Here is a 53,208-nt window from a genome sequence, read left to right as displayed (position 1 = left end):
ACACAGTAAAAGGAGCAAAACAAGAAGTTTTCAGCCCTGCCCTGTGTTCCTCTAAGCAAATTCCTTTGCTGGGTTTATTTCTATACAAATATAAATAAGACAGGCACAACTGCCAGCAAAGAACCCTAACTCTTAAGTACCTTTTGAATTTCTCCCCACCCCAAAATGAAGATACAGAAGTTGCAACAGCATCAGAACATATACCCTTGTCTTGAGGAGCAATCGATCTCCATAGCAACCCTATATACCATTACCTTGGTTTCGGTAGCCTGTGAGCCGCTGGGCTAGCCACCAATGTAGTTTGGGAGCGACTGAGCATTTGGGTCATCGATGGGGTTTGATAAGACCGAACCAGGCTTGAGCCATCTGTGGAGTCACCCCGTGCTGTCGCCCGCTGCCACGAGTGAGAGCTCATTCCTGAAAGAACGTACGCCCTGCCTGACACCTCGTACACTTGGCGACTCACCATCCTCTCTTGCACCTCCTTCAGCTCCGCATCCAATGCGACACAGAGCCGATCGCCGGATTTCGCCGACACAGTTTCCGACAACAACCTTCGGCAGCTCTCGAGGACCGACACGGCCCCACTAAGGTCTCCCCGTTCGGCTGTGGCCCTCGCTTCCGCCATTGCATCCGCTGCCAGGAGCCGGTTGCGTTGCCGGTCCACTTCAATTGAAATGGCCTCCTTTCCGGCTATTTCATCTCTCTTAACCCTAACTTCTTCGCTCACCGTAGTTTGCATTTCTTTCGTCAACAGATCGTTGTAAACACATTTCACTTCCAACAACGATGTTTCGTTGCTAGAGGAATCTGATGGCAAATTGACCGAAACAAGAAAATCCCTCTCCTCGTCGGCATACAAATCTCCAACGTCGATGAAACCTGTTCGTCGGTCAGCAATCACCCGATTCGGGTAACTTCCGGATCTTAAAGAGGTTAAGGAGAGCGTGGGGTGGAGACAATCAATACAAACTTGAAGGTCCTTCACCACAACACTCAAAAGTCCCCCAATGCACTGTGCAAATGCATCTTGAATAACAGATTCAGTTTCGATGAAAGAGAAGGTACCTCCGGAAATCTCAGCAACCGAGTGCATGGATGACGCATCGTGATCCGTACCAAACCCAAATGTATGAACCGGGATCCTGCATCCAGAAATCCCGTTTTTGTGGATTGACAAAGGAAGGAGCAGATGGTAATTTGGATTTTGCTGGTTTCTAATTGAACTATGGACAGTGTAAGTGTCCTGTCCATCGGACAAAAGAATTATACTGGCAACCGGATTCTTTTCCCTTCGATCTTCCATTATTTTAGCGCCCTTTCTTAACCCTTCTGCAATGTTCGTCCCCCCATTTGCCACTAAAGAGTTAATAGCTTGCAACGCTTGGTGTTTTCCGGTGTCAGACATCCGACGGAGGGGGAAGAGGCGACGGGCGGTTGAAGAGAAAGCGATCACAGACAATCGGTCATTGGGCCCCAAATTTTGAATCACGAAACCCATGGCTCGCTTTAGCAATGCAAGTTTGGTCCCTGCCATACTACCACTGGTGTCAAGTACAGTAACAAGGTCGATAGCAGCCCGAGGCGTTTGCGAAATCTGTGGAGAGTTAACTTGATTTTCGTTTTCAGTTTGACCGGAAACGGAAACGGAAACAGGAGCTTTTATATGGATGAGAACTGTGAAATCGTCGTACGACATCAACCGTGACACGGATTTAAATTCAGGGAATGAGGTGATTTTTATTTTCCTGCGAAAATCACATGCATCTGATGATTTCATGTTTGACGAATCACAATCTAGAGATTCATCGTCGTTGAAGACGGCCGGCTCCGGGGTATGAAACAGTGGGATGACATGGGAATTGGGACGACGTGGAGGTGGTAGGCGGCGAATTACAGTCATTGAAGTATTATTGGGTGCCCAATCTATTGGAGTGATTCGTCCTCTATCAGATGGAAGCTTGAAACTGGGACTCTGCAAGGGTATTTCATTCCACTTTGCTCTGCAAATGGGACAGATTTGGTTTCCGTGCTTCACGTTTGAAGCTATGCAGTGAAAATGGAAGGAATGGGAGCATTCCGCAGTGAAAATGGCGTGGCCACCTCCGCATTTCATTGTTCCCAAACATATTGAGCAGGTATTCTGAAAGTTAAAATCAAGTACCAATCAGTGGATGTACAAATACTATCGTGTTCAACTAACATCTTAATCGTCGTCATAGAATTTGGTGCATTTCTCCATAGTATAGATAAACAGAAATAAACAGTGATCTACAAGTAGTTTCACAACATGGAGGAATGTCAAATGTTGTGGTGTTTTTTTTTTTTTTTTGCGGAAGGAGGAATGTTGTCAAGTTACTGAAACATTCAGGTAACAATAGGATTTCATTGCTGGATGATGAATAAAAAGATGATTTAACTGGGTTTTCATACCATGGAGGAATATTGGTTCTTCAAAAGTTGCAGTAACTTTAGGCTTTTATTACCTGGATGGAACAGAATTCTAAGGCCATATTTGATTGGCCGAACTAGTAACGACGGGTCGGGATGTTTAATCTCACTTGTTGAATTGTCGCATTCAAATGCCGAAATTGGTTTGGTAAGACAAAAATCATGTCTAATCCAGCCCATCAAACTTACTCCAAGATCATAAACTAGGCTACGTTGATTCTTCAAGACTTAAATCTGCTAAGAGATGGTTTCAACTTTCCCCAGAACACAAAACACAGTTGAAACCATTGAGCTTCTAGAGGAATATTGACTCTTCAAGATTCCCATCCCCTCTTTTTTCCAGCTTTTCCTCCCATTCTGATAAAGTTTATGGTAATAAACCTTACAAAATAGTAGGAGTAATAGTCAACAGATGTGGCCACCAAAGAAAGCTACTTTTTACACTCTGGAGGAAAGGAAGAAAAGGAAAGGTAATCATGTAGCCCCTCCCAAACTATTAAGACGAAATGATAAAAAAGGGTTCTTGAAAAGAAACCACACAAAGAGTGGAAAACAACAAGACATCCATTACCCATCTCATGACGACACCAAAAGAAAAAAAAAAAAAACCCCACACATGTTAAGCATAAAACAGATTAATAAACAAGATTAGAATCTTAAATTAATTGATGCACAAGATAATGGGGATAGGGTTGGTTCCTCTCCGCTCGAAGTTTGTCAAAATCCGAACCATTCATTGCAGCGATGGACGGTCCAGATTTGGACTATCTCGTTCAGTTCAAAACTTGGAGCGGGGAGGATCCGAATCCATGGGGATTAACCATCAAGATTACAAACATGAGTGAAAACATCTACTTCTGAAAACCTGTAGAGACTGTTTGGCGGCAGAGAAAGTGTAGAACCCAAAACTACAATTTTAAGCTCAGTTAACCAAGAATAAAGAACAAGCTCCGATTTTGTGTTATCCTCAGTTTTCTCAGCAACGAAACGGAACACGAACAAACAAACTACAAGTTTACAACATAATAACAATCGCCAACGGAAATTTAAAGCTTTTGGAGAAGATCCATCCACATACAACACACATTAATCAAAATTTTCTTAAATCTTGATCTTGATTGGGGAATTGAGGTACTGTTCTATAATCAGAACTCATACTTCAACAAAGGACAAATGGAGTTTGGCAACTTATACCATTTTCTATTAAAAGGTATTGTCATGTTTTGCACAAATTTTGGGACTTTGTCCTGGCTTTAATTGGAGCCTGGTAGTGGACAGTGAGACGAGATTGATCCAAGAATTACGTTGGAATGGGTGTAAGCTGGCCCAAACAACTGAGCTATATGGAGAAAAAAAAATGTTCTACACAGATTTCTTTCTAAACCGAAAAAAGACTCTATTTTTTTGGCAGAAAACTGAAAAAAAAAAAAAAAAAACTCTTCGCTCCCTAAATCTTTTTCGAAAATAGGACATGCAATAATTCCACCCAAAAACGAAAATTACAAACTTCGATTATTTTTTGCTTCAAAAAAAAAAAAAAAAACCAAGAAAAGAACTTCGATTATGTAGTAAATAAACAGAGAACAGGGGTTTTTACTAACCGTAGACGATCTGCTAAAACTCGCAGACAGCTTCGACCAACGGGACGACGGCGTCGTAGCCGGAGACGCCGCCGCCGGAAGCAGAGCGGCGCCGGAGATACTATCCGATGGAGGCGGCAAACCGTCGTTGTTCCTGGGAACGTAGACGCAGAGCTTCAGCCCCAGCAATAGCTTCACTCTTTCCCATTTACTAACTCCCATTGTATTTCAACTTACAAGCTCCAAAATCAACAACCCAGATCGTAAAATGACTTTTTCTTTAGCTCAATCCAAGTTCTAGAGAGAGAGAGAGAGAAGGGTGGGCGGGGTTGGAAAAAGCAAGGAGCTTCTAATGGAGTTTGGCCAAGCAGAGAGGCGAGAAGAGGTTAAAAGGGCGGCGGAATGTGGATTAGTGTGTGGACGGCTGAGACTTTTCGAGGAGTCGTGTGAGTTTAAGGGAGGGAGGAGCGGGTCGTTGTTGCTTTGCTTTACTCTTCTGTCTTCTAGGCGGCCATGGGGATGAGAGAGAGAGAGAGAGAGAGAGAGAGAGAGAGAGGGGCAATATGTGGGCTATATGTGGGGCGTAGGATTTTGACCTTTGCTGGGGGTTGGTTTGGCCGTTGAGAATTGTGTGAAAGGCAGGAGAACAGAGGGACAAACACATGTTAAATTGGCTGCAAAAAGGGAAAGTTTTGCTAAGGGTGCGTTTGGTTGACATAATTTAGGGGTGAGTTAGAGTTTTCTACATGGGGCCAAAGGAGCTTATCTGGGTGAGTTCACGCTATATTTTTTGTCTTCAAAATAACGTCAAAATGCGAGTTGTTTCCGGTAAAAATACCAAGGCATCCAAATGGTATTTTTAGTATTTTTGACCCTCTATTTATGCAATTTAGATAAAATGTTGTCTTCATAGTGTGGACAAGAAGTCAAAAAATACGATTGAGAAAGTTGACATTATTTTCCTTAACCTCATGCTCTTATCTAAAGCTCATCTTCGAAAAAAATCGGCTTGTTTGGTCTAGCATCTTATTACTAGTTTATTTGCTTAAAATTTTAATGAATATACGCGCAATAATGACTCATAAAAAAAATAAACTAATAAAATGATGTAACAAACAAGTCCGTCATCTTGCCGATTTCAACATTGACAAAGGATTAGAAACATCTTTTCAAAAGAAAGGAGAGGGTCAAACTTATTTATGATTATATATCTGTTCTGCTCACTTGATAAATAACATTTATTTTGAGTTGACAAAGTTCTAAGAAAAATTCAATAATTCAGCTTCGAGAATACGAAAGATAGTACTCCAATAAAAAAGAAAGAAAGAGGGTCAAAATTGAAAAGTAATTATGACGACATATCAAATCTGAACTTATATTCCCTTGTGATTATTTTAGATTGAAGGATCACTTGATAAAAACAATGCTGACTTTAAAAAATTCCAATAATACTCATGAGATTATCTCGAGTATTACATTGTTTTCTGGCAATTTTTTATTTTATTTTTGACATTTATACTTCATGGTGGCAAACTTTGTATGGATAATCTGGAAAGCTCCAAAAGTTATTGCAAGACTAGCCAAAGGGCTGGTGGTTTTTTTTGGTTGCGGATCCTCGATGATGGATTGTGTTTCACTGACTAAAATAAATACAATACTATTTATTTTTCAAATAAATATTTCTTTCATTCCAATTTAATAATCACTCGTTCTATTCTAATTATCAGATGAAAAATTAGTTATATTTTTGAATTGATAATAAATTTTATATCTAATTCAGGGTTGTGAATTCCGTTCCGTACTGGCCGATATTTCACGAATTTGTGAGATTCCGGTACCATAAGCCTTCAATGTTGTTCCGGACTAAATACCGGACCTTACCGGTCGGTACCGGCCATCTCGGAAAATACCAGACGAGATGACCTTCTCTGTAATTCCGGCCGAAATTTTGCAGATGTTGCTCCACGCGCGCCTCGGGGGACATCGGCTTGCTCCAACTTCGATATCTTTAAAGTCGGAGGAGGCGGTTATTCCAGAGGAGACGAGAGTAGTAATGATCGGGTGGCCGTGACACGTCAGCTATTCCCCGTGATCGCCGGAGACGGGGCTCCAAACGCGTGGTTACGGGGTAATAATTCGATGGATCTGTCGTTTAATCAGGCTAGGATTGGACAGCAGCAACCGCAGCAGCAGCAGCAGCAGGTGAAGAAGAGCAGGCGGGGATCGAGGTCTCGGAGCTCGCAGTACGGAGGAGTCACGATGGGAGTAGTATATTTTAATTTTCTGTTTTTTGTTGAGGTTTTTTTTTCTAAAGTGTTTCACTGTGATTTTGGAGAATGTGTGATTTTCATTAAGAGCAAGCTTATCAGCTCATGTAAACACCCAAAATTAGCTATTTTATTTGTGCAAAGCGAAAAAACCCTCATGCAGCAGATTAGGTAAACCAAAGAGGAGAATACCTCCGGCTACGGTAGATAGGTATATTTAACTAACAACTGTTTATGAGCAAAATCATTTAATACTATTATGTCTCAAACTTTCCCTCTCTCTCCTTTGTTCTTTTCTTGAAAAAGAAAAAAGGGATAAGAAAAAGAAATAGTATTTTATTAGAGAATAGGTAAAATAGATAATATTAGTGTAGTATTAAAAGAGATGTGAGTAGGTAAAATGAAAAAATGTACTATTCACCGGCATTTTTTGACTATGTACTGGTGTACATGCTCTAAGGCTCCGTTCAGTTGCCAGGAAAGTACAGGAAAGGATGGGAAAATCAACTTTCCCATGATTTTTGTAGTGTTCAGTTGGCAGGAAAGTAGTAGGAAACACGTTTTAAGTTTTCCTGCCGGAATTACTTTCCTGCAAAAGTGATCCTGCAAAAAACACAGGATTTTGCGTCGCGAGAAAAGGAAAATGAGTGAACACTCACAAAATTTTTCCGAAAGTTTCTTTTTTCTGACAAATGAACAACTAAACCTTAATTATTCTTGCAAAATTCTTTTGTCAAATGAACACTCACAGGAAAATAATTTTCTTTTTCTTTTACTTCACTTTACTTGACTTTTCCTGAGAATAACTTTCCTGTACAACATTTCTGGCAACTGAACGGAGCCTAAGGAGGGAAATTAGAGCATCTCCAGCCTTCACCCATATTTTTTCTCAAATTTGAGTCAAATTTTGGGTAAAAATTCATTTTGGGTAGACACATCTCCAACTATCAAACCCAAATTTTACACATCTCCCTCTTTCTCTCTCTAACTAGTCGTTGGAGAAATGGGTCAAAGCAAAAGTTGTCTCAGATTTGGGCAAAAAAATGGGTAAAACCCAAAATGGGGAAGGATTTTGGTCAAAGATTAGAGAGAGATTTTTGTAGTTTTTGTCCCATTTTTAAATTTGAGTCTTAAAATGGGTCAAAGCTGGAGATGCTCTTACGACCTGGAGTCAGGTACGTGTCTCTTTCTCTCTCTCTCTCTCTCTCTCTCTCTCTCTCTCTCTCTCTCTCTCTCTCTCTATATATATCTGTTTCTCTTTCTGTATCTCTGTGAATGCGTGTGAGAAAAATGTGCTATGTTTGTCTCTATTTTATTATCATGTTATGCTCTTTTTTTTGTTAATTTTAAGTCCATTACGTGGATTTTGTTATCTTAATATATGTATTTTATCATGAATTGCATGGTATGAGAAATTTTTTTGAGTTATAATTATTATATATATTGTAGTTGCGGTAAATCCGAAATGGTACTTGGTATTTGACTGGTACCGATACGGTACAGGAAAATCGGTACCTTGTCCAAAACGGTATTCAAAATCTTGTATTCAATATGGATATTGTTTGATAGATCTCGATTAGTTTTATAAAATAATATTTTTAAAATCACATAAAATATTATAAATTAAAAAATAGAATCAATTAAAAAGTGACACAAACTCTCAAAATGAATTATTAAATTGGGACGGTTGAAGTATTTATTTTTTGAATTAAAAGTGATGTATTCTGAAAGAATGACATATTTCGTAAAACAAAGAATAAATACTTCAAAAATGTATATTTCTAGAGCCCGCCATGGAGAGGATTTCGAGGGATTGGCATATCCTTCAATTAATGCTTCTCTCCCTTGCTGACTTTATAGTTGTGGATTTTCTTCTAATTATACAAGTGGATTTTCTCATGATCACATGATTTGAAGGAGTGATAGCAATCCCTACCCCTTTTGACTTATCTAGCTGGCGGTTGGATTGCAAAAGAGACATCTTTGTTGAATTTCATAGTTTAGGCGTGAATAGTATGCTTTTGACGAATTTGAGTTATGAAATAGTGAAAATATGCGTAAATTGGCCTGAACACTTGACTGTTGAAACGAGAGAGAGAGGGGTTACGTGGGCTGGGTAATTTTGAAGTTCGGACCCTTGTTTGAGGTGGGGTTGTTTTGGTTGTTGAGAATATTGTGAAAGGAAGAGGACAGAGGGACAAACACATATTAAGGGGTGTTTTTGATAGGAAATAAGTTAAGGAGATTTTGTTGTTGTTGACAAGTCGTTAATTGTTTTTTACTAACTAATAAGTTGTTGAAAAATATCAAGTTGTTTCAACTAATCAATAAGTTATTGCTAAATGTCAAGTTATTTTTACTAACCAATAAATTGTTGATTAGTGTGAACAACTTGATAAAATGCCATAAGTTATTGTGGCCCTGATTTTTCAAGAGCTTAAAGCAAAAACTAAAAAGGAGGCCTATTTGTTAGACTATTATAAGGGGTAAAAAAAAATAGGAGGGTCCCCCGTAATTCAAAATTTTTGAGAGGCCTAAAGCGACCATAACATAAATTTTAGCTTAGGACCGACTCTGAATTGTTGCTGAAAAATATTAGTGGAAAAACAAGGCCTAAATTGGTTGCGAAAGGAATGGAAAAAAAAAAAGTTGTTGTAAAAGGCACCTTTTTTTTTGTCAAGGAAGATGTGCGGGAGCGGGCACCCGCTAAGGGTATGTTTGGTTGGCATAATTTATTCTTCTTATTCCAAGGGTCAGCTTCGAGAATAATGTGATTTCAAAGGATGGCATATCAATCAACATTTGAAAAGTAATTTCTGATGGCATATCAAATCTGGACTTATAATATTCTCCACCATTATTTTAGATTGAAGGCTCACTTAATAAAAAAAAAAATGTTAACTTTAACAAATTCTTTAAAAAAAAACTCCATAATATTCACCAACTAGTACGGAGTACAAAAAAATTAGAATGTGATTCTCCGAGGTATTTAATTTACGGTTATACTTTCATGGTGCGGAAGTCAGTATGGATGATGTAAAAGCTAGGAAGGTTCTCGCAAGACAAGCCTGAGGATCCGGTGGATTTTCCGGTCGCAAATCCTCTAATGATCAAGTTATTCGGGGCCAAGTGTATAAAGTTTCGTAAATTAGGACTGCAAAAGTATATGTACCTGTATCCTTAGAGCCGGCGGTCGAGAGGATTGAGGGATTGGGAATCCTTATTTCTTGCTGAATTATAGGAGTGGACTTTCTTTCGATTGCATGATTTCAAATTCCAGGGATTGGTTGGTGCCAATTGCGCGTCTCTTTTGAGTTTGTTCAACTATAGTACTTTCTTTTGAGTAGGCATGGCTCCAATATTCAACTTTTGCTTATTGTAGACAAAAGCAAAGAAAGAAGGAGTTAAGAACTTTCTCCTGCATTTAATCAGATTTTCCAATAAAATTTACTTATATTCAGAAAAAAATCGTTCTAATTTTTGTTGTTGAATATTGTTGCGGAAACAAACGATCGAACCAGAACACAAACACAGAGACAAAGATTTACGTGGTTCCCTATGAATTAGGTATGTCCATCGGGGGTAGCCGGATTATATTTAGGAGGAGGAAGATTACAAATCACTCTACTCACACTCTCACAAACAGAATACAAACTGATCAGATACGTTTCTGATTTCCCACACTCAAATGCAAGAGCAGAGGGCTCAGTTTATAGGCAAAGGAAAAAGAAAGCCCTGTTCACGAGCCTTCCATGCAAGGCTCATTAATTGCATATCCACGCCTGGGATTTCCAAATCCATGCCTGTGATCTTCAAGGCATGTGCAGATCTTTCCATTGTCAAGAAAGACTGCCAATAAATGAGAATGGAAGCGAAGTTATAAATTTTCATAACTTAATTAGCAAGCGAAGTTTTTGTTTAAGAGTTTTTGCACCTTATTAGGGATCAAGAATTTCCGTTGTCTCAAAGAATACAAGGCTTTTTTTTATCTTGCAATGTCCTATAATCACAATAATAATAAATAAAAAATCGAAATCGCCATTTTTTAAAGCCGATATAGAAAAATCGGCAAAAGAATTGTTTTGTTATATTGGTATTTTCTTTCTGACTAGTTATGCTATGGAATGAAAATGTAAAAATAAACATCTAAATAATGAATTGAGATATTTTTCTGGGTTTTGTCTCTACCCAGCATTGGCACAAAAAAACTCGAAGATGTCGGCAAAGAGTGGGAGTATTGGTAGGCGAAAAAATGGGCAAAAAAACCATTAGAACTTGAAGATGTTGAACCTAGACTCAAATCTTCTCTAGAACTTGGAATCAAATCGTCTGTAGTTCTCTAAATGTTCTCGTCAACCATATTCTTTCAACCCGAATCGTTAGATATATATAAACTTGACTTTGTTCTTGATTTTTGCTCTTGACGGTGCTCGTTTCGTGCGTGAAAGAGAATCGATTGATCCCCTTCCTCCAATCTTAAATTTAGGGCTTAATTTTTTTTTTCCCACGCTTCTAATTATTTTTGTGCTAATCATAGTTAAACATATGAGAATGCAGAGGGTTAGTATGAGACCCATAAGATGGTAAAAGTCAATCGAGAGGGAGTATTGTTCACTCTTTTTTGTGGGGGTGAACAAATTCGGACTCGTTTAACTATATATCCCAAAGGTGAGTACAAAGAAGAAGACCAAACACTAAGGTAGTGCCAAAAAGAAGAAGGAATAATGGAAGGAGATAGTATTTTATAGGGAGAATATATGCTCTATTTGACCTTTGAATGTCACCATTAGAAATCAGCATATATCTATTAGGATGAAACAAGACAAATTTTCAAAAAGGGAAAAGCTACAACACCCTCATTGTACACTTGTAACCAAATTCGTAAACAGAATTCCTCCATACATTGTAGAAACATTGAATACTTGTACACAACACTTGTACAAATAGAGAGTTAACCCTCAAGGATTGGCCAAATGATCTTGGCCTGACACTTAAAGGTTCGCTCCTAAGGTAAGTTTTAGGTTCAATTCTCCTTGTCAACAACTTACGGGGTTACCTCAAACCACATGTAAGCGTGTGAAATGACTGTGAGAACTATATGAATTAGTTCAAGGTGCGTGTAAGTTGACCCAAGACACTCTGCATAACAAGAAAAAGGGAAAAAAAGAAGAAAAAGATAGTGGATACTGGATACTGGATAGAGTAGTACAAGTATTTCTCCCCACTTGTATTGTTGGAGAAAATGGGGCATCAAATTAATGGCTCACTTGCATTCTCTCAGAGTCCATATACTAATCCAAAAGGGAGAAGTTACCAACATGATTCTATAGGCTTTGAGTTGAGTTTCCTATTCACTCTTTTACATCACTAGCTCTCCCTTCAAAAGACAACCCCAGAAAAGAAAAATGCTCTATCCTTTTTAATTGCAAAAAAAGCTATTCCAAAAGGCCATCCACTAGGAACCAAAAACAAGGTCGACTCCTTTCCATTTCGCTCCTTTCCGGGAGTCAGATATTAAGTATAACAATGGAAAATTTCAAAATGGCACCTGAACTTTCACTGTAATGTCACAGAAACACCTAGACTTCACTTTATTTCAATTAAACACCTGGACTTACAAAATTTCCAAAATGAGGCACCTGCCGTTAGCCTCCATCCACAAAATTGCTGATATGGCACACTTCACCCGTTAAATGGGCCCATTTCACATGTTAGGAAGCAAATGAAATGCACACAATTACAACCCAACACTAACCTACTTCACTTTTCTTCACCTTTTAATTGTGTGCACAATCAAACTCCACAGATCAAAAACAAAATCAAAATCAAAACCCCACAAACCTCCAATCTAGTCCCCTTCACTAGACCAATCGGAGAAGTTTCCACCACCACTGGTGAGGTTTCTTAGGAGCAATTTCGGTAGTCGAAGCAAAGGCAAATTGCATTCCAGCCCAATGTTCATCCGCAAGAAGAACACCCGCTAACGAGACCCACAAACCGTCCTCTCCTAAAGTCATTGGCATCGACCAAGTTGGAGCCCACTGACCCCATTTCCTCCAAACTGCACCGCTGCCCCTACCTGTGGGTCAAAACCAGTTTATTTTGCCTTAAATTCTGTTTTGCCCCCATTTCCTTAAACAAATTAAACCCAAATTGTTATGCTCTGGTTTAAACAAATGGGTCGGGTCTTTCTGGTTTGGATGGTGCGAAAAAGTTGAAGTTAAAGACGAAAATGAGTGAGAAATAGAGGATGGCCATAGCTGAGAAGGTCGGAGAGGATCGAGAAATAGAGATGGCAATGGAGCTGAGAGGTTGGGGAGGAGCGAGAAACAGAGGAGGGACCCACATCTGAGGTCAAGCCTGATTCCAAAGATTTAATTTTAGAATCAAGGATTGTTGAAGAAATCGAACCAAATTTGGGAGAAATTGTGGATTCGGTTGATGGGAAAGCAGAGGAAATTAGGAGGGTTCAAGAAGTGGAAGCGACGATGGATCTAGCGCAATGAAAGAGTAGGGTTTTGATTGTGTGCATGTCTTTTACTTCCTAACATGTAAAGTGGGGCCAGTTAAGGGGTGATGTGTGCCCACATCAGCAATTTTGTTGATGGAATGGATGGAGGCTAACGACAGGTGCCTCATTTTGGGGATTTTGTAAGTCCAGGTGTTTAATTGAAATAAAATGAAGTCTAAGTGTTTCGGTGACATTGGAGTGAAAGTTCAGGTGTCATTTTGAAATTTTTCAGTATAACAATGTATCACCTTCTAATAAAACTCAGGTGAGTCATTGTGAAAAATGATCTTGCCTGTAGTCAAGGTCTGAGCTTTAAAATTTGCTTCTTTCAAGTTCTCAAGTTCAACCTTTGAAAAAAAAACAAGGAAAAAAAGTTTCAATTTCGAAACTATATATATAAATTCTATCAATTCTAGTGATACCATTCCAACGGGATAAAGCTCTGGCTTTTAATTTGGCATATACATAAATGATGGTATTAATTTTTTAAAAATTAATCAATGTGTACATAAACTGGCTTGACACATTAAGTATAGGAACGACAAGATGGTTGACACTGGATTAGCAACTTCTTATTCATTTTTATCATCCCTCCCAGAGAGAGAGAGACAGAGAGAGAGAAAGAGCTACCTATTCTTTATTTTGGATCAAAAGGAGAGAGAGAGAGAGAGAGAGAGAGAGAGAGAGAGAGAGAGAGAGAGAGAGAGAGCTACCTATTCTTTATTTTGGATCAAAGGGAGGGCTTCATTGGAAAATTGAAATGAGTAGATATCCATTAAGAGAGAATCCTCATGAGAGAGAGAGAGAGAGAGTATTCTTCATGGAAAATTTGAAATGAGTAGATATCCATTAAGAAAGAATCCTCATGACACCTTGGTGGGTGGGAGGATATGATTCCCTTGGACCACCCTCCTCTGAATTTGCTACACTTTCTGGTGCAAGTCAACTAGAAAGGTGACCCTTTTTTGATAAGGGAACCTCCCTTTTGATGGTGCCCCCCACGTGGGTGATTAATTAATTAAGATCAAGAATTATGTAGTCCTAGCTTAGCCTATGAAATTATTACTTAGCTCTTGTCTGCTTCTAGAGGTATTAAAGATTAAGGTAAACTAAATCATGGCCAGTTTGACCATAACTTTGGAAACCTCAAAACAGTCTTTTTTGTGGGCTTAAAAATTGCACACCTTGGCTTTGAAGTGTGGATCCATCGCACATCCAGAAATGTCGTCGCGTCGATAATCGTTTCTTAAAACACGACAGAGAAACGTTAAAAGTACTTTGTACAGTCTTTTCAAGTTTTAATTTTAAATTAAATTCAAGATGCACATAAGCTGTCACAAACATCTGTTGAGAGAGAGAGAAAGAAAGAGAGAGTATTTTCCTTATATAACCCAAAATAATTGCAACCTTAAAATTGGAGGCCATATAACCCAAAAAGGACGGTTTAAGTCCAGAAGATGCATATATGGGCCCAGATTCCGCAAGGCCCAAACCTGATTTTGCACCCAAAACATGGCCCATGTGTGTTCTTACCGCATCCCAAGACATGGCCATATAAGCTTTCTATTGACTTTTCGGGATGTACTGCCTGGGTTCGAGTCTCATTGCTGCTTTCACTTTTCCTTATTCCCGCGTATTGGTTTTTTCGTAACAACCTTTAGCTTCAAGACCTCGTTGATACAGCGAAAAAAGTTGCAAATGGTAAGGCAAAAAGTTATTTTCTTTACAGATATTGATGCAAAAATTGGGCATACAAATAGAGTTATTCTCATTGGAACATCTATGAACAAACAATTACAAATCTAAAACTCTGCATCATTCCATGAGGTCCATCTATTCTGAAGCATATCAAATGATGCAAAATTCCAGATTTCTCTTCGGCTAAGAAGAAAGAAAACCTCGCCGAGACAAAATACTTCCCTCATCTTGATTCTCAAGTTTTCTTCCACCCTAGTTCTACGTGTACCACTCCATTCTTCGAGCCGATCAAATGGTATTTCTGGTTGATGTGTCCGTTGTGCACTACATCCGCGAGATTGATTTCCACAAACCCCAACGACTCCTACACAGTGTAAATACTCCGCTTGAATCTTTTTGAATTAAGGAGGAAAAAACGGCAGTGATAAAAGTAGAATCATGAGACATACCTTTGATCGAAAACTGAAACGTGTCCTCTTGCTCATGACCTCGATATGGATCTTATCATTTAATGGAGGCTCTTCAAGCATAAATTGGAAATCTTCGTTCCACATTGGGTGATGTGTTTTCCTGATCATCTGAAATACTGAATTTATTTGTCTCCGGCCAAAGATTTTGAAACATCTTATGTTGAACGATTCCGCTCAACTATAAATTTAAGTAAGAATGACTGCTGTTTATATATAAACCTACATCAGCTAACTCTGAGGCTGTGTATGGACTAACAAGTTGGTGGAAGGATTTATCAAACCCAAAGGAATATCACAGAGAAACCGATGAACAAATTTAGTGTTGACTACAACATCCCCGCATCTTTTCATGTACCTCCATTAGTGTCATCACAAATCCGTGATCCATACACACCCTAGAACGAAGAGAAAAAAACAGAGGAAAAGAACAAAAAAGAATAGAAGGGAATGACATAAGAAGATATTCTTTAAAATTGCATCGAAACCAGGTATACCGATGATACCCAGAGATGGTCCTTGTAAGTTGTAACATAAACGATAGCAAGGACAATTTTCAAAAGGTAAGTAAGCTCACCTTTGATTTCTTCTTCTCTCTTCTAAAGAGAATGAAGACGTATGGGTTGTTGTGAGCACCCCCACCCTCAACGTCATCAGCTCCGTAAACTGTGACCAAAAGTAAACCTGCTTCACTGGGGCTCTCATTACCAGATGCCCTATCAATTCTGTTTTCCTTCTTCCCGTCTCTTTTGAGATGTTCACTAGAGTCATCACTGTCTTCTTTAAAATGGTCATACGTCAGTTCCACCACAATTTGTCCTCTTGGTTTCTTGTGATGGGAATCACTGGTAAATGTGCTCTTGAGCAAATCAAGTGTAAACTCCTTTGGCTCATGTGGTGTTAGAAGTTTCAGAGGAACCACTTGTGAACCTAGCCTGTCGTGTGCGCCAACCTGTTGAAAGGCAGAAACGCCAATTAAAAGCAGAAGCGCACTCTTCGAATGTTACCAAAGTTAAGGAAGTCATTGAATATTCTCCTTGAATCACTTTTTCTCTATGTTTTTCTTTTATGTGAATTCATGACAAACTTAAAAGCATTATACTTCTTATTTCCTTTGAGAAATATCAAAAAGCAGCTCATTGATAGAATTCAGAAACTTTCAGTATAATGCCATGATACTTTGCAGAAAATCAAGGGACAAACCTTATCCCAATCATAGACATTGATATTCAGAACTTGGGTCTGGGGGTTCTTGACAATTAGCCTAAAATTCTCATTCCACTCTGGATTCAAGTTCCTCTTCTTGACTGTTGTTTTCTTTGCCGGCAGCCTTTCTTCACTCAGACTGAGCTTAACATAAGGATCCGATGTTCCTATTAAGTCCATCTTCAAAAGTCTGATTGCCCGTATAACTTTGACATGTAATATTCCCACAGGCTTCCTTACCGCCACTCTATCAAAAGAAAACAAGTCAGTTTTTGATGCATAGAAAAAACCAGAACATGATTTGAGGTTACATTGCTCCGATCAAGTTGAAAATAATATAGAGGTTAATATTGTTCTGCTGTGAACTTACGTGGACGCATCAAGTATGGGTATTTCAAGGGTTTGGGGCCAGTGGTAAAGGATTGAAACTTGTTTTTTAATTGCCTCCTGCAAGGTGCAATGGAAAATGAGTGGGTGAAAGACTTTGCTTAAAACTGAAAACCACTAAACTATTTAGTTGTGTTTGGATCATGAATTATTGTATCGTGAGGAAGGTTGATGGAGAAACCAAAGAAATGAATTTAGATTCTTCAAGCATCTTCTTACTTTCCAAAAAGTAGTATCTTCTTAGTTTCCAACTCCATGATAAAAAGTAGTATCTTCTTAGTTTCCAACTCCATGATCCCAACACAACCTTAAACAAAAGTCATGATCCAAACACAGCCTACAGCTGAATGAATGGTCAATGCAGCACCTGTACAAATCGGTAAAGTCCAGGTATGGACATAATATCCCCTCCCAGTACTTTCAGTCCAAAATCCACATGTGGCTGCAGCATATGACAATAATAGCTAATAAGTTAGTTATTTCCATTCTAAGATTGAGAGAAATGAGATAGTTATTTGGTATAATCAACTTTTCCTCTTACCTTCCCCATCAAAGAAACGACCATGCTTGAAAAACATGGAAAAGTAGGCACGAGATGTTTCAACGTTATCCGCGGTGCCACAAACACTTGTAGATCCACTAACTGATAAGAAACATAATCAATCCTCCCCAACAAATACATCCTCTTTATAGGAACTAAAACAAACATTCTTTTGTTAATGATAGTGTCATTAGGATCTCCTGACCTGAACTGTGATGCTTAGAGATAAAATTTTCAACATCAGAGTTATGTTTGGATTTCCAGCCCACTTCATAGCCGGTTCCATGACCAGTTCTCTCTCTTCAGTATCGTAGGCTTTCATACCTGCCAAGTTATGAAGGGAAAAATTAGAAAAGTTTTAGCAACGCTAGCTGAATCACAGAAAATCACTCAGGGGTCTGAGACCACCATGTCACCTTAGGTTCCGCCAGGGGCGGACCAGAATTTTTGTCTATTGGAAGCAAGACTTTATCGAAAAACATACACCTCAATTTTCTTAGCCTACACTCCAAATGCGTTAAATTCCGAATGGGAAAAAGGTTAAATCACGGATGGAAAATGGAAGAAAAACTACAACTATAGGTTAAATTATCGTTTCCATAAGTTTGGTGGTGCCAATGGAAGATATAGTTATTTTCAAGGGCAATTTGCTGAGGAAAAATCAACACCTTATTCAGAACAGATAAAATTTAACAACTCCTCCTTGAGTCCCGCACGCTCATGGTTGGCCGACTCAGACAAAGTAGGACACGGCCTCGACAAGTGAAAAGCCTTCTCAAGAAGATGACGAAGTAAGATCTGAGGTCCCCATTATCAGATCTTGTAGACCACGAGTGGATGTACAAATAAAGACGCGATGATCAGGAAACATGGTATAATGACACAAACAAGGGTCAATGTGTGATGTACCCTGTGTATTGTGTTTGCAACTGATGAAAATTAGCACCAGAATACGTGCTAATCCCAACATAAAATCACACATAAATGTAGAATAAAGAAAATGGTTTGAGCCATTTCATGTTGACCAAAAATCAAACCATCAACAAGGAAATGGAGCAATTGTACATCAATAGGCCCCGTTCCGGAACGTAGAATAAGTCCTTATTTTTTAAGAAGGCAATTTCAAGCTTAAAAATAATGAGTTTATTAAAATTTAAAAATATGCAATATGAATCTTATTTGAAAGATCTCGATGAGATCTTTTATACGGTGCAAAAAAAATTAAAAAATTATTATTTATTTACACTATTTTTGAGTTTGAAAATATGAAATAAGTACTTATTTTTTAAGAAGGTGTTCTGGAACGGAGTCTAAGACTTTTGATCCACGGAGCAGGACAAATGTTATCTAACATGTCTATACTCACCTTGGATTATAGGAGGGAGAGTTCCAAGGCTTAAATTGCCAAAGTCAATCGATTCTATCTGATATTTGCCGATGTACTCTGCAAATATTGGTCGAGCCATGATCCTTATGGTCTTACAAATTGCCTGCGTAATTCAATAATTAAGCTTAGTCTAATTAATCATAGACTTTAAACTTTGTAAGCTAACAAATCACTTTTTAACCCTTACAAATTTATAATCACCTTGTCAAGGTAAGGCCACATATCCAACAGAAACTGGTTTAACCAGTCCACCTGCATAATCATGCAAATTAAACGATAAACAAAGATTTAAACCAACTACGCGTGGCTCTGGCGTGTAATCACCTTGAGGGAATACCCCTTAAGAAATGTGCTTTTGAATTTGCTTTTAAATCCTGACCAGACCAAGTGAAGTCCTTAAGAGTGAAATGAAAAGGTAAATCTTGTAAAAGCCTGAAAGGTAAAGCATACTCGGTCATAATCCGGACTCTTCACCCAGAGCGGAATCTCGTGCAGAATTTCTTGCAAAGTAGTCGTGTCCATCTCGTGAAGGGGCCTAACAATGGGATTCTGTAATTGCATAATTCAAGATTCAAAGAATTAGAGCTACATTTTGGAGTTGAAACCTACACAAAATCATATTCAAAGGCCCCTTTTCGTTTGCTTATTTTGGTGCACAATCAACAACTTTTTTAGTGAAGGCTCTGAAGTGAGAAAGTTAATACTACGCTATAGTTAAAATGCAAAAACCGATTCTGAGTAAGGATAAGACAACTGATGAAGTACTTCATGATCACATCCAACAACATAAGAAATTGATTGGTTGTAGTATACAGTCCTGTTTGTTTGTTCAAATCGAAGTATGTGATTGGACATTAAATCTTAGAGGACAACATGTTCTGCCTTTGAAATTTTTGCAGTCCGGATTAAATTATCTCCTGTCTGATAAGGAATCCCACGAAACAGATATGCAATACCTTGGGAATAAGCTATTATTCATCGCTCCACTATCAGTCCGATCAATGGATTATCTATTCCATGTTTTTACAAATGAGCCTACAGGTCAAGGTGTATTTTTTGCACTGAGAGGCTAATTTTAGTCTGAGTATCCGGTTGATGTTACGTACGAATACACTGTCAGCGGTCTTCAATGAATCATACCAACCATTTCAAAATCCAAGATAAATTCGTTCTATACTTCTATGGAGATAAATTCTTCCTCCATGGGCAGAGGGCACATAAAATAGGATCATTCCGTTCCTACTGAGATACTCGCCAGCAAAAAACCCAAAAAACATAACTGGTCAACACAGTTGTTAACACCATGAAACGCTAAATAGTAGAAGGTGATAGAGACATAGAAAAAAGATTTGTGAGATACTCAGGAAATTTATGAACAGTCAAACGTGCAAGCAATCACCAATTTAACAGGTCAGAAGAAGACTATACAAGTCTAGCAATTGTGCACTGGTATAGACAACACGAAAATAAAATTCGTTTGGAATAGACAGAAAATATTAATTTACAAACAAAATTAAAACGAGTCCTATGGTCAAATTTAAACAAAAAAGACAGATGGCAAACAATTAGAGTGCGTTCCACCAACTAAAATAAGTAATTATTTTTTGAATTAAAGGTGATATATCGTGAGAGAATGATCTATCTCGTAAAGCGAAAAATAAGTAATTAAAAAATAAGAAACTTAGCGGAGGGAAAAAAAAAAATTATGTCATATTCTCACTGTCGCCAGCAAAGCAGAAGGCCAGGAACAAGATCCTAGAAAATCCCAATTTATACAGAACATCTGGAGAGAGAGAGAGAGAGAGAGAGAACCAAAATGAAACCTGAAAACTCAGGTGTATCTAATCATTTCTACAAGCAATGAGAAAACAAAAAACTTATGTATCCAATTATCTATATGTCAAACTGTATATACATGGTTCTTGGTGAATGTAATCATCGATCAAATACTTATTGATCTCTCCTCATGCAATGACAAGAGAAGAACTAATTAGTATCTGTGCTCATCGATTTAACAAGAACTACTATGGCGTTGTATGTACCCAAGATTAAACAAGGACTATGAAGATGATTCTGTGCAGAAAAGGTTACCTCAACATCTTTGGGCTTAGAATAGACGAAGAAGTAAAACCCAACTAGGATTCCGAATGGGAGTCCAATACCAAAGCCAAGAATTCCCAAGAAAGTGCTTAGAAAACCCATTTGAATTTGAAGTCAAACTCCAGCCAGAGAGATGGGTTATTGAAGATATGGAAAACAAATCAATGCAGAGAGAGAGAGAGAGAGAGAGAGAGAGAGAGAGAGAGAGAGTATTTTCTGGGGAAGAAACTAACGAACGTATCGAAAAGGAGTATCAGATAAAACCGCCAAAAACAGAGAAGCACTGGAGTATTTGCTTCAAAAAAGTGAAACACTCGAACCTTTAAATATACACTGAACTGTCTGATTAAATGACGCTATTGCCCTTGTTTGTGTTGGTTTTAGAATCCAGTTTTTCCCAAAAGAAAAAAGGAGGAGGCATTTGTTGTATTGTTCTTTTACGAGGAAAATTTCAAAAAATGTTTTTCCCCATGCACGAGATTTTTTTAACTATAGTAGCTTTTGACTTTTATTATCGTCGATTTCATCAATCAACGGTCGAGATTAATAATTTTTTGGTGTTCTTTGGTGGTTGTCATTTATAGTTTAAGAAACCGAAAATAAATGAGTAATGAATACGAGATTTAAAAAGATAACGAATTGAAAGGAAAAAAAAAAAAACAAATTTATGTTGGTATTAGGAGTTGAAACTTGAAAGTGGTTTGTGAGTTGTCTTATGGGATGGAGATGATGAATTCTCGAGATTTCTAGAAATAAATCGAGCAATGGCAAATAATAATAATATAATAATACTAGAATCTGATTGAGGTCCTTGGGCCAATTCTCTAATACTCCCTCCGTCTCAATTTTTAAGTTATATTTGAAAGTTCGTGCCACTTTTTATTCGATTATGTCTTGTAATCTATGAGATTTTAGATGATTTTTAAAATTTTCGTTTACTAGTACTGATCGAGAGCCATCAAACAAAATTCATATTGCATTTAAAAAGTGTTACCAATCGAAAAATATAATCAATAAACTATCTGGTTAGAATAAAACGATGAACTAAAAAATGGAGACGGAGGGAGTACCTATAAAATGGTTACGAATTGAACTACCAATCGAAAAATATAATCAATAAACTATCCGATTAGAATAAAACGATGAACTAAAAAATGAAAACGGAGAGAGTACCTATAAAATGGTTACGAATTGAACTAATCCAAATTAAATCACCTGCTCGATGAGCAAGCATATATAACCTTTGATGGTTGTTTTATCTGCCGAAGTCGTGTAAACCATAAATGAATTAACAAAGTACTATACGAAGCAAGACCTAGATCACGTATGTATCATGTATGCATTTCTTCAATCGTTCGTTATACTAATTCTTATACCTGTTGCTAGACACGTATAAGAATCAAATTTCCTCTCATAATGAGGTGAACGTTGGCCTGGACACCAGAGTTATATAAAAAAATATATGGAGTAGAGGATCCACCGTACGCAAGCTTGTTTATAAACTAAAAGAAAAACTTTTTCTATGGAGGTTCCGTAAAAAAGGTTTTTATAGAGGTGAACAATCTCACCAATTCAAAAAAGTTTTTGATGATCCAGATTTTAAATAACATATTCGCACGAATAGCTTATTTAAAATTTAGATCGTCAATTATCGAAACGAACAATGAAATAAGGGTGTGCATAAACTTTTTTTATGGAGGCACCGTGAAAAAAAACCTCATCGACCGATTGAGTGATAGACTACACCTGCGGGCGCATATGATCTGTAATTGCATAGGTCAGCCATCAAAAGTTACTGGATCACGTGGGCGCTAGGACACAATGAGGACACTACATACTTTGACTAAACTTATGCCACGTGGACAATCACGGATTTGGGTGTACAAAACGGATCCGGAGATCATGTAGGGCGGGGTGCCAACAGGCCTTGTAGAACGCATCCGGACCGTCCATTTCAGTAATAGACGGCTCAGATTTTAATCCAAATAATGGACGGCTCGGATCAATAGGGGCTGGGATTAAATCCGGGCCGTCGGTGTCAAAATGAACGGCTGGATCGTCCGCCCTACACACCCTGCAGTGCAGGCCGCACCGCAAGAATCCCCAATCCGTATAAAACTTAAGGGTACACAAAATAAAAAAAAAACTTGCACAACTAGTAGTCTAGTACTAATAAATACTCCATATCTAAGCATAACTTTTTTTAATTTTTAATAACGGAACAGTCCTACAGTCAAGTCACTATATGAATCCGGCTGCGCAACCCAAACCTCCGGGGAAGTTGTGTGACCATACTAGTCACGACCCCATGGGAAATCAAACTTCATATCTTGAGGGAAGGTTCGGAAGGATTTACCTTTAAAAACGACCCGTGTCCAGGTTAATAAGCCTTTTTGAGAGTGAGCTCAACGCAAAATATGTGATGAATAAAGAGTTTTGGACACCATGTGACGGTGCTCCAAGAATATTAACTGATTTCCCTTTCTCCGTACCCCACCAAAATCACTCTTCTAATAACTTTCATGGGTTTTGTTGAGCATTAATCCATGATGATGCCGAGATGTTGCATAATGATGAGAGAGATGCATTACCAATTTAGGGCTTGTTTGATAACCAAAATTCAGCACTTAATACTGAATCAATTAAGTAATAAGTGATTCGGTAGGTTTGATAACCACATTTCATATTACTTAACAAATTAAGTACCACTTAAAATATAGGCTAAAAAGTTGAAAAAAATTAAGTAGCTTTGAGCTACTTAATTCTGGCTAAATTTTTGTGTACTTACATTCAACCGTCATACCACCACCACAACCACTTCCACCAACACCTCCACCACTCCACCTCCACCACTCCACCACCACCTCCACCACTCCACCACCACCACCTCCACTACCACCACTCCTCCTCCACCACATCACCACCACCACCACTCCTTCCACTACCACCACCACCACCACATCACTACCACCCCCACCACCACATCACCACCACCACCACTTCCTCCACTACCACCACCAGCACCACATCACCACCACCAGCTCCACCACCACCACAACCACCACCACTATCATCACTACACCACCACCACCACCGCTCCTACCACCACCACCGTCGCTCCACCACTCCACCACCATCACCACCACCGCCACTCCCCCACCACTACCACCACTCCACCACCACCACCACCACCACATCACCACCACCACTCCACCACTACCATCATTACACCACCACACACCACCGCTCCTACCACCACCATCACCACCGCCACTCCACCACCACTACCATCACTACACCACCACCACCACTCCACCACCACCACCACTACCAGCACTCCTACTACCTCCACCACTCCCCCACCACCACTCCACCACCATTACCAAAAGTATATTGTGACCGTTAGTAAATTAAGATAGAATTGGAACAAAATTAATTCATCATTTTTTTAATTAAGTACTTAATATATTTATCAAACAGCTTTTCAGCTTAAAAATTTCAGCATTCAGTTTTCAGTACTTAATTTTTCAGCTTTCAGTTTCAGTTTTCAATTTTATCAAACAGCCCCTTAGTCCTTCAACTATTAGATTGTTGTGAGCGTTGGACAATTAGTATCGTGACTCACACTACAAAAGAAAATGTCATCTTTGATACATTATGTATTTAAACTTATCTAATTTTGACCTTATCAAATACTACAAGTATATTTCCTGTATATATTTTGATCCTCCAGATCAACCTTGGTGACGTTTTTTGCTATGGAAAGTAGACGGAAATTATTAGTGGCATCCGTCAAACTTATACTAGTAGAATATAAATAGAATAAGGATTGAAATGGTGAATAACCCCGAGGGGTTGGCAAAATGAGCATGCAAAAACAATATATAATTGCTTTTAATCATGAGTTCGCATGTTCGAATTCCACGGAGACCAACCATCCCAAACATTTGGGTCATTAGGGGTTACGCTCGATCATTACTTTCAAAACTCCGAAATTAGCTAAAGTGTGCACAAGCTCGTTCGGATATTCGATTACCTAAAAATAAGTATTGAAATGGTGAAAACTTCAAGTTCACTTTAGCTAGAGTATTAAAACTCTCTCTCTATACGATTAATAATTACTTAATAGCATGCAATTAATGCTAATAATTATATTTGAGATACGATAATTACCTTTACTATGCATTGCTATTGTTGTTGTAATTGTCGTTACCACCTCAAAGTAAAACCCACCACATTGAACCCAAAAGTTTGGCAAATTACGAGGAACGTTAACTACGTGCGATGTTCACTAAGCTCATTCTTTATTCAATTGATCCTTTACTTAATAATTAAGGAACTAATGCCAAGTGGACATTTGCCTAAAGGGCTTAGTTAAATTAGAGCATAAATAGTAGAATTTCCAAAGAAAACATATCCACATCTCAGGTTCCAAATCTCTCAGATATTATCAACTATTTTGGGGTCAGTCTATACGAAGTTTTGTTCCGACTTTACTCAACTCCCGACAAGTGAGCAGTGAGATTAAACCACCAAGCTAGATTAGTCAAGGTGCACGTAAGCGGACCTGGACACCTATTATCAGAATTAAAAAAAACTTGATCCATGAGATTGACCGGTTCTAACTTTCAACGTTAGCAATTCAAACATACATGCACTACTTCTTCCAAGGACAGATTAGTGGGTCGGTCACGTACGTAGCCTGGGTTTAGTACTTAAATAAGAGGATTATGCTAATCTTTCTAGTAATATTCCTTTTAAACAATTCTATGATCTGGGGGTAGATGATCTTCCCAACTACTATATATCCGAGGTAGGTCTTTTTATTACCAATATTTGGATTGTTATTCTTTTCCTTGTTGTTTTGTAATCCGTCACCTCACACTCAAGCAAGCTTCTCTGTCTCGCTTTGGTTGAATTGTGTTTTCAACACGCTACTATAATACGTAACTCGATTTTTTTCTTTTCATTTTCGTGAAGAATATACTTGGCCAAACTAATAAGATAAACAATTAAAATCAGTTATAGAAAATCCTAGGCTCCATCGAGTAGACTCTCCTAGTTCGAAATTTTGAATCGTGGGATCACGCATGGACAACATGTAGTAATCAAGTCGCACTGAAATTCATCAATACACGTAAAGGGCTAAAATTATATTTTTTGTTGAACTAATATTGTGAGTCATAAAACTAGTATATTAATTACCAGTCTCATGCTTTATATATATATATATATAGGAAATTTCCAATGAGGGATCCCGCACGGGCTTACCGTGCGGGACTCTCCTTTCCCAATTGAATTGCGACGATCCGAGCCGCTCAATGTGTTTAGAACGTGATTTTAAGGGTACTCGTGAGAAATTAGTAAAAAAAATGATCGGGAAGGGCTTGATTTGAGCAGTTTTTTACTGAACCGAAAAGGGGAGTCCCGCACGGTAAGCTCGTGCGTGATCCCTTATAGGATCCGGACTATATATATATATATAGTTAGGTTCCGGTGAGGGGTCCCTCATTTTAATAAAATGAGGGACTCCCCTTCTCGATTGAATGTTGATGATCCGAGCCGCTTAAAGTGATCAGAACGTGATTTTAAGGGTCCCCGTGAGAAATCAGAAAAAAAAATGACCGGGAAGGGCTTCATCCGAGTAGTTTTCATTGAACGGTTCAAAAAAAATTGCTCGGATGACACCATTCCCGGTCATTTTTTTTGCTGATTTCTCGCGGGGACCCTTAAAATTACGTTCTGCACACATTGAATGGTTCGAATTTTCAAAATTTGATCGGAAAATAAAAGTCCCTCATTTTGTTAAAATGAGGGATCCCTCACTTGAAAATTTCTCTATATATATATACACACACACACACACACACACACACACACACTTAGGATCCAATGAGGGATCCCGCACCGTAAGGCCGTGCGGGACTCCTATTTTCCGATCAAATTGCGACGATCCGAGCCGCTCAAAATGTGCAGAGCGTGATTTTAAGGGTACCCGCGAAAAATCAACAAAAAAAATGATCGGGAAGGGCTTGATTCGAGCAGTTTTTTACTGAACCGTTCAATAAAAAATTGTTCGGATCAAGCCCTTCCCGATCATTTTTTTTGCTGATTTCTCGCGGGTATCTTTAAAATCACGTTCTGATCACTTTGAACGGCTCGGATCGTCGCAATTTGATCGGAAAAGGGGAGTCCCGCACGGTAAGACCGTGCGGGATCCCTTAGGAGATTCGGACTGTATATATATATATATATATGCCTTTTAAGTCATATAGGAATGACAACCACTGCTTAGTGCAGTTAGTCAGTATTACCTCTTCTTTGTGGAAGGTCTTGGGTTTGAGCCCCACAGAGGGCAGACCCTTTAGGGGACCAGGGCTATGGATAGCTTCTGGTTTCCCCGTGCTAACTCTAACACCCCCACTAACCCCCGCTGATGTATATCGCCGTGGCAACAAAAAAAAAAAAAGTCATATAGGAATGAACCCTAACTTTTCAACAAAAGAACAAGGCCCAATAACACCAGTTGGGTTCACTTCAGATGGGCCTTTTCATTTCGAGGCCCAATTTTCAAGGAGCTTATTTTCCATGGGCCGACAATGAAGACGCCATCTCGATCTCTCTCAGCAGGTCATCTCTCTCTCTTCCCGGCTAAACCTAAACAGCATTTTCCTCCGATTCCTTCAGCTCGTAGCATTGTTCGAATATCCTGCTCTTGTAATCTTCTCGATTAATGTGTTGAAACGTCCAATTACTGGTACGAACAACTGAACCAGATTCATCAATCTTTTAGTTTCGCAATACGGATGTGTTATTCCAGTATTTTTCCCCCCCTGGTGCTATGGCTAACTTGAATGCCGTTTCTGGGTTTGTTTGGGTTACAGTTTTTAGGATCTTAGTGCGTGAGTTTTTTTGTTTTATCCTTTATCTATGCCGTTTCTTGAAAAGATGTATTAGGAGATAAATGGCAATTGCAACCATCTATTGATTTCATATTCTTAGGCTTAAGAGGTTCTACATACATCTGTTTATTTGTCCATATTTGCATGATTACGCATATGGTTAGTGGGTTTCATTTAGTAATTTGGTAGAAAAGTACTTGGAATTGCACTCCAAGCTGCATTGTTGGTGGGGGTAGGCAAGAGGTTAAAGTTTCTGTTTTAAGGATTTAATTCAATAAAATTTCAAAGGGTAAGTGCATTTGCTGGAGATGCCTCCATGAAAATTGGCTCCTTAGTCCTTAGAACTTAATTTTTGGGTAAACTGCTGCTGGAGCATTATTTGTGTTTTGTCTTTGATGCTGTTTATTGTAACCCAGTCACTTTAGCTCAGAAGTCTAATAGAAACTTTGTTTCTTCGCAATAGTGTCTTTTTTGTGGAGGCATGGTTCAGGTTTGAAGAGTGAGAGAACCATCGATCATGAGGAATGTGGAAGGGGGCTGATGAGAGGAAGCTAAGGTCAAGTAAGTCAAGAAAGTCTGGGGATGGAGACAAAATTGATGGAGTAGATAATTGTGGAAAGAGGAGAAGTATTGGGGATAAGTTGAAACCCTCTCCAACAAAGTCAATAGTGATGGACACGGTTATGAAGCAATAGTAGAATTGAGTTCAAAGGAGATGACGAAGCAACAAGAGAGCTCGTTGGAGAAATTGAGCAGTTTGTATCTAGATGGAGAAGAAGAGAATAAGCATGCTGGTGGAGAGAGGTCTCCACGTCAAGCTGATGAAAGTGAGAGAATTATAGCCGATTCAAAGTTATTAGATCATGACTTGTCCAAGTCCCAGAGCAGGACTAAAGGCAAACATGATAGACCAGATGAAAGGGAGCTTGACAAGGAGTCGGACAGAGATTCTATGCATTCGGAGAGGAGGGAAACCATCCGAGACAAAAGTAGAAGAGATGGAGACCACCTTTTTAGGACCCCAGATAAGAGTGGAAGGCTTCATCATGAATCAGAAAACTATGAGGTGGGTTACGAAAGAGGTTTTGGATTTAAGCGAAAAGAACTAGAAAATGATGGAGGGAGGGATGATAACTCTAAAGGAAGAGATGAAAGCTCGAGTGAGAGAAAGAGGAACCAAGAAGATTCTTCTAAAGATAATTGGAAAAGAAGGCAACCCAGCAGCAATTATGCAGAGACGAAAGATGTGGATATCGCTTATGGATGTGATAGGAATGACAATAAATGGCCTCAGGGTCGTTTTGGAGGTAGAAAAGATGCGAGATGGACTGAGGCTGTCAAAACCTCGACAAATTACGGTATTTCAAATGATAATTATGACGTGATAGAGATCCAAACCAAGCCCTTTGATTATGGAAGAGAGGAGTCCAGATCCACCTTTGTTCGGAGCACCAAAGCAGCTCTGCAATCTGATGCAAAATTGGCAACACCAAATAATGAGTGGACCTATCCGCAAGAGGACAAAGCAGGAAATATTGATATGTATAAGTCTGGGCAATCCGGCAATGATTTAAATGATAGATATTTGGATAAAGAATTGACCGATAAAGGTTTTATGCCCAATCGTACTGGTGGAGGCCATAGTTCTAGTAGTGTTTCACAGACTTCACATGGGAACCAGCCACCGGTTTCTTTCAGTAGGCCATTTTCACAAGGAGCTAAAGGGAGTAGAGTTGGAAGGGGAGGAAGGGGTAGGTCAACAGGGAGAGACAACCAACTGTTTGGAACCCCGATGCCTATAATAGGATCACCTTTCGGACCACTTGGACCAATACTACCATTAACTCCTAGCATGTCTCCTGCTCCGGGTCCCCCAATTTCTCACGGTATTTTTATCCCACAATTTTCACCACCTCTTTTTTGGCCCGGAGCTCAAGGTGTTGAGATGAACATGTTAGCTATTCCACCAGGTCTTCCTTCTGGACCATCAGGTGCAAGGTTTTCTCCTAATATGGGGGTCCCACCAAATCCTGGTATGTATTTTAATCAACCAGGGCCTGGGAGTGGAGTGCCCTCAAATGTATCTACTCCTGGTGGTGATGCTATGGTACAAATTGGACAAGGTCAGCCACAAGATAAAGCCTATGGAAATTGGGTTTCAGCTAGAACTAGTGGACCTCCGGGTAAAGCTCCTTCTAGAGGAGAGCAGAATGACTACTCCCAAAATTTTGTTGACTCTGGCACGCGACCCCAGAATTTCGTAAGGGAACTAGAGCTCACTACTGTTGTTGAGGATTATCCCAAGCTTAGGGAGCTTATACAAAAAAAGGACGAGATTGTAGCCAAATCTGCTTCCTCTCCCATGTATTACAAGTGCGACCTCCGTGAACATGTGTTATCGCCAGAGTTTTTCGGAACTAAGTTTGACGTCATTCTTGTGGACCCCCCTTGGGAGGAATATGTTCATCGAGCTCCTGGTGTCAGTGACCACATGGAGTACTGGACATTTGAAGAAATAATGAACCTGAAGATTGAGGTAATTTTGTTTGTTTAGAGCTCATACTCCTAATGTTACAATTTTGAGTACCCCTGTGCTTACGCTGCAATTTATATTATATGATGCAATCAGGCCCCCTTATAAGTACAGAGACTAGTCTACTTATATCATACCTCTTTAAAGTGCCACCTGACCGTGACATGATCAGTCAGACGTCACAATCTATTCTCCATGTTTACAGCTAATTGCTGACACACCTTCTTTTATCTTCCTCTGGGTTGGTGATGGTGTAGGCCTTGAGCTGGGCCGCCAATGTTTGAAGAAGGTATGAATTTGAAGCCTTTAGAACAAGCCTATCTGAGAATGAGTATATGTTTGGTTTTAAGTGTGTTATGTTTTTCATGTAGTGGGGATTTCGTAGATGTGAGGATATATGTTGGGTGAAGACAAACAAAACTAATGCAACTCCAGGGTTGCGCCATGATTTTCATACTTTGTTTCAGCGCTCAAAGGTTTGTCGCTTGTTTGTTCTCTGCATCCACTGCTTTGGCTACTCTCTTATCTCTGGCTCGTTTGTTGGTTGCTAACTTGATATGTGAATGATAATGTTGGTATCCTGAACTTCTTGTTAACTTGGTGTCATGATGAAGGAACACTGCTTGATGGGCATAAAAGGAACTGTCCGACGCGGTCCTGATGGTCATATAATCCACGCCAACATCGATACTGATGTGATTATAGCTGAGGAGCCTCCATATGGTTTGTGTAACCCTTCATTTCTCTCTTGCTATTTTGCAATGCATTTCTCTCGATGTAGAAAATAAAAGCCCACGAACACCCACAAAACATGTACACACTTTTTCCTTTTCTCCTCTCCATGCATGCTCCATGAAGGCAAGCAAAATTCAAAATTCAAAGGAGGCCCTAGTATCGGGGTTTAACTCAGCATGGGGAAGTCGCATTTCTTGGTGCTTGCTAGTTTTGAAGTTTTATGAGTGTCTCTTGTTACATAGTGTTTTTGGAATTAGTGCGCTATGTTCCATGGACTATGTTTGTGTTCAACTGTCTAACTCATCTAACTCTCTCATGTCAAGGACACCGGTACACTACAAAATATATCCGTTTCTTGTATACATTTGTGATCTTTTGAAGGTAAATTGTGTTTACAAGGTCTTATAGATTATTTCATGCATAAAACTTTTGTGTAGTCTACACTCTGCAGTAAAGTTTGTTACTAATTATGCTTCCTTGACGAATGTCCAACTAAAAATGTGAGACATATGCCCTTAATGAAGAGTCAAATGTCCGACACTAGTAGTTCATGCATTTTAAGTAGTCCATACAACACATTTTTATCAGTAATGCTACATGCACAGCAAATGTGCACAGATTTTGTGCACAGATTTTTTGTGGGGCCCACTACGGGTCCCACACAAATAATCCGAGCCGTTCATTAAATGTAAAACATTTTTTCAAGGGCCCCCGCAAAAAATCAGCTCAATCCGATATCTATAAGTGTTTGATTCAATCATTTAACTTTTCATTAGCCTGAGATTCGAATGAAAAGTTAAATGATTGAATCAAGCATCTATGAGTATCGGATTGAGCTGATTTTTTGCGGGGGCCCTTGAAAAAATGTTTTACATTTAATGAACGGCTCGGATTATTTGTGTGGGACCCGTAGTGGGCCCCACAAAAAATCTGTGCACATTTGCTGTGCGTGTAGCATTGCTACATTTTTATGTTTCTAGAAAGATCTGGAAAATTTGCCTTCATTAAGTTCTGAACTCCCTCTCAGATGCCTTCTCATAGCATTGTTGTGTGAGCAATCTAGCAAGTTGCATTAACCCAGAAATCTTGTTCCTAATGGAATTGCAGGTTCAACTGCAAAACCTGAAGATATGTATCGCATAGTTGAGCATTTTGCTCTCGGTCGCAGGAGGCTTGAGCTCTTTGGTGAAGACCACAATATACGGTCTGGCTGGTTGACTGTTGGTAAAGGATTATCCTCGTCAAATTTTAATACTGAGGTATGACTTTGATCATCCCTTTTACTACAAAATCAAAATTTAGGAAAAGAGAAAATCAACCACAGTTGCTGAAACTGTTGTACGGTGAATCTGTTTCTATGAGTAGCTTAGTTGTTAGGCAATCAGTCTTCGAAGTGTAGGAATAGGTTATTTATGCCGGATTTGGGTTTAAGAGCTGATGGCAACAAGATACTCTTCAGGCCGGCAACGATATTGGAACATGAACATCTCCCATTTCCATTTCATCGTTCTGGCTTCTGGGAACAAAATATAGAAAAAATGTCTCCTGTAGTTTTCCATGAAAGAAGAACAAGAATGATGTTTCTTATGCCAAAAGTTTTGGATGCATTCAACAAACCTTAGCAGTATCAGCCGGTGGAAACATAATTACTTGCATGAAAGAATTAATTTCCAGAGGAAGAAAATGGTGGAATAAACACAATTTACACGTGAGGAAAACTTAGCACAGATATGGCTATTCAGAGTGAGCTTTCGTTCTGTGTAATTAAGGGATTCTTTCAAATTGGAAGGGAAATTTTATAAGGCACCTATACTGCCAACGAACAATAATGCAAGAATATTTTGCACAAGTAAGAAGCAACACGTAAATAATTGGTAGCTTGATATAAAGATGTTAAGATTAATTGAAATATGAGGGGTAACTTATGCATGCATCAATCGAAGATAAGTTGGAGAGGAATAGACTAAGGTGGTTTGGTCTTACAATGAAGACTACTAGATGCCACAGTAGTGTTCTTCTTTTTGGAATTACCAAGGGGATGTGAACACAAAATTGATAAGAGATATTGAAGTAAAATGGGATGAATTTATTTAATTAAATTGAACATATTGCCCTTGACAGAGCAACGGAGAAAAAGGACTTCTGTAGTCGATCCCAAATTGATTGAGACATAAGGCTCAGTTTGGTTGAGTCATAATTGAGCCTTAATGCACAATTTCCTGTGGTACATGGTTATGTTTGGTTGGTTGATTGGCAATTTTGACCATCACTCGTAACCGGAAGTTGGTAAATTTTCAGGCATATATCCGAAACTTTGCTGACGAAGAAGGGAAAGTTTGGCCAGGAGGACGGAATCCACCACCAGAAGCACCTCATCTTGTTTTGACAACTCCCGACATAGAAGCTCTACGGCCCAAGTCGCCAATGAAGAACCACCAGCAAATGCAGCAGTCCACTTTTACGTCTCCAACAACAATTTCCATAACCTAAATGTCCACTGGAAATTCACAACATTGTAGCGCTCCCGCTCCGAACCTTGAAGCTTCTAGCTCTAGTTTCCCAACTCCAGGCCCTTGGGCTTTACCAGCAGATTATAGCTATAAAGGATGAGAAGGTGGAAATATTGCTGGTGATGAAGGTGGAGGAAGCATTCAGATTTTGAAACTTAGAAAATGAATGAATATGTTGTAGTTGAACTCCTAGCATCAAATGTGCTGTGGCGGCTCAGATCGTGCACAACACGCAAGTGCACAACACACACCCCGGATTGGTGTTTGTGCATTTTAATTGTGGTTCTAGACTTTTTGTTCCTAGAACTATGTCTGCGATTCATGTACTTTAAGATTCTCGCTAAATTCCGTGGTTAAAAGTTAAACCTATAGAGGTTCATCAAATTTTGCATTCAGAGGACCTTGGCCAAATGTTGTGCTCGGAAGGGGAAAATTTCTCCACACTCAGAGACACAATCTATGGTGTTATTACATCCAACATAATTGTTGGAATTTCTACACACTCCAAAGACACACACAGCAAGTGTTCTTATTACATCCAAGCAGAAGTTTTTGAATTTCTACAAGCTCAAAGAGACACACAATAAATGTTCTTATTACATCCAATGCAATCGTTGGAATTAGGTTTTCGCTGGTCTTCGAATTAGCATACTACTTCTAAAGACCGTACCCTGTCACTACCTCCAACAAGGTATTGATATTCTGAGTTGAGCTCCCTTCTGGTCCAACAGCCTTCAGAATAAGCTCTTTGAACTTCCCAATTTGCTCCCTCAATTCCTTCCCCTTTTCATGAGACAAAACCAGTTCAAAGGCAGACATTGTGGCACTTTTGGTAAAAACTCCACCCTCCACCCTCACACCAATTTTCCACACGCTTTCCACCATCCACGCATTTAGGTATTGATTCGCGAAGAATGGCCTCCCAATTAGTGGCACACCTGCCACAATGCTCTCAAATACCGAGTTGGACCCGCAGTGAGTTACATGTACTCCTACTGAACTGTGTGCCAGAACTTGCTCTTGAGGTGCCCACGAAACGATCTTTCCTAGCTTGGTAGTTCTCTCCACGAATCCTTTCGGAAAAAACTCTTGCAAGTCAACTTTGAGAGACCAGAGAAATGGAGTGCCGGTAGCTTCTAGTGCTTCAGCCAATGCCGCAATCTGTTGAAAAAAAAGAAATACATTTAGTTAGGACCAGAGAAAAGTTACCATTCTTATTAAGCATAGTGGAAATTTCGCTACATTACATCAACCGGTGGCGGTGTAACTATTGTTCCAAAGCCGATATAGGCGACGGAGGCGGGTTTGCGGTTGTCCAACCACGGAATGCATCCGTAGTCATCTGAGTACGAGGAGGACGGCTTTGACGACGATGATAATGAATTGATCGGTCCCACATGGAGGAACATTTTAAACTTGGAGTTGAGATCTTGGTGGATTTCAGGATCCAGTTCTTCAAAGGAGTTGACAGCAACTGCAGTTGCTTTGGTTAGAGCCTGGCCCATTTTTTGTAGCATGATTGCGAATGGAGATTCCAAGTTTCCAAACAGGATTTCCTTGGGCAAGTCCCCGAGGCGTAGCTCCGAAAATCCTGGGATGAATTTCACGACCTCGTTTTCCCGTCCAGCAATGTCTGATTTGCACATTAAAATATGTTATGTACTGTAGTCACTAGTCAATCAAATTATCTCGGGCGAAATTAGCAAATGAGTTAAACCCAAATCTTTGATTCTTCAGGAGAATTTTGATCACATATATGTTGACCTCCCTATGTATTGGTTGTTTGTTTTGTTAAGAGTATCAGTAGTCTTTACCCTTTTTTTTCACCCATAGATTTGGGTAAGGCATCTCCAATTCTAAACCCATATTTGTACCCAAATCGCAAAGATCGTCCTCTTCAATCCTAACCCCAATGTTGAAAAACCGAATTCTTTTGCTATGAAGAGAAACAATCGTGAAATTGAATGAGATTTTTATTAGAAGATACTATATCAAATTGCTACATCGGAACACCGATGTTAGAGATTTGGCATTTGGCTTAAATATGAGTTTTTGTGGCGGAACATGTCTCCTCACGTGCAACCAAACTAATAGAGTTGCTCTATTAAGGAGGGGGTGTGTAACGTGTTGAAGGTATAAATAATCCCTATTAGTTGTTAGAAAGAGGTATATAAATAATAAAGTTGTTCTATTAGAGAGTAATGGAGTAAGTGCCGTGAATTGCAGAGGTTATTCGGTGCTTTGAAGTACTATTATATGGTGCTTCACGCCCTTTTTCAATCACAAATTGAGATGGAATTCCCAAATTTCGTCTTAAACCAAAAATCTCTTACCATGGATTCCAACAGTTTCCCTTATCAGGTCAGTGTAAAAATGAGCCGAGAGACACCTAGCATCCGTCGTCATTAACGGAACCCACGGAACCCCCATCTCCTCCGCCAAACGGCCGGCAAACCACATAAACGCATCCGACATGACGCACCCGATCCTCCGCCCTGTCTCCGCCTCAGCCGCCTTCAAAACTCCCTTGAGGCTCTCCCCCTCCTCCGCCGCCGCCAGGTACAACCTAACCGGCTCCTCCGGGTTTCCGGAGAGCACGTGTCCCTCCGGCACCCCGTCCGGCGCCACGTACGGCTTTACGTTGCCGGGCACCTTTTTAGCTGGCGAGAACAGGGTTTCGATGGATTTAGGTGTGCTGAAGAAGGAGAAGGTGACGTCTGGGGCTTTGGCGGCGAGGTGGCGTACGAGGCCGAGGAGGCAGCCGGGGTGGCTGGTGAACGGGAATGGCAAGACGGCCACGTGTCGCTCATTTGACATACTACTAGTCATTGTTTAGTAGTGAATTTTTTTGGCGGCCACGCCCTAGCTCCTTTCGCTTGAGTGAGGAAAATTGAAGAATTTACTCAATTGAAATGGAATTGATCAAGAACAGTAAAATCGAATCAAGAACTAGAGAGAAAATCCCGAGATGTAGAGAGAGAGAGAGAAAGAAACTCTGTCTGTATATTCCTTTTTCATCCTTTTTCCCTTAATCATGAAATACAAATGGAATCTCCGGTACAGATAAAGTCCAGCTTTCAATCACTATCTAACCAACCGAGAAACTTTTAGGTATCTGAGATCGCAAGTCCCATGGTATTTCTTTCGGTTCGTTTTTTATTTGTGGTCATTTTTCGATCACATTTGGATGATCGATTTCGTTCATTTTGTAGAGTTCGGTAAGAATCTTAATCATGCCAAAAATTGTGTTCATCGGATTTTATTTGATACATTGACGCGGCGGAATTCACGAGAGATTAGTTAGCGTACTAATCCAAACGAGATAAACAACTCGTCGCAACGAGCAAATCTTGCGCACAAGAAAGAAAGAGAAAATCTCTGCAATATTATTAATCAAAAAGCTACATAAACTCTAGGTTACAAACCCTTAAATAGGCTGAAACCCTAGAAACCCTAAAAATAAACTTGGAAAATAAAAAGTGCCATAATTTGGGGCTTTTCCTAAAACTGAAAACGGGAAAGAAAAATAAGACTTTCCCAAAAAGAATCAACTTAAAAGGAAATACGGTCTAAGAGTTATTAATGAAACAAATCTTTCCTAAAACGGCAAAATAACGCAATTGAAGGCCTATACGAAGGAATTAGGCCGAAAAGCACCATCGATCATCAACTTAGGGTTAATGAGTATTGACCGGAGCGCGAAATTAAGTCAGCCCACCAAGTTTGGGCCTATTCCGAGCTCGTCCGAATTTAGCCAATTTGGGTAATCTGAAATTAAACACCGTTTGGACTTTCGGGGCTTGGCTCGGTCCAGCTGATCATGGAATTGGGCCTCCACGTGTTCTACATCATACATAATCGGCACACGTGAAAATTAAAGAAAATCAAAACTGAATCCAAAAATACACTGAATCAAAACCCAGTTTTGGTTTTTTTCGCAATTTTTACGTGTGTCGATTATGTATCAAATAAAGTCCGATGAATACAATTTATTGGCATAATCAAGGTTTTCACTGAACTCTACAAAAGGAACGAAATCGATCATTCAAATGTGATCGAAAAATAGCCGAAAAATGAGAAACGGACCGAAAGAGATACCATGGGGCTTGGTATCACCGGTATACCTAAGTTTCTCCTAACCAACCAATAACAAACCATCTTACTCTCCACTAAACCATAGTCAACTAACTAATGGCTAACTAATCAACTGGTGACGTGGCAGTGGTGGAGCTCTGGACTCCTTCACAAAAAACAGTTCAAACTTCAAATCAAACTGTTGTACAACGAATCTGTTTCTATGAGTAGCTTGTTGTTAGGCAATCAGTCTTCAAAGTGTAAGAATAGGTTATTTATGCCGGATTTGGGTTTTAGTAAGAGCTGATGGCAACAAGATACTCTTCAGGCCGGCAACGATATTGGAACATGAGCATCTCCCATTTCCATTAATTTCATCGTTCTGGCTTCTGGGAACAAAATAGAGCAAAGTCCACTTTCACCTCCTGTGGTTATCGCAATGTGCGGATACTTCCATCATGGTTCAAAATTGACCACATAATCTATCTGTGATTTTAATTTCAACTAGAAGTATGACTATTAAAAAAAAAAAAAAAAACGTATGACAAAATTAATTTTTTAATTACATGGAGTAGCCAAATGTGTTATTTCTAAGCTATCTAGGGGCATCTTGATAATTTAATCCCTAGTACGGAGCTCCCCTTAATCCCAGGACTAATAGTCCCACACACCCCCTTAAGATTATTTTGTCCCAACCTTGAAGGATAATTAGTCCGATCAGGACTAATAGTCCCAGGATTAAAAACAACACAAACATGGAATTAGGAGAGGTGATGGGATTAATAGTCCAATCCCACCCTTAATCCCCCAATCAAACAGGGCCTAAAGGATGAGAAGGTGGAAATATTGCTGGTGATGAAGGTGGAGGAAGCATTCAGATTTTGAAACTTAGAAGATGAATGGATATTTTGTAGTTGAACTCTAAGGATCAAATGGGCTGTGACGACTCGGATCGTGCACAACACGCATGCTGTGCACTTGTGCACAGCACACACCCCGGATTGGTGTTTGTGCATTTTAATTGCGATTCTAGACTTTTTGCTCCTAGCTAGAACTATGTCTGCGATTCATGTACTTCAAGATTCTCGGGAAATTCCGAGGTTAAAAGTTAAACCGAGATTGAGGTTCGTCAAATTCTGCATACAGAGGACCTTGGCCAAAAAGTTGTGTTCGGAAGGGGAAAATTTCTCCACACTCAAAGACACACAATCTATGGTGTTATTACATCCAACATAATTGTTGGAATTTCTACACACTCAAAAGACACACACAGCAAGTGTTCTTATTACATCCAAACAAAAGTGTTTGAATTTCTACACGCTCAAAGACCCACAACAAATGTTCTTATTACATCCAACGCAATCGTTGGAATTAGGTTTTCGCTGGTCTTCGAATTAGCATACTACTTCTAAAGGTCGTACCCTGTCACTACCTCCAACAAGGTATTGATATTCTGAGTTGAGCTCCCTTCTGGTCCGACAGCCTTCAGAATAAGCTCTTTGAACTTCCCAATTTGCTCCCTCAATTCCTTCCCCTTTTCACGAGACAAAACCAGTTCAATGGCAGACATTGTGCCACTTTTGGTGAAAACTCCACCCTCCACCCTCACACCAATTTTCCACACGCTTTCCACCATCCACGCGTTTAGGTATTGATTCGCGAAGAATGGCCTCCCAATTACTGGCACACCTGCCATAATGCTCTCGAATACCGAGTTGGACCCGCAGTGAGTTACATGTACTCCTACTGAACTGTGTGCCAGAACTTGCTCCTGAGGTGCCCACGATACGATCTTTCCTAGCTTGGTAGTTCTCTCCACGAATCCTTTCGGAAAAGACTCTTGCAAGTCAACTTTGAGAGACCAGAGAAATGGAGTGCCGGTAGCTTCTAGTGCTTCAGCCAATGCCGCGATCTGTTGAAAAATAGAAATACATTTAATTAGGACCAAAGAAAAGTTACCATTCTTATTAAGCTTGGTGGAAATTTCGCTACACTACCTCAACCGGTGGCGGTGTAACTAATGTTCCAAAACCGATATAGGCGACCGAGGCGGGTTTGCGGTTGTCCAACCACGGAATGCATCCGTAGTCATCTGAGTACGAGGAGAGCGGCTTTGACGACGATGATAATGAATTGATCGGTCCCACATGGAGGAACATTTTAAACTTGGAGTTGAGATCTTGGTGGATTTCAGGATCCAGTTCTTCAAAGGAGTTGACAGCAACTGCAGTTGCTTTGGTTAGAGCCTGGCCCATTTTTTGTAGCATGATTGCGAATGGAGATTCCAAGTTTCCAAACAGGATTTCCTTGGGCAAGTCCCCGAGGCGTAGCTCCGAAAATCCTGGGATGAATTTCACGACCTCGTTTTCCCGCCCAGCAATGTCTGATTTAATTGCACATTAATATGTTATGTACTGTAGTCACTAGTCAATCAAATTATCTCAGGCGAAATGAGCATATGTGTTAAACCCAAGTCTTTGATTCTTAAGGAGAATTTTGATCCTATGTTTGACCTCGCTATGTATTGTTTGTTTCTTTTGTTAATAGCATCACCAGCCCTTACCATTTTTTTCACCGGTAGAGATTTAGGTCAAAAATTTGATTTGGGTAAGGCATCTTCAATTCTAAACCTATATTTGTACCCAAATCGTAGAGACCGTCCTCTACATTCCAAATCTCCAATGTAGAAAAACAGGATTCTTTTGCTATGTAGAGAAACAATCGTGAAATTGAATGAGATTTTTATTAGAAGAATACTATATCAAATTGCTACATCGGAACACCAATGTTAGAGATTTGGCATTTGACTTAAATAGGAGTTTTTGCGGCGGAACAAACCCCTCACGTGTAGGCAGATTAATGGAGTTGCTCTATTAGGGAGTATGTACTTCATTAGAGAGGGGGCATGCTAAATGTATAAATAATCCCTATTAGCTGTTAGAGAGAGATATACTATAAATAATAAAGTTGTTCTATTAGGGAGTAATGGAGTAGGTGTCGTGAATTGCAGAGGTTATTCAGTGCTTTGAAGTACTGTTATATGATGCTTCACGCCCTTTTTCAATCACAAAGTGAGACGGAATTCACAAATTTCGTCTTAAATCCCGCATTAGTATGTGATGCAAAAGAGACCTAGACACCATGTGCGGATGCCAAAGATCCTGACGTACTTTTACCTATGGATTACTATATATTGCCAGGTCACGGGTCAATTTATGGACCCAGTACAACAACTATATGCCAGTAATCACGGGTCAATTAATTTTCTTATTTTGGTACAAAGAATGTGTTGCTTTATTTGGACCACGTAGTACCATTGCCGGCCATATCTGGGACTGGGAGTCAAGTCAATATTGAGGCGCAAATGTGTTGTGGAAAATTTATTCAGTGCCACGAGACCCCTCTTTATCATCATATACTGATATATAATTAAATCAAAAACAAATATTCTTATTTGGAGCTAGCTCCTGAATAGTTCCTTCCAACTTTGTTCGCATATGTAGAGCTCACAATGAATTAATTGAGTTTCTCGTAAATGTGTGGTTTAGAAGAGTATTCAGAATTACTTGATCAAGTCTCACATCCCGATCGATTTTTTACTGGATAGGAACGGGTATGGTAGAATTTTAAAAGTTCCCAATCAAGTTTGAGACATGTAGGATGATTTTGTGATACTTGCTTCCCCGTACACATCCTGTACCCAACAAATCTCTATATATATAAGGAGGGATGTATTAGATTAGGGGTTCAAGCAAATCCTCTGGGTCAAAAAAAATGCATTGAAAAAATATTTTTTGTACAAATAAATTTAGTCTTCTTAGTACTGTTGGCACCGGGTCACTTGTGTGGAGCTAAAACTTAACGAAATATTCAATTATATTTGGGTGACTGAATAGTAATAGCCCACTTAAACAAAATAAGCTCAGCCCAATAATAAAGCTATGATTGAACGATAATTTTGAGAAGAACATGATGTTAATTAAGTACTTCCTCCGTCCCATTTTGTTATTCGTGTTATTCTTTAAATGCTTATATGTTACAATCTATAATGTTTTTCATGATTTTAAAAATTTTGTATTATAGACCTAATCAAGAACTATCAATCAAGATTCATATTGTATATTTTTAGAGATCCATATTGAAAGATATAAGCGATTGAAAAGTAACACGATTACCAAAAAAAAAGGACAAAAAAAATGGGACGAAGGGAGTAGTTTGGATGATGAAGCTTGCTTTCAAATTACGATGACTCGTCGTGAGATATTGTAAGATACTGGTTATATGTTGACGTTTTTTTTAAAACATCGGAGTATAATCTATATGTATTGTTTTCATTTGTACTTTTATATATATCATCAAGTTAGAGTTTATTTTTTGCGTAGAGCATTTATCATTAGCACCTTATATATTTTTGTTACCATTGAACAAAAATTCTAGAGCCACTCCTGCTCGCAGATGGTATATTTTAAAATTTATAAAATCTTTTGGGTGTGGATGATATTTGTTTGTGACCTTCTACTCTATTTTCCATTTAAATGGAACCTTTTTACATGCCCTGCCATTCTATCTCCTTCGAGTAGTTTGGATCTACGTCACATAATGCACAGACAGATGCGAAAGCACGAACTTGAGGGTAAAAGCGTCTTTCAAAAACCTCTAAACCATTAAAATTTTTTGATGTGAGAATTGAGAGCGCGAACTGTCTTCTTTCCTCTTGCAACCCTATATATTGTTGAGTATATGTAGTGTGTAAGGTGTGGAAAGAACAGAGATCAGTGGTAAGGAATGCAGAGTGTGTGAACAGAGAGTGGTAAGGCATGCAGAGTGTGTGAACCTTTGTCTGAAAGAGGGTTTTCATGATTTGTATTTGAGTCGTTTAATACAAAGTCGGAATTTTTCCTATCATATATTGTGCGTGACCCCCGTGAAGCACAACATAAGATTTTGGAGATGAATATATCCGATCTCTACTAGCAAACAGGTATGAGTTCTTGTCAATATCCTTATATTTATCTACTGAAGCCCCGTTCCGTTAAAGTTCTTATTTTTTAAGTACTTATTTTTTGTTTTACGAGACAGGTCATTTTCTTACAATGCATCACCTTTAAACCAAAATATAAGTATACTTATTTATTTTCTTTATCGGAACGGACCTACCCAGCAGCTCAAGTATAAACACATCTAATAGTATAGCACCCAAAATCTCTTACCATGGATTCCAATAGTTTCCCTTATCAGGTCAGTGTAAAAATGAGCCGAAAGACACCTAGCATCCGAGGTCATTAACGGAACCCACGGAACCCCCATCTCCTCCGCCAAACCGCTGGCAAACCACATAAACGCATCCGACATGACGCACCCAATCCTCCGCCCTGTCTCCGCCTCGGCCGCCTTCAAAACTCTCTTGAGGCTCTCCCCCTCCTCCACCGCCGCCAGGTACAACTTAACCGGCTCCTCCGGGTTTCCGGAGAACACGTATCCCTTTGGCACCCCGTCCGTCACCACGTACGGCTTTATGTTGCCGGGCACCTTTTTAGCTGGCGAGAACAGGGTTTCGATGGATTTAGGAGTGCTGAAGAAGGAGAAAGTGACGTCTGGGGCTTTGGCGGCGAGGTGGCGTACGAGGCCGAGGAGGCAGCCGGGGTGGCTGGTGAACGGGAATGGCAAGACGGCCACGTGTCGCTCATTTGGCATACTACTCGTCATCGTTAGTAGTGAATTTTTTTTGGCAGCTACGCCTTGGCTCCTTTGGCTTAGAGTGATCGAGTGAGAAAAACAGAGATTTTTCCCCCGAAAGGAATGAGGAAAACAGTTCAAACTTCAAGTCAAAGAGAAATGAAAAAAGAGACCCCGAGACAATATGGTAGGGAAAATGCTGCAGGGCGGGTAGGAGATTTATAATCAGACGAACATATAATATCTCCTTTCTTTTTCTTTATGAATCGACAGATGTCTAACCTATTTCTAACAGGATGGAAAAGAAGTAACACTAAGCGGCAAATGGGTGCATGGGGTAAGCCCAGAGGGCATCAACCGCTACTCCAAGAGCTCGCGCTCCTTGCGAGAATCGAACCATCACTTATCATGTGAAAGAGGTGAGGAAATGTTATTGGACTACAAGTCGGTTGATAGGCCGTGGAGTTCTATGGTGTGATAATGTGGTCCTGTAGTGCCTTTAAAATGCAGGTAAAAAGGACGTGACTCTACCAGTTTCGTTCGAACTTGGCTACACAACCAACTTTCTTCCATCAGTCATCAACCAATTTCTTTTGTTTGACTCCCACAAGCTTCCGAACTCTAATTTTAAATTTCTAGAATTTTGAATTTTTTATTTATTTATAAGAGAGAGGGGAATATGGGGGAAAAAAAATCATTCTATGCTTTTGGGGTACTGTCACGTAATACCCTAAATTCATTTTAATTTCCACCACACACATCTCTTTTAATGCATAGAATGAGACTAATGCTGGCGTTCATCGAATACGGAATAGGAAAATAATTAAACTATCTTTTTTATGAGCTAGCATTGTGCCCGTTCGATACACGGACTGAAAAAACTAATGTGATTTTTTTAATCCCATGCATTGAACAAACACAAATACTTGTTATTAGTGAAACAAATGTCTTCTGTCGCCACTGAGTGACTTTTCTTGTTTTATTTTGTTGTTTTTGTTGTATGTTTTGTTTGCACTTTATTTTTGTATTAATATACTAACCGGAATGACCTTGTTTGTAAAAATTTTTTTAAAAAAAAACTGCTATAAACTAACTAATGCAATATAAATAAAAATTGCAGAAACTAAATTAAGTAGTGAACACAAATATGTATAAAGATATATAGTTACTCCAAGAAGGGAATATCAAAAGTAAAATAGATCTCCAGGATTTATATTTTATTCAATATTTCCCTTTCTTTTTTTTTTTTTTTTGATCCGCAATATTTCCCTTTCTGCTTTCTGCCTTTTCTTTCTCTTTTCTCCATTGGTATTCATACACCTACGCTTAAATCTCTTATATTTTTGGGGGTGTTTGGTAGGTGGCCCATTTTTCCATTCTCATTTCTGCATTATGGGTGTTTGGCACCTCATTCCCAGAATGGATTTTGACAAAATAGATTCAGCGATTTTCACTAAAGAAAATAGAACGCAAAAAATGGATTTTGGCAAAATAGATTCAGCGATTTTCACTAAAGAAAATAGAACGCAAAATGAGGCCAGAAGAAGTTTTTCCCATTTTTGCATTTTTCCATTTTCGGTCCAGAGGAGCTTTTCCCAGTTCTGCCCTCCAATTTTTGGTTATAGGGCTCTTTTAGGGCACTCGTTGAAAGTCCTAGAGCCAAAAATTTACTATAACCATTTAGGATAAAATGACCAGAAAAATAAAATCTTTGCACTAGTTCAAACGGATTGAAAATTGGAGCTCTTGATTTTTTAATCATGTTTTTTAATATATAAATAGTGTAAAAAATAGACCCGTTCATTTAAGGATTTTGGATATTGAATTCTAATCATTATCTTATTTCTCTCCAATCATTACTCTTATTTTTCTCTCTATCTCTCTCCAATCATTATCCATATTTCTAATCATTACTCTATTTCTCTCTACACTTATTACTTATAAATCCAAAATCCCAAAATGTACGGGGCCTAAATGCTCCAATTTTCAATCCGTTTGAATCAGTGCGAAAATCTTATTATTTTAATCATTTTATCCTAAATGGTTATAATAAATTTTTGGCTCTATATCGGATTTTCAACGAGTGCCCTATAACCAAATAAGGAGGAGAGATATAAATAGTTAAATAGTATATACTTATGTGCTAGTAATGGACAAGGATATGAACCACCTGAAAATCTTCTTAATAAAAGGGAGAAATTAATAGTAACTATTTACACATTTTTAACACAATAACAAAGGCCAAGGGCAATTTGATAAAAAATCAATCCATAATTCATTTTTAACATTCATCTACCAAACACTATTACAGTTTCAAAATACATTCTAAACATATTTTCCAAACACTCTTACCATACTAAAAATACATTCTGGTCATAATCTAAAAAACCAAAAAACTAAAAAGAAAAAGTCAAAAAGTAGACTTCCAAACACCCCAAAAGTGAAAGACATCAAACCCTGCACTGAATGGTGTTTCACTGCAGATTAGTTTTGGGTTTGGGGGGTTTTCCAAATTTCAGCATTTTATTTGTTTTTTATTTTTTTTGGCTGATTTAAAAGGTGGACCCACCGGATGATGTGGCATGATCATGGGTTGGAGCATAGGTCGAGTTGCCGGTTTGTAGACTTTATTGTCATACTCAGACTTGGGGCACAAAATCTCCTTAATGCATTGATTGAACATGCGCCTACAACGCCTCACGGTTAAATTTGTGCTCCTTTTACTTCTGCTCCATTCTAGTTTTTTTTTTTTTCTTTTTTTTTTTTCTTTTTTTTTTTTCCGTTTTGTGTGTTTTGTTCGTCTTTTTTGAATTTTTGTTAAACACATGTTATATTTTTCCAAGAAATCATTCGTCTCGACGAGAGGGGACTAAAAAGTTAAAAATTTTGAGCAAAAGCAAAAAAAAAAAGTTCACTAAAGACGAAAAAATACGAAACAACTATCTTGTTTGTCTAAAATATCATTTTATATGAATTTTTTCTCAACATTGGCCCACATTTTTATACTTTTTTTATTCCTCTCGTCGAGAAAAATGATTAATCCCCAAAATTATGACAAAAAACTCAACGAAAAGTGTAAAAATACCGCAAAAAGTTTCAGAAAATCAATAAGTTTACAAGAATGCACCAGTTCATAGCTCTATTTTCTTTTTTTACATTAGCAGCGCGTAACAAAAGAAAATAAAAGATGGTCTTATTGGGAGTTGTATTAAGTTGGGGTCATGGAAATTTTTGCCAAGATTTTCTCCGTTAAGTTATCTTAAATATAAGGTAGGTATGGTTATAATGATTCCAAAGTTATAATGATTCCAAAATAAATAAGTAAATGTTTGGATTTATCTTTAAAATTCAATCATAGTTTATAACAAAGGAAAGTTTCATGAGTGAGTAGTAACCAATAGGAAGGTGGGCAACGTTCACCCATTTTATAACGAGTACCACATACGGAGACACACGCATTTGATGTTCAGATTACACCCATCTTTATTCGCCGGCGAATTAGCATTTCTAAAGATTGTACCCTGCTACTATCTCCAACAAAGTATGGAGATTGCGAGTTGAGCTCCCTTCGGGTCCGATAGCCTTCAACGCAAGCTTTTTAAACATTTCAACTCGCGCCCTCAGTTCCTTCCCCTTTTCATGAGTCAAAACCAGTTCAAGGGCAGACATTGTGCCACTCTTTGTGAAAACTCCCCCCTCCACCCTCACACCAATTTTCCACACGTTTTCCACCATCCACGCGTTTAGCTGATGATCGCCGAAGAACGGCCTCCCTATAAGCGGCACACCCGCCACGACGCTCTCCAGTGCCGAGTTCCACCCGCAGTGAGTCACGAAGACTCCTACAGAACCATGTGCCAGAACTTGTTCCTGAGGTGCCCACGGCACGATTTTCCCTCGCTCGCCAGTTCTCTTAATGAATCCTTCCGGGAAAAACTTTTTGAAATTATCTTTCAGAGACCAGAGAAACGGAGTGCCGCTAGCTTCTAATGCTTCAGCTAATGCCGCAATCTGTGGGAAAATAAACAACTTTGACGACTAGAGATAAAATAGCATGCATTCTCATTGAGCCTATAAGTGCAAAATTTTAGTAGTACTACAATACCTCAACCGGTGGTGGTGTAGCTAAAGTTCCAAAGCCGATATAGGCGACCGAGGCGGCTTTGCAGTTGTCCAACCACGGGATGCATCCGTACTCATCCGTGTACGAGGAGGGCGGCGGCGGCGGTGATGAAGGCAACGATATTGCGCTAAATGGGCTGACGTTGAGAATCATTTTAAACTTGGACTTGAGATCTTGGATGATATCAGGGTCTAGTTCTTCGAAGGAGTTGATAGCAATGGCCGTTGCTTTGGGCAGAGCCCGCCCCATTTTGTGTAGCATGATTGCGAACGGAGATTCCAAGTTCCCGAACAGGACTCCCGTAGGCAAGTCCCCGAGGCGTAGCTCCGAGAATCCTGGGATAAATTTCACAATGTCGTTGCCCCTGCCAACAATGTCTGTTTTACGCACGCATTGATGAGTAGTGACAGACAGCCAAATTATCAAGGGGAAAATAAAAAATGCTATAAGTACCGATAAGGGGGGAGAGAAATCGTACCGCCGGCCACCGGCGGGCCGTCTCCGGCTACCGGACAGCCGATCCGTGCTGTCCAAAAATTCTAAAAAACAAAACCGATGGGGCCTATGCGAGAATCAACGGCATCCGAAATGTGTATGGTGCTTGATCTGAGCACCCCTTTTTCGTGTATATATGTATATACGCGTATATACACGAAAATAAGCAAATGAGATAATCTAGTGAACAAATCACTCTTTTTGCTTAGTTTGTGGTTAAATATTTTGGACATTGATAATAACACGGTAAACATGTCATTCTTTCATTAGTTTATCGATGCTCGATCGATTTAAATTTTTGAAAGGCCATAGTAAGCGACGAGATATTTCAAGTGAATGTTTCGGTTCAAGTTTTCGGACTCGGGACGATGTTGTTTTGGCCGGCACAGAAGCCTGAGGGACAGCAGCCCCCTTCCTCCATTATTTTGTGGAGAAAATAGTTGCGAAACTAACTAAATCAAAAGATGTGGCAAACCCAAACAAAAGAAAATTTACTTACTCTGATATTTTTATTATTTTTTGTAACCTTGATTTTTTTTTTTTTTTGAACAGACTTTCATTATTTTTTGTAACCTTGATGAGTATAATCTTTTGAGAAAATCTCAATTACAGAGCTCCGTGAATAAGGTTTTACGAAAATGTATTGCGATCGTTCAAAAGTGTATTGAACGGCTCGGATTTTAATAAAACTTTAACGCTTTCCAAATATTTTTATTAAAATCCAAAACGTCCGAAACACATATTTGAGGGTAAAGAGGCCCCGCTGTGAATAAAGTATCTCTCTATTCTATTACCTTCCTCTTGTATTTTTCCCTTGCCTTTGTGATAAGGGGGAAGGTACGTGCAAAGTTGGGCACTACTATAGAGAGAAGAATATGCTGTCTGGGAGTAATTAATACCCCCGTTTGTTTTGAATTTTGGATTTTAATAGTCCCTCCGTCCATTTTTTTGTGTCCAGTATTCTATTTTGGGTTGTCCCTTAATAAGTGTCCATTTTGTAAAGTTAGGAGGGTAAAATTGGTGTATTGTCTATTTTGTCCCTAAAAGTAGATTTTATTTTGAAAAGTTAGTGAGTAAAAGTGTAATGATGATGGGTAAGTAGGGAAAGTGAAGGAAAAAGTTGATGTGAAAGGTGTAATGATGATGTCTTTTTAATAAGTTGGAGTTACGAAGCAGGACATTTAAAAAGGGACGGAGGGAGTAATTATATAATTTTTTTTCAATTATTACATTTTTTTTATATCTATCTCCAATCATTATCCATATTTTCAATCATTACTTTATTTCTCTCTACAATCATTACCTATAAATCCAAATCTAAAATCTTAAAACGAATAGAGTCTAAGTGCTTCATGAACCCCTAAAGAATTGGCCAAATGGTCCTGACTTGAGACTTAGATGTTTGTTCCATTCTAAGGTTTTAGGTTCAATTCTCCTTGCTAACAACTCTTCGGGTCACTTCATCCCACGCGTAAACATGTGAAATAGGTGTGGGAGAAGCCGTAGGAATTAGTCCAAGGAGCGCACAAGTTGACCCGAGACACCCCGCATTACAAAAAAAAAATTAAGTGCTCCATGTGCGGTGGAAAATGGGTTGCCAAATTTGGGGACAATGTGCCTATTTGGGTGCCTATTTTTCACCTTTTCAACTTCTCCTTTTTTAGTTTTGGGTGTTTGACTGGTGGAGAAGAAAATGAGTTTTGGCAAAATGATTTTTCCAATTTTGAAGATCTAGAGCAAAAGTCAAAAAGAAGGCCGGAGGTCCTTTTCCACATTTGGTGAGCTAAAAAGAGAAAAGACCAAATTATCCTTTATATTTGGTTCAAGGACTCTCTTAGGATCCTCATTGAAAGGTTTTAGAGTCAAAAATTTATTATGACTATTTAGTATAAAATGATTAGAAAAATAAAATCTCACATTGGTTCAAACGGATTGAAAATTTGAGCAATTAATTTTTTAATCATATTTTTTAATATATAAGGGGTGTAAAAGGTTTTTTACTTTGTTTTTTAGGAGAAATGTGTAAAAAGTTTTGTATATGCTGATACAATTAAAAACAAAAAAATTTAAAAAAATTGATTAAACTATTATTTATACACAGTATATCCTATAATAAATAAGCAAAGGCAATATGATAAAAAATCATGTCATAATTCATTTTCATCACATATCTTTCAAACACTATCAAGTTACAAAATGCATTCTGCACATATCATCCAAACACTCTACCAGATTGAAACTACATTCTGACCAAAAAGCCAAAAAACCAAAAAGTTAAAAATAAAAATCCAAAAAATAGGCTCCCAAACACCTCCAAATGTATGGACCTAGTATTGCTCATTAAGGCTTACATACATAATGCACATAAATATATGGACCCAGTAACGCTTCCCTTAGTATACACGAACATGTACTCATGCTAAGTATTTATTGCATTTGAACCCCACATAGCACAAATCAAAAAAAAAATTATTGGGGGGCACGGGTTATGGAAAATTTATTTATTGTCTTTTGAGAGCCGGTGATATACTCCACTCTCATCTTATACCATTATACGTCCTTCCAATATTATTGGATGTTCAGGACGAGAAGAGTTTCTCATAAATGCGTGGCCGTAAAAGGGTAGTATTATTTTGTAAGTCAAGATGGGTTTCCCTATTGTAACCGAGCCAAACCTACAAAAATACGAATTATGACACATCTCATTTCACTCACATACATAAATTATAAGTTCACATGACAGAAACAATTTGTCTAAACGTACGTCCTTAAGCTATTGGAAAACTGTCTAAACTTCCTTAAGCTATTGTCACACTGTCTAGATGTCCTTAAAGCTATACGTTCACTTTTAGAAGTAACAAATTGTTTCTCAGTCTGGCTATCAGCTACTAAAAGACCACTATTTATTTTTTGAAAAAAAAAAAGAAAAGAAAAAGAAAAGAAAGTTTATTAGTAGGACTGACATCTGACAGTTTTGGGCGATTCAGCTTGGATTTGAAACTAAACCAGTTGTCGCGGTTTGTCATTCTTTCCGCTCGCACCCATTCGTAAATGATGTCCAGCTCGAATGATTTGGTTGCCGTTTATGAAATTTAAATAGTAGAAAATTCCCCAACCCGTTCAATCCGAACGGGGGCAGATTCAATGTATGACCAGTTGGGTCACATGACCCAGGGGACTTCATAATAAATAATAAATATGTTTGTATTGCTATTGAAAATTACTGTTGGTTCAATGGTAAGAACTGATGCGTGTAAGGTAACAGACGCAGGTTCAAAACTTGTAGTGAACTTTGTTTGTTCCTCTTAAATGATAAGCCTCTTAACAGTTCTTCTCTCCGAAATGGTTCGAAGATTTCCTCTTTTCTTCATTTTTATACTCTAAAAGTTCTTCTCTCCATAATTTCTCAAAGATTTCATGTGCAAATATATAATATACACAATACGTTTTACTGTATTTGATATAGTTTCAATTTTTTTTTCTCTTCCTGTAACTAAAAACTTGTTTCCTTTTTTTACCTTCTGAAAATCGATTATGTGTAAGTATAGCATGCCATATATTTTCCTTGAACTCTTAGCAAGTTTTTTTTTTAATGTTTTTTTTTTTGGGTAATTATTATTTTTATTGTTGCCCATTACATGATCTTAATTCAAACTTAACAACGATACCACAAAGGTTTAATTTTATTTGAGTGATTTTATAATTTTAAATTACTATAAAACATTATCGAGAGCCCATATTTGTACTTGAAATCTTTGGGGCCAGTCTTGTAGTCGGGAGGTAATCCATCTATGTAAAATTCTTGGACCCGCCACTGATCCGAATCGAACCCGAACCGCCAAAGTTCATGCTTCCTCAATTTCAATTTTTTTATCCAATTATTGAAATTCGTGTCATTCAAAAAATATACTTATATATTATATTTTTTATAATTTTGAAAATTTTATATAGTAAAATTAATTGAGATCTACCAAACAATATTCATATTACACATTAAAAACATTACGAATTGAAAATTATAGATAATTTTTGTAAAGGTCAAACGCTCTCAAAAAGTCGAAAAGTAGGCAGATAAATCGGAACGGAGGAAGTATTTTAAAAACAATTTTCTATTAAACCGGATAATAGTAGTGCACCAAGAACAAAAGTCTCTTACCATGCATTCCAACAGTTTCCCTGATCAGATCGGTGTAAAAATGCGCAGTGATAGAGTTAGCACCCCCGGTCATGAGCGGGACCCACGGGACCCCCATCTCCTCCGCCAAATCGCCGGCGAACCACATAAACGCATCTGACATAACACACCCGATCCTCCGCCCTGTCTCCACCTCGGCCGCCTTCAACACTCCCCTGAGGCTCTCCCCCTCCCCCACCGCCGTAAGGTACAAGTTAATGTGCTCCACGGGCTCCCCGGAGAACACATGCCCCTCCGGCACCCCGTCCGGCACCGCGTACGGCCTCACGTTGCCGGGGACTCTCTCCGCCGGCGAGAACAAGGACTCGATGGATTTAGCGGTGCTGTAGAAGGAGAAAGTGACGTTGGGGGCGGCGGCGGCGAGGCGGCGGACGAGGGTGAGGAGGCGGCCGGCGTGGCTGGAGAAAGGGAACGGTAAGACGGCCACGTGACGGTCCCTTGAGATATTTTTGGTCATTGCTAATTATTATTTGTTTGGTGGCCAGCCTTTCACTCTTCTTCCGGAGTAGAAGTGTTCGAGTGAGAGAGACAGTTCCAAATTCTATGAAGCCGAAGACAGGCAACTTATTACGAAACATGGGAGGGGCGGACAACAGGTCTATTTAAAGGAACAAACCGTCAGGGACACGACACTCCCCTACAATACTAACCACGTGACGCTACATGAGTAGCAACGAGAGAGGTACACTAATTGTACGCAAGAATTTGTGGGACTCATTTCGGAGTCTCGTTTCGGAGTCTCACTCTAATAATCAAAAGAGACTAAGGCACCGTTCTGCAAATTTAAATAAGTATTTATTTTTTAATAAGATAATTTTAAGTTTAAAAATAATATACTTACGCAAATAATTTTTCTATCAATATGAATTTTATTTGATAGATCCCATCAAGATCTTTTATACGTTGCAAAAAAAAAATAAAAAAATATTTTTCATTTACATTATTTTTGAGTTTGAAAATGTAAAATAAACTGTTTATTTTTTACGAATGTTTCTGGAACGGAGCATAACTTATTTACAGTCTACATCCATCCAGAAATTGTCACGTTAGCCCACTTCATTATAATAATAAAAAAAGTACATTCCCACGTGTGAAAAGTGTACTTTATCTTGTGGGGTGGCGTGGGGTGGGGTTGGGGTGGGGGAATCAGACGTGAAACTTTGCTGGAAGCGGGGGCCGGGGGTGTATCGACCCAAAACGGCAAATTTTTGGTCTCCACTCTTTTATGTTTTTATATTATGTCATGTTTGGTATTGGCAAAAAATTAATGATATGTATTTTTAAATTTTTGTGGAGCCTGTTACAGGTTCTTTAAATCGTAAGTAATTTTTAAAATATTTATTATGGGTTTTTTTAAAAATTAACTCAAT

At 38.8% G+C, this 53,208-nt stretch overlaps 5 protein-coding genes and 1 pseudogene across 5 annotated transcripts in view; 1 reads left to right on the top strand and 5 right to left on the bottom strand.

Annotated features, from left to right (window-relative positions):
- LOC131301006 (E3 ubiquitin-protein ligase WAV3-like) overlaps window positions 1-4,663 on the bottom strand; it is a 4,827-nt gene extending 164 nt beyond the window's left edge. Inside the window, exons 1-2 of the mRNA XM_058327093.1 lie at window positions 4,053-4,663; window positions 1-2,143 (exon numbers count right to left, since the gene is read on the bottom strand). The exon at window positions 1-2,143 is cut by the window's left edge and continues 164 nt beyond it. Of these exons, the coding sequence (XP_058183076.1) occupies window positions 251-2,143; window positions 4,053-4,253 (2,094 nt within the window). The 5' untranslated portion in view covers window positions 4,254-4,663 and the 3' untranslated portion in view covers window positions 1-250. The remainder of the gene's footprint in view (window positions 2,144-4,052) is intronic.
- Window positions 4,664-14,516: 9,853 nt separating this feature from the next.
- LOC131301008 (synaptotagmin-3) lies at window positions 14,517-20,875 on the bottom strand. The gene is made up of 12 exons (XM_058327097.1): window positions 20,587-20,875; window positions 18,946-19,044; window positions 18,697-18,747; window positions 18,475-18,598; window positions 17,314-17,432; window positions 17,109-17,210; window positions 16,935-17,009; window positions 16,551-16,627; window positions 16,178-16,427; window positions 15,552-15,926; window positions 14,957-15,085; window positions 14,517-14,871 (listed from the first exon to the last, which is right to left on the bottom strand). The coding sequence occupies exons 1-12, from the start codon at window positions 20,695-20,697 to the stop codon at window positions 14,743-14,745; spliced, it is 1,641 nt and encodes a 546-aa protein (XP_058183080.1). The 5' UTR covers window positions 20,698-20,875; the 3' UTR covers window positions 14,517-14,742.
- A 6,327-nt stretch (window positions 20,876-27,202) lies between these two features.
- Window positions 27,203-33,659, top strand: LOC131301004 (N6-adenosine-methyltransferase non-catalytic subunit MTB-like; annotated as a pseudogene).
- A 65-nt stretch (window positions 33,660-33,724) lies between these two features.
- Window positions 33,725-36,347, bottom strand: LOC131301012 (anthocyanidin 3-O-galactosyltransferase 3GT1-like). The gene is made up of 3 exons (XM_058327101.1): window positions 35,609-36,347; window positions 34,523-34,908; window positions 33,725-34,436 (listed from the first exon to the last, which is right to left on the bottom strand). The coding sequence occupies exons 1-3, from the start codon at window positions 36,102-36,104 to the stop codon at window positions 33,933-33,935; spliced, it is 1,386 nt and encodes a 461-aa protein (XP_058183084.1). The 5' UTR covers window positions 36,105-36,347; the 3' UTR covers window positions 33,725-33,932.
- A 2,202-nt stretch (window positions 36,348-38,549) lies between these two features.
- Window positions 38,550-43,228, bottom strand: LOC131301011 (anthocyanidin 3-O-galactosyltransferase 3GT1-like). Its single transcript, XM_058327100.1, has 3 exons — window positions 42,560-43,228; window positions 39,347-39,732; window positions 38,550-39,261 (listed from the first exon to the last, which is right to left on the bottom strand). Exons 1-3 carry the CDS (start codon window positions 43,053-43,055, stop codon window positions 38,758-38,760), a joined length of 1,386 nt encoding a protein of 461 aa, XP_058183083.1. The 5' UTR covers window positions 43,056-43,228; the 3' UTR covers window positions 38,550-38,757.
- A 3,111-nt stretch (window positions 43,229-46,339) lies between these two features.
- Window positions 46,340-52,416, bottom strand: LOC131301009 (anthocyanidin 3-O-galactosyltransferase 3GT1). Its single transcript, XM_058327098.1, has 3 exons — window positions 51,800-52,416; window positions 47,131-47,525; window positions 46,340-47,036 (listed from the first exon to the last, which is right to left on the bottom strand). Exons 1-3 carry the CDS (start codon window positions 52,293-52,295, stop codon window positions 46,533-46,535), a joined length of 1,395 nt encoding a protein of 464 aa, XP_058183081.1. The 5' UTR covers window positions 52,296-52,416; the 3' UTR covers window positions 46,340-46,532.
- Between the last annotated feature and the right edge of the window lie 792 nt (window positions 52,417-53,208).

This window comes from Rhododendron vialii, chromosome 9a (assembly GCF_030253575.1).
Source record: "Rhododendron vialii isolate Sample 1 chromosome 9a, ASM3025357v1".
In the NCBI taxonomy this organism is placed as follows: domain Eukaryota; kingdom Viridiplantae; phylum Streptophyta; class Magnoliopsida; order Ericales; family Ericaceae; genus Rhododendron; species Rhododendron vialii.
Note: the sequence above shows the minus strand (reverse complement) of the source record. Positions and strands in the feature narration are given on the sequence as shown.

Coding starts and splice junctions, on each gene's coding strand:
- LOC131301008 (XM_058327097.1), bottom strand. CDS start 20,697: ATGGGTTTTCTAAGCACTTTCTTGGGAATTCTTGGCTTTGGTATTGGA. Junction 17,010..17,108: donor TCGTTTCTTTGATGGGGAAG/GTAAGAGGAAAA, acceptor CATATGCTGCAG/CCACATGTGGATTTTGGACT. Junction 15,086..15,551: donor GAGAGAAGAAGAAATCAAAG/GTGAGCTTACTT, acceptor TCAGTATTTCAG/ATGATCAGGAAAACACATCA.
- LOC131301012 (XM_058327101.1), bottom strand. CDS start 36,104: ATGACTAGTAGTATGTCAAATGAGCGACACGTGGCCGTCTTGCCATTC. Junction 34,909..35,608: donor GGAAACTGTTGGAATCCATG/GTAAGAGATTTT, acceptor TGTGCAAATCAG/ACATTGCTGGACGGGAAAAC. Junction 34,437..34,522: donor TTACACCGCCACCGGTTGAT/GTAATGTAGCGA, acceptor TTTTTTCAACAG/ATTGCGGCATTGGCTGAAGC.
- LOC131301011 (XM_058327100.1), bottom strand. CDS start 43,055: ATGACGAGTAGTATGCCAAATGAGCGACACGTGGCCGTCTTGCCATTC. Junction 39,733..42,559: donor GGAAACTATTGGAATCCATG/GTAAGAGATTTT, acceptor CAATTAAATCAG/ACATTGCTGGGCGGGAAAAC. Junction 39,262..39,346: donor TTACACCGCCACCGGTTGAG/GTAGTGTAGCGA, acceptor ATTTTTCAACAG/ATCGCGGCATTGGCTGAAGC.
- LOC131301009 (XM_058327098.1), bottom strand. CDS start 52,295: ATGACCAAAAATATCTCAAGGGACCGTCACGTGGCCGTCTTACCGTTC. Junction 47,526..51,799: donor GGAAACTGTTGGAATGCATG/GTAAGAGACTTT, acceptor TGCGTAAAACAG/ACATTGTTGGCAGGGGCAAC. Junction 47,037..47,130: donor CTACACCACCACCGGTTGAG/GTATTGTAGTAC, acceptor ATTTTCCCACAG/ATTGCGGCATTAGCTGAAGC.